Source organism: Poeciliopsis prolifica, unplaced genomic scaffold, assembly GCF_027474105.1.
Source record: "Poeciliopsis prolifica strain line A6 unplaced genomic scaffold, Auburn_PproV2 SCAFFOLD085, whole genome shotgun sequence".
Taxonomy (NCBI): Eukaryota; Metazoa; Chordata; class Actinopteri; order Cyprinodontiformes; family Poeciliidae; genus Poeciliopsis; species Poeciliopsis prolifica.
The window spans coordinates 823,912-881,777 of record NW_026562460.1 but is presented as its reverse complement, the minus strand read 5'-3'; the positions used below and the strand labels follow the sequence as shown (position 1 = coordinate 881,777).

Below are 57,866 nucleotides of genomic sequence, written 5' to 3'. Positions count from 1 at the left end.
GTGACAACCACAAAAAGAATTTTGAGGCAAAGTTGTAAATGGCCACCCAAACACCTGGGATGAGTACGCAGATGCTGTGTTATTTAAAAAAAAGAAGCAAATAATTTTTGAGTCTGTATAATGTTTGAATATAGCAGTCTTCAGATTTTGTCAGTGAGGTTTGTATAAGACATAACGCCCTGTTGACATCAGCATGAGATTAAAAACTGTGCTATTCAAGTATTTTAAAGCCTGGGGAAGGATTGCTTCACAGAAAAATGGCACATGGTCAAGCGAGCACATAGCATCATTTGCCAGCAAATTTATGTTACAGGTTGTCCATGCTTCACAAAACTCCCGAGAGATACTGAATACAATAGAGGGAGTGCTCAAACAATTGCTACTCCATTTTTTTTGTGAAATTATTACCCATCATCAAAAGTGATTGTTAACATCATAACATGACATTAAGCATGTTGTACATGAATCTCCTGATGTAGAAATAGTGGAAGTAGAAGAGATTATGAAGTGTAGCACCTGATCTTTCTTATGTGAGCTTTTGTCTTTAGGACTTTCACACCAGGGACTGTGCTATAGAAAATTACTGTCGATCACAATATAATGTTTTCTGTTGGATTCACAAAAGTGATGTTCATTTCTTACAAGAGGACCACTGCAAAGTCTGCAAACTGAGCAGGAAGGGTTAACACACAAAATTGTTTTATATATATATTTTTTTCTCTGTCTTTAAATTCATAGCTTGGGAAACCTCAGCCCTTCGTTCCACGCTCTTCTTCGCAAAGACTGGGCTCTCAGCTAGTAAGAAGCAATTGTTTGCTCGAATGCAGAAAATCAATGTTATTGTTCACAACTTATTCTGTTTGCTGAATGAATTGGGTGAAAATTTTCCTGGTCAAATGTCTTAAAAATAATTTTGTTAAATATTTCCAGAAACATTTCTGTTTGCTTGAGTGATGTGCAACGTGCAGTTGCAGGAGGAACGCATGGAGGGAAAATGTTTTCTGCTGGTCATTAAAAAATGTATGTAGCAGAAGTCCGGGCATTTAACTAGTATAAATGTTTTACTTCTTTTGATAAAAATATACAATTTCTATGACTGTTTCAGGATGGTTGGAAAGCAGGATTTTGGAAAGAAACATGACAGATGGCCGAGAAGAGAAGATTAAAACAATTTCTAATATGTTGGAAGCAGTAATTGACTTTATGGTTCTTAGGAATCATATCTTAATTTGAAGAGTTTGTGAGGAGGAATGATGACAAACATTTTCAAACCAGCAGTATTTTTGTTTTTACTTATATCCAATAGAAAATGTACTATGAGAACACACAAAGAATCAATTGGTCCGTCAATTTAAATTTGGTCTACATTATTCCGATATTTACTTAATTTGATTTCACTTCCTGAAACCTTTAGTTTAACTGAAAGATAGAAGTGATCAATGATGCAATACTTAGAAACCAAAACACAGTTATACATTTATTTTTCACAGTGATAAGACTGTAAGTACATTTCCGTAAGCATCATCACAGTTCCAACATTCAATTTTTGAATAAGAAATGTTTGTTATTTGGCTGCAAATGTGCAGCCAAATGGCTGCAAATGTGCCTCAATTCAAAAAGTTTAATTATGTTTTCATGTCTTGAGTTTCACTTTTTTTTCCTGCTTTTCTTTTGTTCCCCACCAGGATGTTTTATCTGAGAAAGGGACAACCTTCAACCTTGTGTCAAAGTCCATTTGACTGTCTTCACTTTACACATCTGTCTCGTTGGCTGTTGTTAAGCTCTGTTCTTCACTTTGTTATCATCCTGTTTTACATCATCAGTCGCCATCTTGTTTTCTTCAGACTTGAAAGGTTGGCCACTTGTAAATATCTGAAAGTAGTTGCAGTGAGAAAATTAATGAGTAGCATAAGATCTAGAAACCTTCAGTTAACGCAGTTTGAATTCAGGCTAATGTCTATTTAAGTTTATAAACTTAAATAAAGTTAAACTTCTGTTTGTCACTACAGAAGTTGGAGATATTGTGTAATGTAGCTGATTCAGACCCTTAACCACCCAGACTTTGTTGTCTATAAAGATTAGTACAGATAGTTTTCAGATACAAATAATAAAAATGTGGCGTTCAGTTTCTGAGTTATTAGATCAGATCAAAGAAACATTTTCCTCTTGGTTTTAAATGTAATTTAACAACTGCAATCTGTCTTTAAGCGCTTTGTACTCTGAGTTCTCTGAGTCATCAGAGTAGAACTTGGATCCCTTCTGAAACTCTGTTAGCTTCAGCGCTGCACGTTTGGTCTCACTCTGATTTCTGCAGTGTCTCTTTTACCCTACAGAGTCCCAGTGAAAATCACTGCTAGTATTACTGACACAAGCACTACCTTGACACTATCTACATAAATAATTAATGTGAGTGCTCAATGGCTACTATAGAGCTACAAAAGCCTTGTGTTAGTAATTAAGCAGTGTCAACAACTTGCTCTCCTTGAAGTTTGAAAAATAAATTAAAGCTATTGCACAAATGAAATATACATTGTCTAAGACATCAGCAGGGTTTTCTTCAGTGTTGGACATTGATTTCATACAGCTGTGCAAAAGGAAGCACCAGCCCTTTTACTTACAATACTTTATAAGCTTAAAAATAAAGATAAAAACCAGCCCAAACATCAAGATTTTTTTACAAACAACACATGACACAAAATGCAGAATCAGTTGTGAGAAGATCTTGACTATTTTTCCATAGTTCAGGTGCAGATTTGCTGTTGTGTTCACAATCACTGACTGCATTTCCATTGCAAAAATACTGAAACCTTTGTCAATATTCCGCTAATGTTGAAAAAAACACAATTTCACTATTGCGATGTTTTCATTAAATAAAATATCCATTTAAAATCATGTGACTAAGTTTGTAAATGCATTTAAAAAATCATTAAAAAAACATGTCACGCCATTATTCTCCTTCCACTTCCTGTTGTCTTCTTTTGTGTTTTCCACTGGTAGTAACATCTAGTGCTGAACATGACTGCTGATGCCAAAAAAATGTGTTTCCATTGCAGTTTTGAAAAATACACAAATTTTGATACAGCCAAAGAACCATCTGTATGTAGTGCCGGGTTATGGGCAGGATACATATTTTAGTCCAGTGTGTCCTAAGCACATTCTTCTAGTTGTCCTGTTATTCCTGCTTATGCAACTTTTTCAAACCTAAATTATGGGAAACAAAGCAGTTTTCAGCCTCTTTCATTGTTCTCTCAAGAGCAGAACAATAAAACACTGACTGACTCTAGAGTCTGATATGGTTTTAACTAGACCAACATTCTCTCAGTATTACTCAGTCCTTTTAATTTTGCCAATTGTCTTTGATGTTTATCACTAAATATCAATTTTACATTGAAAGAGGACTGGAAAAGTTTGGAAATTCATTTCACTAACACTTTATTTGATGGGGTGTGCATAAAACTGACATTACACTGTTACACTAAAAGTTGCATTAAAAGTCCATTAAAAGTGTCAACTTAAAATGTCATTATTTACCAAATGACACTTTGTGACAATGGTCAGGAACACCAATAAAGACTTCATATTCCTGACAAGTCGTCAGTCTTCTGCACACTCCTTCAAATATTGATTGATCAGCAGCAACAAAGACCAATGATCCATTTCCTTTTTGCTGTTGTGTGTGAGAACCAGGAGCCGGTCAGCAAACTGAAAAAAAAAGCCTTTGCTTTCATAACACGTCTCATACTGACTTGGGATTGACTAATCGATGCTTTTGATTAACTGCATATGATAAGTTACTCTACTAAATTGTTTTGTCATTAATGTTGCTTGTGTATTTTATTCCCACAAAGCTTTTTTTTTTGCAATGTTGCTTTATTTTTCTGTTAAAATTAGATATGCAATGTGTTACTTTTACTGATTTGGCAGATTCGTCCTGCCAAAGTGTCAAGTACTAATATAAAAAGGTAGTATTTACTTCTTAACAATCTAAACTCAGTCAATGCTTTCATTAGACCACAGGCTACATGCATGGCAAAATCCAGCCGCACTATTATATGACCATTGCTGAAATTTCTCCTATTAATAATTGTAAAACTTCTTACATCATCGGGGACACTTTGTTACTACTTCCATCACTGATATCATGTCATGGAAATGAAGAAGTACCCTTTGACTTGCCGGGCCTTGGATGTGGAGGTGAGGCACAACAATGGATTAAAACCTCTTTGCTTAGAACAAGATGAAGTTATGCAAACCGACATGTAATGAAAACTGTTCTCTTGTTGCTATTGATTTGGGGACCTCAACAGGCAGTGCTAAGCTCCAGATTCAATCTCAGACAACCAGCCACTGACAGTTAAGATGGGAATCTTACCTGGGAAATGCTGGTTGGAACTTTAGGAGAAGGAAGTGATGACACTGGCTCGAAAAAGGAGAGATGAACTTTAAAGTAAGGGTGTCAATGGTTCATGTGAGATTGGAGAGGCTGCTAGGTGAAACATTTTATACAAATGTAGTAAAAATGTACGGACTGTTTGGGTAGATGTGGAAAAATTGGCAAACATAGAAGAATGGAAGATGTTAGATGGATGACTCCATCCGTCTAACATGAAGGAAGTGAAGGATGCAGGTACATACATGTTGACATAATTCCAAGTTAAGGTCCTCCCAATGAGGTGGAGTAAAATAATTTAGGAAAGAGTTTTGTTGGTTGGAAGAAACGCGAGAAGAAGGCTAAAAAGACATTCCATGGGTTAAGCCAGGGATTGATAAAGAAGATGGAAGTCCCTTGTTGTGTTCAAACAAAGACTAGTTGTGTCAGAAGGAGCAGGAGGCTTTTGAAATTGGAAGGCAGGAAGGTAAATAGGCAGAAAAAGGACAGAAAGAGCAGAGTTGTTAGGAGTACAGAACATCAATACCTGCAGGAGTGAGAACCAGGGCTTGCAGAATATCAGACAGAGAGACAATCCCTCTCACCACATCTTCTCCATCGACCAAAACTAGTCGATGGACCTGAAAGGAAAATATGAATCAATTTGGTCATAATATTTTCAGTCACAAGCACAAGTTAAATGTCCAAGCTGGCTTTCTGTTAGAAAAACATTTTTAACATTGTTAAAAATGAGCGGTTGAAAAAAAGAGCTTTTTTTTTCAACCGCTATTTACAGGACACCAGATTATCTTGCTTCTACTTCACTCAACCCTAACACCATCCTTCATCACTTCAACGCTCTGCAGCCACTACATCCATAATCCTTCTCTAAGGGTCGTTCTTTTTTCTTTTTCCCTGGCAGTTCTGTAGAACTCTGTCCATTTTTGGTCACTCCCAATGAAATACACAGGACCCAATGAAATACACAGGACCTCAAAGTGTAACTGGGGATGTTGGGAGTTGTTGTTTTTAAAATAAAGGAGCCGCTCCCTGTACATTATTCAGACAGATGGTTTTAGGGTCACTGAGCTCTATCGGTTCTCTTCATGAGAGAGCTCTCTCGTTGTGTTTCAAGTCTACCTGGCTGCCACAGGTGCAATGTGTTGGAGCTCGTCAGCCACCTCATAAAGAGCTTCATACCGGAGATGTCAGATCCCTTTTTCCCTGGGCCTTGATCTGAAGTGATCTCGTCTGTCTGGCGACTGATTGTCGGGACTTAAATCATTTAAGTTAAATGATTTTGAAGAATTAAGTGTCTAACTAAAGTAGTGTTTCTATTCTCAGTGGAAGCTGGTTCACTGCCATTTTGTTTCACTGTTTTTTCCTGTTTTGTGGTCAGGTTTTGTACTTTTTTTCAGTTCTCCTCTAGAAAGTGTTTTTCTTATTTTATAGTTGAAAGGGGGTGTTTTGTTTTGTGTTTTGGCCTTGGAGACCCTGAATCTTAAAGCTTCCCTTTGTTTTCTGCCTCCTGTGGTTGAGGTTTTACCTGAACAGTAAAATAAAGTGTCTTTTGCTACTGACATGACCTGTTTAGATCATTGATTTTTCTGTGCCAGAATTTACCCTTAGTGGTCTTTGGGAGGGGTTGTAACAGATGGAACAACTGCTTCACATAAACCAGATTTCTTTTGCATATTTATGACTCGAGGGAAGACTGGTTTAAAGTCATCTTGCAATCAGAATGTGTGATTCATTTAAGTTACATTCAGTAACTTAAATGAATGTAGATTTGAGAATTACCTCAGCTTTAGCTATGCGGTCGATGATGGTCTCCAGTGTTTCGTGTGGATAACATTTAAGGACTCCTTCAACCCAGCAAGATCTCGAAGCGAGGGCCTCTTTCATTGTCATGTTTAAATTGTTGTAATTTTTTTGAGCAGCAAGGTTCTTGAGGGGAGAAAAAAAATCACAAACCTAAGTTTCCCTTTGTATACAGAGACTGAATATATAAATTCACTTACAATGACATCAAATCTGGAGTACAGTGCCACAACTTTACCTGAAACGGATGTAGAAAAACATAAATGGAAAAAGTATTTGAAATTTTACTAACTGAAATATTTTAAATTATTAAACAATTATCAGAGAAAGATGTCACAATTATAGTAAAGACAGTCAAACAAGACATCATGATCTGGAAATCATGATGCTGTTGTGCAGCAAGTCTACATGACTTACTACTGTTAATTAAACTATGTATTTAGAATTCTAGCAGAAAATCCTTCAGCAGATTGTCCGCCCAACAGTGCATCAGCTCAAGCTCATTTGAACAATGATCCTAAGAACATGAACAGACAGATGGTCAAATGCAGTAAACACTCTGTTACTACATCTGTAAAACCTGTAAAAGTTTAACTTACGCTGAACTGAGAGGTTGTGGCTTGCTGGTTAATGCTGGAAAACCCTCAAATGTGAAGTAGCACTGATGTCTATTCACCAAATGTTAGAATTGTTTTGGTATACCTTGATCATTAATCACAGGAAGGGCTGACACTCTTCTTTCCACAAAAATAGCCAGAGCTTCATAGACAGAAGCAGATTCCTGGATTGTTGCAATCTCCCTAAAGGTACCAATCGGCACCTCATTGATCTGCTTCTGAAGAAACTTGGGTTTAGGAATCATGGATCCCTAGAAGAGTAGACTCATTAATTTGATGAAGCATGGGCATTTCTAGAGCACAGAGTGCAATCTGGAATTACAAACATGAGTCTTTCCTTACAAAGATGTGAAGGAATTTGAGGATCCGCTTGTGAGTCAGGATGTGAAGGACATTTCCAGAAGCTGGGTCAATAACTGGTAGCCGGTGGATCTTATTCTTTAACAGGAAGTAGATGGCATCAAACAAACTGAAGAGACAAAAATCATTTCTTTAGGCAAATACTGGTCATGAGGTGGCTTGGTTGAGGAGGTGAGGATGGACGCGGTAGACCCAGACTGATATGCGATAATGATGGTTTTAATGACAAACACGAAGAGAACAAAAATCCAGGCAGCACCAGTAAAAAATGAGGCTAAGAACTAAGACACTCTGGTAGCTCTGGGAGGACACAGGACTAATAACAAAGATTATGACAGCAGTGACAAAGACCCGAAGGGGAGCAGGTAACACAGGTGGGGCTGAACAATGAGGGAAACAAGAGGAATCTGGAGACGATCAAGGGGAAGACGAGACACAGGAACTTAATTAACAGAAAAACACATAGAAAAATCCATATCCTCACAGACTCACTATTTGCTCAAGCTGGCACTGTAACCCCTTCTCTTCTGACCAATAATCTCATTTGATATTTTTTTTTATTTCAACATTGTTAAATCTAAAGACTCTAAAGCAAGCTATTTGGGTTATATTAGACTTTTCTCAACTCCTCGTGTTTTGCCATCTTGATTGGGCCGGTCAGACCAACGTGCTCCTGTTTGGTGTTTCTAAGTCCAGACAATGCTACTGCCTGTATACATCTCATGTACTGTAAAGCTCCCATCGGTGTGCCATCTGTCTGCGTCAGCACCTTTCTACTAACTCTTGATATTAAGAGCAAACTTCAAAATGATTGAAAACAAAATTCTGTCAAATGCACAGTAAGAAAAAAAGCCAGACATTTGTTGAGGATCCTCATTATGCTTTTTCTTTGTTTGTTTTTTACAAATGATTTTATTAACAAACAAGCAAAAAAAAAAACAAAAACAAAAAACAAAAACAAACAAACAAAAAAACACTAGAATAAAATTAAGCCTTTGAGGCATTAACAAAAAATAATATTGTAGGAAGTTTTATGGTTTATTTGTGATATGTACCATAAAGTAATGGCTGAACGCTAGCTGTTAAATTCAGAAAAAATGGTTTAAGATTTTCAACGAAAATCTTAAAATCTCTTGTTTGGAAATCTCTTTAACAAATTTAAAAATGAGTATTGAATAATTTGAGTATAGAGCAGTCATATTCTGCTCACACCAGCACAGTCTGGTTTCTGTTCTATCTTCAGGATTATAAATAAAATTAAACATCTTTTACAAAATTCTCAATCCAAAAATGTTACCATGTGTTGCACTGTTGTATTTTGGCTTTCCTTCTAAATACTATGAGGCATTTTTAATAAGTTCAAATATACGTTGCAGTGAGGCATTATGCAAGTGTTATACAGACTTTTCATTAAGACCAGATTTCTCTATTAAAACATGTCTATAATTCATATTCTAATCCCAAATGTGATGTAATCAGAAAATACTCATAAGTATCAGAAACATCAGTCTTTGTGTAACTGAAGGATAAAATGTACTACACTTTATAAAGCGAGTTCCTGAAATGTTATTTGAAATGAATGAGCTGTATTTCAGATGGTTGCTATTTTAATTGTGTCCAGTAGATGTCAGTAAAAACTGACATCTACAAAACTATTTAATGCAAAACATTCATTTATTAAAGACAATATTATCATGGTGAAGTGAAGTTTTAAAACTTGTTTCTCTTTTACATTCAGTTCTTTGTAAAATTTGGGAAAATAGAATTTGAATAGTTGTGCAATGTAGAAATAAATACAAATAAACTAAGGCAAGAAATTAAAATAATAAGTGTGCCTTTACCTGGACTCAGGTTTGATGCTGATGAGTCTGTTGACTGAAAACTGCAGATAGATTTCTGTACCCAAAAAAACACAAAGAGAAGCAATTTTTAAACAAAAAAGAATCAGAATTTTGTGAGATTGTTCTTTTCAATCAATTTCACTCATTTTCTTTGGCTTCATAAAGACAATGCAATCAGTACAATGATTGCATTGTAAGTTCATAAGTTCCAGCTGTGATCCTATCAGTGCATTGGCCTAACGTCATCAGGCCCAACCCACAGTGCAGTTGGTTATTAAAAATATTTGATTTTGGTTATTAAAAATATCAGATTTTGTGGGACTCTGCAGTGTAGAGCTAAGCTTCTCTATACAGCTGCCTGTAAACGTCACTGTGCAACTGTTACTGAAGAGACATGCTCTTCAGTAACAGTTGCAAAAAATAAAACATTTTGTGTCTTTGTTAAAACACAAAATGAATTAGTTACTGTCTATTTAAACTTACATTTGGTCATAGGCTTCTGTAAATAATTTGCATGTAATAGCAATGGTTTTTTCTTAGCTTTAGTATGAATGTAAAGAAAAACACATCAATAAGAGATATCTAAAAGTTTCATAGTAGATCCATGAATGGATCTTGATATTGAGCAGAAGTTATAAACGAGCAGGGTTTTCTTTTCAGACCTCTCCATGTCTCTATTTTGTGTTCTTCCAGTTCGTAGATCTGAACCTGCAGCAGAACATGCATCCATTAGTCCTGCCACAGAGAAACTTTAGTCAGACTAAAAATCACTCAGTGGGAATGTAATTTTGAAGCTCACCAAGGGAGACTTGTAGTAACGATGAAGGATGTTAATAAAGTCTGTAATGGTTAGCATACCTGCACAGACAAACAGAATTTCTAAACTTACATGTTTCAAATGTTTGGATATTTGCATGATGAGGAAAAAAAAAATCACAGTGTGCATAAGTGGTACCTTTGCTTGTATTTAACTATTCAGTTACTGAGAACTTTTGCATCAGAATTTATTTTGATGTTGGCTACTACTGCCATGATCAGACATGTTTCCTCTAAGGTCAGAGGTTAAGGTAGAATAGGTATATTACATCTACCAAGGTGTGGTGCTCCCTTTTAGTCCTGTGCTGCTGGAATGTTGCTGTAACTTTTAACCTGTTTTGGCAGCTGCAAGTATTGAAAGCGTTAGAGCATAACAACTACAACAAAGTATTTGAAGCTCACACATTGACATAGAACTGTAGAACTGAAACACTGCTGCAAACAATAATCTTTTGTCAGAAGAAGAAACAGCTAACAGACACATGCAGCAGTATCGTATGATCCAGAATTAGAATTCTGGATCTGGAGTTGCTGTGATTAGTAAAGTGACTCCAGAGGTCAGATAAATTGGTATCTCCAATAGATGTAGAATGACTTCTGTTGGATGGCCCTGTAGTAGCTGAGAGAAGGAAACAGTGAAATAATCTAAGTGCAGCAGCACCTGAACTGAAGGTTTTTTCCATCTCTTAAATTAAGCTTCCTCTTGACTTCACATCCAGAATTTTCCTGTTTAATTTATTTGACTTTTCCATTGAAAGGTCAAAAAAGTATGTATGTAAAAAACATGTTAGTGTTAATGGTGATCATGAACCCAAGTGTCTCCTTAACCTGTTACTGCCTGGAAGCTTGGCATGCATTTTTAAAGCTGCTGGCATTTTAATTACAATAGTCATGATGAGGATGTGAGAATGTCCTCCTGTTTGTAATACAACACTGCTAACTGCTGACCCACTTTCCTTAAAAACATGTGAAACCAGTGAGCTTAAAAGGCTCACCTGTTTCACCGGAGGCTCTCTGGACCAACGAGCCGAAATTCTTTTCACAGTAATGATTCTATAAGCAAAAAATTCTTATGAATTATTGACTTTTTACTGCTATTATCCTTGAATCAAGTTTGCATAACAAACAGAATGAATCCAAGAGACTTCATTTTTGTATTATCAACTTTGTTCCACTAATATTTGTTCTTGTCCGGCTTCCATAAAGCACCAAACATGGAATCTGGACAAATTTCAGTGCAAAAAGGGGAAAAGTACCAGTGGGAGGCCAAACATCTTGTGATATCTGATGTCAGGCAGTAATGCATCAGCAACCGTTATCAAGAACCACGTGGGCAAGAGAATCACTATGGAAAATCTTTCTTAGCATTCCTATGCATTATATTCACCAAAACCACTAGAAAATTACAATGGAAAAATTTAAGCATTGATTTTTATGAATCATCACTGTGTGATGAGCATATAGGTCAGGTGGTCCAGAAAAAAATTGTAATCTAAATCCAAACTCCAGGCTGTGGGATCAGCTCCCTGGTAAAGTTCAGCATTAACATAGAAAACTGCAGCAGAGATCAAAGAACAAGATACTGCACACTTCCTTCAATGATGAGGCTTTTTCAGGGTATGTCCATTCTATTTTTAGCACTATAATAAAAACAATTCATTTGTGTACATTTTTAAAGCAGCAGTTCCCGACTCTATGTGATGAAGATTATCTCAGAAGTCAAATAATGATAATAGTTAAACATACTGCGTTGTAAGGGACGCAAGGAATTTAAAAAAACCTCGTTAGGAATAAAAAACGTAGCAGAGTTTACATTGTTATGGTTTGTTATGTCATTGGTTAAGACAGCAGTATGCATACTAAACCAATAATTGGGGTAATGTTTCCCTTCCATGGCTAGGAAGGGAAACATTCCAGCTGTGACCCTGTCAGTGCTTTGGCCTAACGTCATCAGGCCCAACCTGAATGTCAAAGACAGAGCAGAATAGAGCAGTGGATTAAAGTCATTCCACTTATGAAATGTCACCTCAAGCCGGGTAAAGGTTGATACAGGATTGTGGAACAATGGGGTTAGGGTCAGGGGTTAGGGTTTGGGTAGCGGATGTAGGAAAAGGGAAAGACACCAGCAAATGGTTCCGGTCACTTCTTCACACAGAGTGGACACGTCCCATTATCCTCCACTGGATGTCTGATCACAGAAATATGCTGATCGGCTGATTATGATGCAGTTTATAACATGCTGAAGGTTTTGAGGCAACAAGAATAACAATGACAGCAGCAAGAACTAAAATTGCTTGTAAAGCCATGCACTTCATAATGAGCTCACAACATCTGTAACGTTTTATTCTGTAACTGATGTAATAACCTGGATGGCAACTGATCTGCAGAGTGGAAAATATGAAGCTCGTGGATTTAGTGGTTGCTGGTTTCATCATTTTGAAGCTGCACTGATATTTCAGCAGAACTGGACAGAGAAGCAGCAGCTGTGAACCTCTGATCTCAGTGGAAACAGAGAGGCAGCAATAATTGCTGAGAGTAGGAGTTGATCAGAGCTTCATCATAGCTGAACAGCTGCAAAGGTTTGCTGAAAAGTCTGATGTGTCCACTTGGACTGAACCAGTTCAGGAATCATGAATAAATATTGAGATGTTCCTGTTCCCACCTACAAAACACTGCAGCTTGCTGTCCCACAGCGGTGCCGCCCGCACGCCGTTCGCCACCAAAGCAAAGAAAGCCTTCTTCACCTGAGTCAGACAAAAACTTGATTAATAAAATCCAAACCTATGAAAACAATTTGAGCTTTTGTTGCTGAAAAGTTTGCACCTGCAGCGTTGTATCAAAGATGACCAGTTTGGAGCTTCTAGGCATGGCGTCATAGCAACTGTGACTCTTCATGAAATTCATGTAAATGTTGGTGTCAGGAGCTGCTCCTGCAGGGGGCGCCATGGGGTATGTGGCATATGTACAGACACCTACAAAAAACACATAGTGACCTTGTAACAAAACTGAGAGCTTGTGTGAGGGTGATACATTCTTATGTGGGCTTTATAGAATGTAGGTGCATGTCAAGCTGCAGTGAGGTTTTAATGATCCCCATTGCCCATAATTTACAGAAATTCAAACTTCCTGAACAGCCACAGAGACATTCTGTCAGTGCAACATTAACTCTGTGTTACAAACTGTTTGGGTACAGAAGTGCAGCTGAGAGTGGAGCAGTTGATGCCCATAGACAATCATAATGCAGCAGAGATGTGACTGGAAGGAACCACCTCTCCCATCTGACCCCATGTAGTGCTTTGATGTTGGACTTCTGTGTAAGGCACAGATTGTCCAGGACAAACACCATGTTCAAGCACAAGGTGATTCGTAAATGAATCACCTTGTGCCCTTGGGCCAAAGGTCAATGACTGATTTTGTAGTTGTATCATCAGACCTGCAGCATTCTGTCCAGGACACTGAAGAGAGGAGCAGAGCTGTCCATTGGTCACCCCCTGACTGGGAGGTGGACTGTTCAGACATTTGATTAGGACACACAGAAACTGCACACTGACTCATGAGTGCTACAGTCAGCCTCAGTGGTGTCTGTTTGTCAGCAAGACAATTCATTAACCTTGTTCTTTTCATTTAGGAGATATTTTAGAACATTGCAAAACATACATTTTTTTGTACTGGATGGCAACTATCTTCAATCTTATATGAATTATATATTTTTATGCACAACTTAAAACATCATTTGAGTCCTTAAAGTTGCTCTATTAAGAGAGATCAAGCCAATTTAAAAGGCAAATCAACACCTTCTGGTTTTATTGTCTCTTTGAAATGGATTAGATACCTCTGCTCCTCAGCGAGAGAACATCTTCTTCCTCATACTCATCCATCTCAAACAAGGGGATCTGGAAGAGGGAACATATAGCATTTACATACTGTAGGCTTCTAGGAGAGTACACTTATATGGAGGAAAACTACTCTAATTGTTATGCCTCTCTTTGTTCGACCTTAGGAGTCACAGTTTCTCTGTTCACCTAGAAAAACTCACCACAACTCTTAGAAAATAGGAGATCAGAAGTCACTAAAAATAATGTTGCTGCCACTCTCCTTGAAACTGGTGATAGTTGCTGTGATAAACTGATTTTCTTATTATATGACTCATGAATCAACACTTAGTCATAATTATAAACCAGTATGTACTCAGATAAAACATAACATTTTAAGCTCAAAGTTCTTACTTCATACGCAACTGAAATACCGAATTACTGGAAGCTCAATGTTCTCTGTAACAGGCTGGGAAATGAGCCGACACATCCAGGGGAGTAAAATTACTCAAAATATAAAGGAAATCTTGAATTCTTCAACTTTTATCACAGTCATTCAGTGAATGATTGAAAAAACTGCCATGTTTCATTTGATAGAAGATAGATTTTGTATTGAGTTCCAGTAAGAATTGCATGAGGAATGAGGCAAAGAGATCAGAACACGTCTTTTATGTGACAGAAACAAACATGACTACATACAGACGATGCTATGATTAGCCACCCCACAGTGAAATATGCATACCAAATAAATGATTTTTATTGCCACAACAGGCTTATAAATCATCCCAATCCTGCTATAGAAGGAAAAAAATCCATCATTTCAAAATATTTAAAATAATATAAGAATCTGAAAAGTGTGGCATGTGTTTATGTCCGGGTCAGGGAGCATTGGATAACAGCCAGAGGAAATCCACAGCTAAGGTGGGAGAACTAGTTGTGCTGTTCACAATTCCAGCCTCAACTGAAACGCATCAAGAAGAAAGTCTTTGTGGAGAGAAAACTTTGGGATGTCAGTTTAGTAACAAACCGTGCAGGGTGGAAGGGCCTCTGACCAAACATGGAAAACTGTGTGTGGCAGACAACTTCTGTTTAAATCCAAAATATTTCTGGATAACTTCGCTGTCTCCGAAGGTGCTTAGAGAAGCTACAAAAATCTCCCGTGATATGGACCATGCACCAACATTAAAACCTTTTCATGTCTGCTGGTCATCAACTGGTCAGCTGGTTCCTACAGTTTGGCCTGAGTGTATTTATCTTCACATGTTGCACTTGAATTGACAAACTTTACTGATCATGCAGATAGAAGGTGAGGAAGGAGCATTTAGGACTGGACCTGTAATAGTAGCTGGCATGTTTTCCTTTACAGCTTCTCAGTTACAGAGCCGTGTCCAAACACAGATACTAACATTCACAGTCAAATCACCAAGGAGACTCACCTCTGCAAAGGAATCCATGGCCAGGAGGACTGGGAGGTCTGCCTCTGTGGAGACCAGAGCATCAGATTGCACAGCAGGCTGCACAGAGAGGCCAGAGAGGCCTGGCGACCATGTTAGACCATGAAGTGATGAAGATAAAGGTGTAAAGACAAGTTGAAGACAGCCAGGAGAAAGAACGGGAACAGTGGAACAGAGTTTGGTGAGGATCTCCTGTCCTCCGGACAGCTGGGTCTGAGTGCCCAGCTGTCCGGAGGACTGGGGGTCTAAATCTGGACTGAGGGGTGGAAGACCAGTGTCATTTACAGAGGGAGAGGGAGGGGAAGTAGGAGTGTGCAAGCAGGGGCTGACAGAGATTCTACATACTCATTTAATTGAAAATCAGAGAGGACATCATCTGTCAGTGGGAATAGCTTGCTTGTGTAAGCTAAACCACTGAAATGCATCTGAATGAACAGGATGTTGCTTTAAACAGAGAACTGGTGACAGAGGCTGGTGGATGGGTGGGTGGTCCTATGGTCCCATGAGGAACCATAGGAATCATAGCACAGAGATCTCACACACATAAACACACACGCACGCATACACACACACACACACACACACACACACACACACACACACACGTTTTGGGTTTGTTTGCCTAAATGGACAGAAGACCCTCATTGAGCTGGAGGTGTAATGTGTAGAATGTCTCCAGATACACAGCAGTTCTAAACAGAGACGTTTATTAAAAGGTCCTGATGCAGACAGAGAGACGATACCAAAACTAAAAGCTTAAATAGAATATTGTATTTTGTAAATACAAATAGTTTGATACAACTGTGATTTCTAAATGTAATATGAACATTTATGCATTATTAGAACCTGAGTTCTAAACCAAACAAAACCATAGGTTAATGAGCAATAAAATGTTTTATACATCTGATGTATGCACCTGGGGGTAAATTTACTGTGTGAAAATCTACTGGTCTCTTCCTGAGACGTGGCAGAGAAACGTCTCCTCCTGACGTTTCTCTGCCACGAGAGGAGATGGACTTTATCTGTAAACTGAAGCTCTGAAGCTTGTTGGACTGCTGAGGCTTTCGGTTTGAACTGCTGCGCTCATCAGCTGCTGCAGTTTGAGAACTGCAAATAGGATGTGAACCAAGAAAGTTATGGGTTCTTTGATCTAAACAAGTTAAGATGTGAGCATTAAAATCCTGCACAGCCTCTTAGAACTACTGCAGAAAACAATGGCATGACTGAGTTGGTGTTTAGTATGATTTACTTAAAAAAATGAATCCATTATAAATGCTGAACTGAGTTCACTGTAAACCAATTCCACAATAAAAGAAACAGAAACAGTTGCAGTGCAGCTTTAAGGCCCCTGCTGTGTGACACGTTCAGGTTACACTGAGCATTAACTATTTATAGCGGCACTGAGCTGCTGCAACAGAATCACTCATTCTCTGCACAGATAGCAGTTTATATTCAGCTTCAACTTTTTTCTCATATTTAGAAGTTTATTTTGTAGAATATCATCTGTCTCATTATGTTTGTAATACTAAATGAACTAAAGCAGGAACGGTCAGCCCAATTTATTGTTAGACAGCAAGAAGTAAAAAAGGTGATGTCTTTTTTTTTTTTACAGAGAAGGTAAATATCTGGTTTCATTTAAATGATACACTGCTCTTTGCAACAGATTTATGCTTTTTTTTTTAAAAAATTTTCATTAAAGCTATTTTAACTGCAACTATACTGACTATAAATTCCCAAGCTTACAGCCAAGCACATTATTTATCCTCTGGAAGATTTCAGTTTAAACCAGAAGAAACATGCAGAGTCTGATTGTGTCTTGGTGTCTTGCTCTGATTGATCTTCTATCTCTGCTTTAATCATATTTTCTGGTTGTTTTTGCTTCTTATAGATATAATTGTTCAAAAAGTTTGCTCATGTGGAAGAATCCCTCTTAATAGTACTATAAACAAGGATTGCTAATTTAATGGCATACAATAACCTCATGATCTATCAGAAGCAAAAATATTGTATATTTCCAAAGATCTATCATTTGTGAATTAACAATTCTTAATGTTTAGTAAATCCAGCAGCTTGTCTTCCTTCAGATGATGTCGCAAAACTAGTTCACAGGCTTGGTCAGTAAAATCTCTCCATTAACATCTTGTTCGTTAACCAAACAATTGGATTGGCGTTCCAGGCGAGAGGCGGGGTCGCCCCGGACGGGTCGACCCGTCCGGGGCGACCCCGCCTCTCGCCTGGAACGCAGCTGGAGATGGACACCAGCAACTCCCGACCCCGTTAGGGAGAAGGTGATCAGAAAATGGATGGATGGATATTATTGCATCTGTTTTTATAATGTATTATTTAGCATTGCCACCGTTCAGTGCCTCGTAAAGTTTTTGAGTATTATTAATAAAAAAACAATCTGTCAGATATGAAAAAAAACGGACCCCTTAACTCCATGTACAGAAATAGTTTTTCAATGGTTTTGTTGCAAAACTTTAATTTCTGAGTTGAATTAATCATTTTTCTTCCTCAACATTTCTTAAGTTCAAATTACAATTGAAATTTTTTTAAGGGAGTGTTCAAATCAAATATTTCTTTTAGTTTTATAATTCCAAATTCTAAATAAAACAGAATGTTTTGTTTCACTATAATATCTATTATGGTGAAATAGATATTTTTAAATAATTTGAAATAAATTATCCACATATTAGAATTGTATGACAAATAACTTTTATTTCCTCCATGTCAACCTGAGCATTTAAAACATCCTTGAACAAAGACTAGTGGATAAAAAGATCCAGAGGTGCATCTGTGAAAGCAAACAACAGAGAATGCCTCAGTATGGGGACACTGCTGTCACACAGAGGCTTAAGGCATTTCAGTAAACCAGCAGCAGCTTCTCCACAGACACCTGGAGATGGACATGTTTTCAATGGGATTTATTACACAAGTCAAACTTCACAATGTACCTGCTAGCAGTTTCTAACCAAGTCAAACGTTTACAAAAAAATAGCTGTTTCTATCATAAATATGCTCCGGCTTAAAACTTTTTATTCTATTTTATTCTGAAGAAGTCAGGAGGCCACACTTATTGAAACATGTGGTCCTGATCCCAGCCTGGGGAAAGCGCTGACCTTACCCATCAGATTTCAGCTAGCAGTTTCAAAATATTAATTAAGCAACAATTCACTCATGTTTCATCATCTTTCTCATGTTTCTGTAATGACACACAAGTCACAACTCTAAGGCATATGATTTTAGCATTCTGCTTCATAAAAACCTATTAAAATTGATGATGCTCTGTGCAGAAGGACCCCTGGTGGTCGTTATATGCATCTACACAACAACATCAAATATCCTAGTCTAATCGCTGCCAATTAGACTAGACTGATGTCAAACAGTAAACACTGTTCTACTGAAGAGAGCAGTGAAAACAGGAACATTAGTTTAGCAGCTGTGTATAAACAGGGTTAAAAACTTCTGGAAAATACTAAATATTCAATCAGCAGACACTGTTACAGAAACACTGAATGCCTTTCAGCTTTGTGCATCCTTGGTTTTGTGCCGCAGGAAGCCCACTTCTGTCTTTGGCATCAAAAAATCCCAACTGCCTCCCACAGCAGCTGGGTATGAACCTGAAATACTTGAACTACACCATTTACTTACTCTCATCACCATAACAGAGGTAGAACGTTAGTCCAACTGAAACTTGTTAAGGAGAAATACATGACGCTCAAACAAACTCAAGCAACTAGGAAACATGGGAGATGAAAACATAAAGTAACAGCTTCGGTTAGGCTTCAGCTGAGAGCAGCCCTTCAAAAAGCATTGAACACTTTGATTCTGCTGGGTCCTGCAGCCTGACTCCTGGAGAGGCAGTGAGGATCTGCACTGTACCAGCCTGGAGGAAAAGGTGTCAGCTGGTGTGATACATGCAGCAGCTCTGAGTTATCACAGTGAATTCTTGTTCTGAGCCGACAGATCTGCACAGAATCCTCTACTCGACCCACTGATTCTACACAGACCTCAACACAGCCTGATAAGCTTGTTTCCATCCCTATGTTCGACAAGCCTACTTAAATAAATCTTAAATTACATCCTATTCTGCTATCAAAGTTTCTCCATAGCCACAAACACCAGCACTGCAACAGAGTGAGACCATGGCAACCTGACAGGCCCAGGCGTGTCAGAGGTGAAGACAGAAGGGACACATCAGGACCTCTGGGTGTGTCCAGCTTTCAGGACAGGACCCAGTCAGAACATCCTTTCATCACCAGAGCAAACAGGGGCAGGGGCCACTCTTTGAGGTCCCCTGGAAAAATGTCCGAAAAAGAATTATGTAAAAGCTTCTCTGTACAACTTAGCAGAAGTTTCAAGATCGATTTTCTAAAGGTCACAAAAGCAGCTGCTGTTCATCCCTCTGATGGTCCAGTTAAAGTAAACCTGAACAGAGTCGCTCATGCTTTCTGCTCCAGAGACTTCTCCAGAGACTTTGGAGGACTCCACGGTACTCAGGTTCTGTGTCAGTTCTGGTACCACATATCATCAGAAGGAGGAAAAGTGCTGAGGCAGCAGGTTTGGAATGGGGGTGGGCTAAGGACTGGCACAGGCACTGCTGCTTGCACTGGACCCCGTACTCTGGGAGCTGTTCAGACTGGAGACAGACGACGACTCTGGGTCTGAACAGTCGTCATCAGCAGCCTTACAGTGGCTGACCACGACCCTGAAACACAACACACACATACAAAGAGACGCTGGTGTTAGGGAGGTCTGCAAGTCACACACCTGTGGGAAGGGATTAGGGGCACCAGAGAAAAAAAAAAATTCTGACTTTAATCTTCTGAGAACAAAAGTCAGAATTCTGAGATTCAGGTCAGCTTGTTTTCCACTCTGTGGCCCCAATCCACTTCTATAAACATAGGTTACATCACATAAATCAAACATGTTTCTAATTAATAATTGCTGGTTTTACAAAAAGCTTTTATTTCACAGGTATGTGTGAGTACCACTGTATGCAGGCACATTAATGTAAAATTGAGAGTACGGGAAAAGTGCAGCATCTCAAGGCTGCATGGATAACTGCAGCCTTGAGGTGCATCATGGTGCCTTTGTCCTCTATGAGACACTACAGGGTCACCATCAGACCTGTAGTGTCAATGTCAGAAACATGCTGGAACTGTTTCTACCAGTAAAGCAAATGATAAACTGCATGTCTAAAGTCGTAATGGTCAATCAGGAAGACAATAACTGAACTGAGCCAGTTTTATCTCCGAAAAGTTAAATGTCAGTGTTCTTATTTTGAAAATATTTTTGACAGCTTCATGGTACAGGAGTTGCATTGCTTGGATTGGCTTCCATGGCGCTGTGGCCGTTTACCTGGATCTGGATGGACTCACCACACCTGGCTTCTGGAGTTCCGTCCTCGACTTGTAGCTACACTTAGACCACTGCACACAAACAACCAGAAAAAGAGATGGACGTTTAACATCTGCAGCTCTCAGAGAGGTTTCTTCCCTCTTGGCTGCATGGATAACGGCAGTTTCTGTTTATCTCCTCTATTCTGATACTACAGCACTGCTTAAAAAAAAAAATCAAGAATTACTTCAGCCCCAGGCAGATTTTTATCTTTTCATTTAATGGTAACTTAACTTGAAGTAATATTAGTAACTTAAAGTGACTAAACCAGAATCCAGACTTGAATCTAATATGGAACTAACAGACAGAGTTGAGGTTTAGCTCCATCCATTAGGCCTTTCAACGTCAAAGCTCATCACCATCAATTCTTCAGATGTTATTTTTCATTACCCTGTCAGAAACAAACTGAATGTAAAATAATCTTAAATCTAAATGTCACAAGTATTAAGAATATTGGGCTTCACTAGCAGCCAAAACAAATTAGCGACACGCCTGTAGAAAACAGTTTCCTCTCCAGAAGCTTATAATTCTCTTATCTGATACCATATCTTTTGTGCTTAAACCAGCCTTTTGATAATAATAATAATAAAAAAAGGAAAAACAAACTGGTCTTCTTCCCTCAATAGCATCATCACATTTCTGATCAGGGCCTCTGTGTGAACAGCATGACTTCTCATGGGACTCTAATGAAGTTAGACGATGATAAATATGATGAGAAAAAAATTCAATCATCAAATAATTGTACCAAAAATCAAACTTTTGTAATCATGTTTTCATGTATGGCATTTTGGGGGTTTTACTAGATTTGCTTCTGGAATCGGGATGTTCATGAGTGAAATCGGTTTGTATGTGGTGTGTTGCTCCTGCCGTATGGCTGGACACACGAACCAATTGAACTTGTTGGATTTTTATTGGTTCGTGTCGTGTGTGGTCACAGAGGTTTAGAAAAAATGTCCGACAATCCTTAAATCATACCGTCTGAACCAGACCTAAAACTCACAAGGTTGACTCCTCTCATCTAGTCTCCATCACTGCTCTAAGGCTCTCTGACTCTGGTCTCTATAGTAACGTTTACATATCCCTTCAAAATAAGATACAGATGTGCCACAAAAACGAACATTTTACTTTTGTGAAAATTTTAACTCACAATAACGACTAATGTCCGTGACTTCCGGGTGCAAAACACAGATTTCTCCGTTCAGTGCCTCAGATAAATGATCTGCCGGTGCAGATAAAGGAGTTTTTTTTCTGATGGCTGAACTGATTTTATGTCAGATACAAAACATTTTAAATGGAAGCCCTGAGTTTGTTTCTCACATCTGGGAGAGATGGGAAACAATGACACCTGAAGTGCTGCATATCACAGGGTGCCTGGTTTCTACGTGGTGAAGCAGTTTAAAGGCTTCATTACCAGCTAAGGAGCTTCTCACCACATGAGCGGGGTCACTGCTCCCCAGATGGATTCCTTTCTGACAGAGAAGCCTCAGCAAACTGATGCCTACACACAAGACACAAAAAAATTTCAACAGGTTACGTCGCTGCCAAAAATATATATATTTTTTCCACAATGCTCACAGTGTTTGGGCCACTACTTTAAAAAAAATTCCAAGAAAGATTGCAGGTTTTCCCATGTAGCAAAACAGATGCAGTTCAAACAATTCTAATCGGATGTTTCTTCACCACATGGCACTAAGCTTCCTGCTGGAAAACAGAGCATATTTTGCCTGGGCTCTCACATTTGGTCCGGTCATTGCAGTGCTTCTGTTCCCACTGATCCAGCAGGATGTTGAGGTATCTGGGACACTCAAAGAAGTGAAGGTAGCGTGACGAAGACTGCGATGGGAAAATGCGCTCAAACTCTCCTCGTCGATTCAGTTCATCTTCGCTCTCGGCCAGCATGCGGACATCCTCAGAAGTCAAAATGTCCAACACTGACGATAGGAAGTCCTTTATGAGGCAGGAGGAGACAAACAAGTTAAAAAGTTATTTTTCTCTTTGTGAGGAGAGAAAATAGAAAAACTAGCAACATTGTGCATGTAGTTTCTTTCAAATGTCCTCTAATAAAAGCACTTATTGAAAGCAGATGATACTATTTTATCAGTAGACTCAACTGCTGTAACAGAGCTGTGTGCATTGTGTGCATGGCTTTGTTTACCTGGTCGGCATAGCGCTGTGTAAGATAAAAGGCTCGTTTTACTTTCTCATCAGCAGACAGATCAGATTTTCTCTTTTCTTTGTTCCCTCCATGCAAACTACAAAACAGAGGCACTAATTGTAATATTTTTCCTTAGAGTTGCATGAAAAAAAATAAAAGGTCACCGAGGCATCCCTTTTTTCATCCTGAACACAGAATCCCAGCAACAGAAATCAAGGTGTAAAAGTTCCTCCCTACCTGCTGGTGGAGCTGGAGGCACTGCTGCAGGAGGACACCACTTCTTCTCTCGGGGGAATCCTGAAGCCGGCCAGGTTCAGGAGGTCTCTGATCATCTGGCCTTTAATGGAAACGTCCAGGGCAGAGTTGGAGTGGAGGCTGGAGGACAGAGAGCAGAGCTACAGATGCGCTTCTACAGCCTTCCATCTGACAGCAGGTACAGCGGTCTGTGTGTCACCTGGGTGATATGTTGACCTCCAGGATCCAGGGTTTGAGGTTCTCGTCCAGCATGATGTCGAAGCCAAACAGCTCGTGGCAGCTGTGAGGTGTTTTCACGTACATCTTCAGCAGAGTATTCACATATGGCTCAGAACTGAGAAGCAAACACAGAAATAAGGAAATTTGTTTGCTTCTAGCATTGTTTCAGCTTTCCACACAAACACAGTTTATGAACAAGTCTGGGACAGTTACTGTGGCCAAAGTGATGTTAGAACAATGCTGTGTAGGACCTGGACTCCATTTCTAGTTCAAAGTGTAAAACTGTTTTACAGGTCGGAACTCACTGTCTGAGGTTCTTTAAAAACAGTTTTCAGACACAGTTGTGTTCAGAAAAAAAACAAAAACATATTTGGCTGATTCTTTATGAGCTTATTCATTCTTCTTCTTCTTCTTCTGAAACAAAAGATTTTATCATTCTCTGCATTCCTTGCGTTTATAAATCCTATGAAACATTCCAGAGCTGAATGTGTCATTAGACTTCGATAAGTGTGTTTGTGACAGAACACCAGGATCTGTAATGAAAGTTCTCAGTAAATGGAACTTACGCTATAATAGTTTTGATCACAATGTCTTTAATCTTCTCCCATATCAGGTTGGTGTTGATGCCTTTCGAGCCAAGGAAGTGCCACAGAGCCTTCAAAGCCCTGAAAAGACACAACAGAAAAATATTTCACTTTAATATTAACAAAACGGAAAAGAAGCTGTGTTTTATTGGCTGAACGTCACAGTAGGGCGACGGTAAATCAGGAAAACATGGAGCAGGGATCATGTTGCTAAATAATGCAATGACAATGTTTCAACACTGCTTCATCATTTCTGAGCTCTGGTATTTTGCAATTATTAAAATATTTATTGTGTGTGAGCGTCGAGGGCAGAGGCAGAGAGAATCCAGCCAACAGGACAAATATATAACTGAAATGCAGAATTTTTATGCATAACTTGCAAAAAAATAAAATAAATCCCACCAAATACTTCATTTAAGTATCCTCTGTGATAGTGAGGCTGCACTATAAGATTTGGTTCTTCCCCCAAACATTCCCCAAACTTCCTGAGTTACCATTTGTGTCCCTGGCAGGCCTTGTCATCGCTGTTTGCCTGGTACTCAGAGTTCTTCTTGTTCACGCTGTAGTTGGTCAGGTGCATGAACTTGTTGTTCAGAGTCTTCATGGAAGACGAATACCTGCAGAGAAATAGAACCTCTGCCTCAGCATGGATCAGTTCCAGTCCACATAACCCAACAGAATGTTGTTCATTCTCACTTGCAGCTGGCAAAGCGGACCAGTCCGTCAGAGAAGAGGTAAATTCGGAGCGGTTCGTAGGATGTCACATAGACGTAAATCCGCAAGTCAAACTTGTTCCCCCCAATGAGGTAGGGTTTGTGAAGGTACCTGCAGATAAGGAAGCAGAGGGAAATGTTTCCATACACATAGTGACAGTAAGTTTTGGTCAGATCTGTGCTGCTTACTTCTGCACCAGCAGTGGTCTCCTGCGGGGCAGCTGACTCCATTTGTGGATGACCTGGATCCCCATTCCTCTGGCTGACGCAGGCTGTGGGATAGAACAACAACATTAAGGAAAAATAATCTTTCATCTATAACAGACTCAGTGATGCATCAGATCTCTGATCAAATTTCCTGATTCACCAAACTGAAAACTGACAAAAATAAATAAATTATATTCTTTCATTTATTATTCTGGCATTTAGTAAAAAGGTATTATTTTGGTGATTTTGACTAAACTCAGGCAAAAGACATTTGGTCAGATTTAAGTTCAGTGAGGAACAAAACAAGCCTTTTTGTCTTTTTACTTGACGTGTGCGAACGTCTGGTTTTAACAGTGCAAGTCCTTCTTTACACAACATTTAGAAGTAGTTCACATAGTCATTCATTAAAACACAACATGTTCAGTTTCTTTCTGTTTGTTTCATGGTTTTTTTACCCAATTGATGTCATGTACTGCACCATGTACCTTGTACTCCAATGTAAAATAAATCTCTGATTGAAAAAAAAGAAAAAAAGTAGTTCACACAAAATCAGAAAGGTATAGAACGTACAGGTTTGATGATCCACTTCTTCTTGGAGCCACTATCTTCCCATGCCTTCCGCAGCAGTTTGATATCCTGAGGAAGGATGAACGTCTTTGGGAAGAAGTTAAACTCCTGCTTGCCAAAGCGATGCTGCATCTTGGACAGATTCCTCCAAAGTCTGTCCTTCCTACCAATCTGAAAGGTTCCTGGAAAGTGGTTCAGCTGCAAAAAATAAAAAAAGAACAGCCACACGTTCAATCTGGAGACTGCAGGGACATCGGCCGGAGTGAGGGTGTGCAGATACTCACCTTCTGGTGTTCGCCAATTGCCTTAAAGCCAGGAGATTTCATGTGGTGTCCCCAGCAGCCCAGCCAGCTGTTGCTCTCTGCATTAACAACATAATTCACTCACTCAGGGTGATCAAACAGATTCCCATTGCACTGTGTGTGATGACTCACTCTTGGTGGCTTTGAAGTGTGACCGAGCGATTGTGTGTTTGACGATGTTGGGGGTAACGGAGCTCATCTTCCATTTGAGTAGACGTCTCTGTTCGGCAGGCAGCAGCTCCACTGCAGAACACCAGACATGAGATCAGCTGGTAAAGAGCATCTCCTGGTTCTAAACTACAGAAGAGTCCCTCCTGACCTTTCTCATTGGCTGTGCTGAAGTAGAGAGTGGGGCGCATGAGGGGAAACAGGCTGGGGATGAGCGCCGGCCGCTCCTCTCGATCATCCTCAGCCTCCAACACCATTGGTTCTTCAATACTGACCAGAAGGGATGACAGGAAAAATAAGAAGAGTTGAACAGGTTGATGAATCACAGGTTTGGTCTGCTCTCCACAGAAAGACTAAAGAATCCAACCATAATTCCAAAAACGTTTGGATGTGATCGAATGCTAAGGTAATAAAAGGAAAAAATCCACTGACTTTGCAGGAATGCTGATGAACATTCACGACAGATTCACTCATCTGCCCTCACTCTCGCATGAACTTGAGACTTCCCGTTCTTAATATATTAAAAGAAAATAAATTAAAAAATACATCAATAATTATCTATATCAACTTATATTAAGATGTGTTTTTCAGCCATATTCTCCAGCCCTAGGGAGGGAAGCTGAGCTATCTAACTGAGAAGAGTGGAAGAAAATTTGATCAAAATCAACAGAAGCCATGAATGAAAATAAATTAAAATTTTCTTGTAATTGTAGATTTCCAGTGACCCACAGAGACAGCAGGGTAACTCGCATATCAGATTCGATATGTGCAGTCAAAGAAAACAAACAGCACACTGGACAGCATTATTCAACCTTATAAATATAGATTTGTCAACGGGATCCAAACAGTAGAGCTTGTAATTAACACAGCAAACCACAAGCTGAGCAGATTAAAAAGTAATGCAGCCAAAGGCGAACTCAGTGACATTTAACTAACACCATGCGGCATCAGGTCACAGACTCATTTTGTAACACAAGGTGCTCTACATGTGCGTAACATGATGCCAGGTAGGATTAAGTGGCAGAGGCCTTTACACACAAAGAACAGCGATTCTGATCTGACTGTTCTACAGTCATTTAACGGAGGATTAATAACGGCTAAACTTCATTTCTTTAAGAACAACAACAGTTCATACATACTTACATGACAGTCATATAGAAGATGAGATGAGATTTCCAGATTCAGCTAAACTTCTGACAGGTTACTTTGGACTTACAGATAGGTTTCTAACTATGTGGAATATAAACAAGTGGAGCTCTCAGGTGGAGATGTGGGGAGTTCAGGGTGTCAGTGAGCTGAGTGAATGAGCTGAGGAACAAACCAGTTGGAGAAGGAAACAATAGTGCTCCTGATCTGGGTTGTTTTAGCAGAGAATCAGCTGTCCAGAGACAATACAGCAGAGCTTTCCACCATCATCTGCTGCTTTCAGCCTGTCCAACAACAAACTGAGAGGACAACAGGGAGACCAGATCAGCTGGGCAGATGTTTGATTGAGGCCAGAAGGACCAATCAGGAAGGGAGTCTGAGTTACAGCTTTCTTTCTAAGTAAAGACAAAAGGAAGATGTAGAATATTTTGTTTCTGAAAAAAAAAAAAAAAAAAAAAAAAAAAAAAACATTTGTGAGCACATATGGATTTGGATTTATTATCAAGGATCCGTACCTTAAACTTTTTCAGATGTTTGTTACATTACAAGCAAAGAATTATATAAATAATAATAAAACATAGTTATGTCTTTCATCGTTCGTAAGTGGTTCACTTTCAGATCTCCTTATATTCATCAACTCTGACCAGATTACCTATTCAGCTAAAGAAAAGTGTCACCGTGGGGACGATGTGTTCAGAGTAAAATTCAGTGTTGTTATTTTTAAAAGCACAGTGTTTTACTTTCAGGCCTAAAAGCTCTGCTTGGGCTCATCTGAGCAACGTAAACAACTAACAGGACTTTTTATTGTTGTCTTGTTCCACTTCCAGTAAGGCCAGACTTGTGGCATGCATGACCAAACATTTTCCAGTCTTCAGACTCTTTAAAAACCTAACCTTAATCTTGCTTCAGGCTTCTACACATCGTTCTGCCTGACCTGTCTGCTGGGGTTCTTGGTTGTCATGACGCTATTTGCTCTCTAAAAGGCCCCTGCATACTTCATCTGATGCCAAACAGCTGTCTGCTGGTGGTTTTGTATTTGCACACACCTTTCTTAAAATGGAGCAGACCAATAGGGCTCTTCCTCCATCTGCATACGTCTCGCCTCTACCAGCATTGCAGAGGCAGGGAGCCTCCTACAGTAACGACGACGTTACTGTATCCATCCAGGACTTATTAACCATTCACCAGTTATTTAATGAAGAATCTTAAAAATGTACATAATTCTTCATCGCATAAGACAAATAGGCCTATCACGATAACAAATTTTGCAGAGTGATTGTCTCAAAAATTATTGCGATAAACGATAATATTGTTTGAAGACCTTTTCACACTGATTTAAGTGTGGACAATCTTAGAACGTTGGCCGTTCTAAGATTATTGAAATGAGGTCAATAGTTTTAATGTTTTTTAATTTATTGTGCCATTAATTGATTTATTGTTTATCGTGACAGGCCAAAAGATAAATGTTCCTCAAAAGTATCCATGCCTCCAGTGAATCTTAGAACGTAGGCTGTTCTAAGATTGTGGCTTGCGATTTCGTTACCGATCATCCTGTAGTGTGTGGTATGTCATGGTAGATCATCGAAATTGCTACCGCAGTTGATAAACCCAGTGATTTTTCGGCTGTTTTTCATTAACGTGACATAAATACGTTAATGATTTTCATTCAGTCAGGAATTTACGCTGATGCTAGCCACATGCATTGCAGATAGATTGTAGTAAAACATTGATTAATGCCTGGGTTTAAAATGAGTTAACTGGACTTGTAGCCATTATTTTGTGCCCATTGTTGGACACTTCATGGCACGAACCCAATCGAACGGTTACACCTAGGATTTCTGTCAGCTAATGTGTGGTCTCTCAGGTTTTGAAAACCTGACAATGGACCGACAATCGGTGACGTTTAGTGTGTGCTGGGAATTACACTAAGGAAATGAGAAAGGGAGGATCAGTGGAGAGCACGGGAGTTGAGCCTTTTTTCATTTTTTTCCATCTAAAAATGGCCGGAAGAAACGATAACACCGATAATTGAAATGAGGTCAATAGTTTTAATTTATTGTGCAATTAATGGATTTATTGTTTATCATGACAGGCCTAAAAGATAAATGTTCCTCAAAGGTATCCATGCCTCCTGCGAATCCAGAAACCAGATAGTGGAAGTCGACTACTTGAAGAGAAATATCAACATTGCTATCTGAGCGCATAAAGAACAGCAACAAACTTCTGACCAAGCAGACAATCCTTCATACAGAGCTCTGTAGAAATAGAGTAACCAGGGTCTGGAGTCAAGTTTGCAATTTTCATCATGCATCTGCATCAATGAGAACCAGTTTTAGTACTTTAAATGAGGTATGTTGGGGTCATCAGGGTCTAACACAACTGTTGAGAGCATGGTGTCAGTTAAATGTTGGTTTAGGTTGGGAATATACTACTTATCGTTAGGGTTAAAGTTAGGAGTAGGGCCTTAAAGCAATAGCCTTCGGTGTATTATAAGCCTGGCGATCCACCAGTCTTTACTTGTGCCCCCACCAGGCTAAGCATTGATTATTTATTTAATTTTTTTTTTAATGTATGCATTTTTAAGTCTTCATAGTTGGTGTTCAGGTATTAATCTTCAAAGCCACATAATTATCAAATGATATTTTCAAGTTTCTTGTCAATTTTAAACATTTTTAAATCAAAAACATGGTGGCCTGCTGGATGAAGTTCTCGACCACCAGGAACCAGCAAGTTTTCTGCGGGAAAACTTGGTCTTTACAAAGCACTCAGATTAAGAGAAGTACTACGATGAGTGTGTGTGTGGGTGAGTGTGTGTGTTACCTTGAGATGCAAGGAATTGATGCATCAGAAGAAGAAGAACGAATGATGGAATAACATTCTGAATCATCTGAAAATGGAAACAGAGAGAATTATTATGTTTCATCTCCATATTCTCCAGAGTTCCAGTTGAATAGAAAATCTGGATTTACCATCGGTGTTTTACATTTCAACACGCTGCCCAGCATCTGGCTCTGTCTTCCCTGTAAAGTTTATGTATGTGTTCCTGGTTGGTACACGTACATAAACGTGTTCATCATGCAGGTTCAGCCCACGGAGGAGCTCTCATGCTGACCTTGTAGTCAGGCATCATGCTGGTTTTATATCATTTTATTATTATTTTTAGCATTATTTTTCCGGTTACCAAATGCTTTGTCTCCTTAGTCAGCCAGAGTCAGTGCACATGGCTGCGTCGTTTCTGTGATGCTCATTAAAAACTCAAGAGTTTTTAATGGAAGAGCTACTAAAGCCATATTAGCAGCATTGAATTAAATTTCCAGTTTGTTGCGCATTTCTGCGCAGTGCAGTGGACTTAACTCATTATGTAAATAATTGATATTCATTTTAGTTGTATTTTTTGATTTGTTGTTTTAGGACTCTATAGTTGTGGGTTTCAATAGTGTTTCACTGGAGATGTTTTCTCATAACATATAATTACCCAGTAATATTTTTGCATTTCCATCTTTTAAAACAAAAAACATGGTGGACTGCCTCGCCACCCCGGCAACCGGGCTGTTTTCTGGGAGAAACCCTGCTTAACTGTCTAAATAATAAATCAGGTAATAAAATATACTTTTAATGAACTCACCATCATCACTGAAGGCATTTTCCAACTCATCTGGAAGCTCCTCCTCCATTCCATCCACCTGCATCACACTCTCTAAGCTGGAAAACAAGGTGAGAATGAGACATTCCAAGTTAAGTGGATAAATAAATAAACAAATAAAGGTGAGTTAATGATTAAAACCATTAACTCACCTCATCAGCTGCTCCTCTGTCACTGATGAGGATGAGTACAGGGACCGAATTGAAGTGGAGGAAGACTGTCCTTCCTTGGTGAGGTGAATGGCTGAAATCTGATTGGTCACTGAGCCCACCAAAGCTCCAGCAAGACATGGAGCCACACCTTCACCAGCATGGAGCCCTGTGGGCTGCAGACGCTGACCGCCACACTGCACAGCTGGCACATTGCTGCAGGGAGATGAATCCAGTCCTTTGCATGTAGGTAGCCGGGGCAATGTTGCACTGTGGGATTTGCGGTTTGCAGCTGCAACCAGAACACCTGCAGGACCAAATTTAACAAGCCGCTGAATCCTTGAAGGCGAACGTGTTGCCCGGCCATTTTGAGTCTTAGTGTGTTTTGTTGGCATCTTAGCTGAATGGCCCCTTTTTGGAGCACTCAGCTGCCACTTTGTGCTTCTCGTTTCCTGCTTTGTGCTGCTGTGGCCAGAGGGATTCTTCCATAACTTTGTTCCCTGATGTTTGGACACCTTCAAGCACAGGTGAGGCACTGGTGGTGAAGAGGAACAGTCTATAGTCTTAGGCTGAGGGATAAAACAGAAAAAGTATCACCAGATGAACGCAGTCACAAAACATGTGACATGAAAGTATTTATACTGCTAAAACTTTTTGTATTTCATTGAGATTTTAGAAGATAGATTTGAATAGAATCTAAGTGTGTGGGATTAAATCTCAGTGCAAGTGCCTTTGAAGATCCCACAGGACCACATTTTTTATTAAAAAAAGAAAGAAAACTAAAGAGTCTTTCTTGCATAAAATCCAAAATAAAAATAGATAAATTGATATTTCTAACATGATAAAATATGAAAATGTCTTACTACCGTACTAACTGAATTTTTGGAGTTGTATCCACTAATGTTTCAATGCTTGTTATTCATTTCCTGGATAATAGACCTGTGCAGCCATGGAAGACAGTCTGCATAGATTCCTGAGTGATAAAGTGGATGTAATCTCCGGTTGTGTTGCCACCATAAAACTGTTGCTCTGTTGGTTGGATAGCGCAGGATAAGCAGTGATAATGGAGAACAGGAACACCACTAATCATTTTTCAGCCAGAGGAGAAGGAAGCACTTCTGGCCCCTGTTGTATATTTTCTGTATACCTGCTGTATATCTGCTGCTCTGACCTCAGTGCAGGAGATGAACCCACTCACCATCAGCTTGGTGCTTCGTGGCACAGTGGCATGTCCTTTGATGAACAGGTCTCCATGACAACCTGGTGAAGACTCTAGTGGGACATGGTCAGTGGAATCCTGACTACATACCAATGCGGCTCCGTCTCCAGACTGAAGGGTCTGGGCTGGTAAACAGCCCTCAGTGACTCCCCGCAGCTGGACCTCCCGCGCCATGATGCTGCCGTTAGGTCGATTCGGTTCTGACGCTGCCAGGTTCTTATTTGGTCTCTGAATCCGGATCAGGTGTTCTGGCTGCTTCACTGACTTCTCTGATCCAAGGTGGTGACTCCTGGTGTTTGAACTGCTTCCACTGCCTTTCTCCCACACAGGACACACAGATGACATCATGGATGAAGCACCGGTAGATGGCAGGTGTTTGTAGAGGCTGGTAGCCTTGGGGAGCTCCGGCGGAGTGTGCCTGAAAGACGATTTAAAGGTTGCACCTGAAACCAAAGCAGCAGTGGGAGCACTATGCGTGCTGGAGCATGCCCTGAGATTCCCTCCGCCCCACGGCGATGACTGGTTGGTGGGCATGGCGGCGTGTTGCAAAACGCCTCCAGATGTTGTAGGTGCCGTCAGAAGTACAGGTTGATGCTGAGTTTTCTTCAGCTGAAAGAACTTGGTAACGTCAGCTCCAACAAGTTCTTGATGAATCCTCACTGACGGCACTCATCACTGGCACCAAAATTTCACCCAGGATTCAGGGCAATATCTGAGCTCTCACGCAGGCTGAATCGAGACAAATCTTCTCAAATCCTGTCAGGAGTGTTAGACTGCAAACTAGAATGTTGTGCGGGGTGTCAATAGTTGACCGGTGAGTTTATAGAAGCCAGGGAGGCACTTAGCTGTACAGCTTCTGCCCTGAAACAATACAAAGGATAAGAAAGTAGTATGACATGATGCAGATGAAATGGCCACAAAGTGAACTATGAATAGATAACTTTCACTGCAAAACACATAGAAACTACTGAATAGAGTTGGACAGAGGATCTGAGCTCTAATGGCCATTGTTTAACAACCTACAGCGATAAACTGTGTAATTAGCCTCTTTTCTTCAAATTGTGGCGAAGAGAAGTAAGAATTATTATAGCGTCTTCCTCTGCCTCCTCAATAATCTGTATATTCTCCAATGTAGAGGGATCTTTGCTTTTAGTTAACCATCCTTCTGATTTTTATCTCCAAACTGCTCCTGTGATTTCCTCACCACTACTCATGTAACTCTTTATCCTCCTCGACAGAAATTCTTACATCTTCAGCTCTACTTTCTTTATTTTACCACCAACTCCAAAATATGTCGTGTACCTTCCCTTTCCCCTTGTAGTACGCGTCCTAACACAGAGACCACCCTAGAGCTCGTCTGCCTCTCCACTACCCGTTGTTGCAGATGGTTGAGCCCGGGTCCTGTCCATCTACCATGTTCAGACCTCTCGCTTGTCTCTCAGCTGTCACCGACTCGTGTCGAGGGAGGGATCGCTCTCACGTGCGTCCTCATCGCTAGTTTCAAATGAGTTAGTAAACAACACTTCCCACGTTGAAATAACACAAGCCCACGTCTCTTAATAAAATAAACTAAGACGACTCCAACCACCGAGTCATTATCGGCTGACAGAGCAGCTTCGATATCTGGGTGTGTTTACCGCTTCGCCGGGAAGTTAGCTTAGCAACAATTTAACGCAGAGACGAGATATTCCAATTATTGCTCGGTTTCTCAAAAATATAAAACAACAGCATTTCAAGTGGTTAACAAAATATCTTCCTTACCGACTTTATGTCCAGCGGTGTTTCCCAGCATTTTGGTTCGTTTCTTTGGATGGAGGTAACTAGCTGGAGTTTGCTTAACAACATAAAAGAGCTGTGAATGCAGCACCGCAGATAAAGATCGTTTGTGCTTAAAAAAAAAACACCCGCTCCTTCGTCGTTCTGAAATATTACAATACTGCCACCCACTGGTAAAGAGTGGTAATTTGAAATCCTAAATAAAATCCGTCTTGTGGTGAAATTCTTAGATTTCACCATTAGATGGCATTGCTGCATACGAACATTCCTCATTTTAACGTTCCTGATTTTTTTCTTGCTCTTTCTTTTTATCTCACTATCTTATTTTTTAAATCTACCCTCTCGTTCCTCTTGTACCCACGTGTCATTCCCCAAATCTCTGTTTAACTTTCTCATATATTTAGATTTCTTTAGTTCTAGTCACTATTTTATGAACTTTTTACGTTCCTTTCACGGAGATGTATGTCCTGTTTGTTCTCTTCTTTCCTTCCATTGTGTGTGTTTTTCACTCCTTGATTATTTTCCTTTTCCTCTGTCTCTATAGTTTACTGATAAACCAAGAACACTTGGTTTATTTTTCTCATTCCATCATTTAATCACAGTGTTTGCTTTGCTATGTCTTCCAAACATGGAAGCCATTCCTTACACATAACAACATCTGGAAAATGAAGTGTGACGACTTTCAGTTTTGACACACTGTAGTTTACTAATGTTATTTTCTGAAAAACTAGTAATTATTTGTCCTTGTGTGTTTCCGTCTGCCAGCCTCTGCTGCTAAGCCTCTGTCAGTCCCCATTCTGTGATGTCACAGGCCATATATGGGTATGAATAGATATTTTTATTGTATTTATTTTATGCATCTTGTTTATTATTTTACTGAGAATAAACCATACCATTTTTCAGGTATCAATCTATCACCAACTGAGATCCAAATCTTTAATACACCTGATAGAAGGAACCTGATTATTCTGTTTTATCTTCAAATTATTAATAGTACTGATACTTAGCATCATTTTAATCCTTTGTACTCCTTGGTTATTGTTATTTCTTTCACGGTTAAATAATTTTCTTCATTTCTTTATGTTGGCCTTTCTCATTACTTGCACTAATTGTCAAACTTTCAGTAAATTAATTTTATTTTTCTCCCTCAAACCTTGTTTCATTGTCCATCTTCACCCATCTCCCCTTCCTCCCTATCTTTCCTGTATTTGCACATCTTCATGTCACTTGGGTTACTTAACTCATGTTTTAACCTATTTTCCAGCCCTCTGTCTAACCCTTCCTCCTCTTTTCTATTCCTCCCTCCCTCTGACTTTTTCATCGTGTTATCTCATCATTCCTCCTTCCCATCTTTGTCGCATGTCAAACCTCACAGACAGAGGAGAGAAGCGTGTGTATGTGTGTGTGTGTTTGAAAGAGAGGGACAGAGCGAGAGAGCTAAATAGAGCAGGAAACGGTAGACAAACTAACTGTGAGCAGTAGAGGTAGCTGTGGACAACCTGCAGGACGACAACTCTCCTTTGTAAAAGTCAAGGACTTTCTGACTTCTTCTGAACCAGCTCTGATCCTGAAGCTTCTCCGAGTTCAAAGTAACATCAGGAGGGACAGAACCAGTGGACCAAACCAAAAAGGTTTTCATTTGGACATTTGCAAACAATCTGGGATTTTTTTTCTTTTAAACAACAAGAACAAAACAGCGCTGAAGGAGAAAAGAGGAACAAATCTTTGGTTGTCTTTGGTTCCAAACCAAAGACAACAACTGGGAGAAGAAATCTGGTCACATACTACAAAACATTTTTTTCAAGAATGAATAAAAGCTAAGAATAGAAGGCTTAAACGAAGCCACAGCAGGAGAAGGACAATTACTGCCACCCAATCATGCTGCTGGATATTTGTCCTTCAGATCAGATCTGATGAAATAAAAGCAAAAATAAAACTAGACAGAAGCAAAATCCAATTCCATTTCTCATTTGAGATTTTCTTTATAAAAATACAAGAAGAAAATACAAGAACAGAATTCACAAGCTGAAGGAACAGAACGTGAAAAGAGTTTCTCTTCTTGCTTAACCAAGAGAAGATTCCTCAAGCGAAGACAATTCCTCTGGGACTGTAAGGCTTAAGAAGAAATAGTAAAAAATGCAGAAATGACAGAAGCAAAACATTAGTGGAAGAAATAAAGCAAAATAAAGAAGAAAACCCATTAAGGATAAATCAGAAACATTTCAGCCTGATCATGCAGCTCCTCACGTTCCTTGCTGCTCTCTCCTCCATCCTCCGCCCTGCTCCCTCTCTGGCTCCTGCGGCCAGCGTGGCCCTCAGCCGGCTGGACCGCTGGGTCCGCTCAGGGCTCCAGGTGCTGCAGTGGGACCAGCTGGAGCGCTGCCTCCGCATGTCCTCCATGTCTGAGGCAGACTGCAGACGGCTCAGCCACCTGCCGCTGTCTTCTGTGGCCGTGTACATGTCGGAGCAGCACAGCGTTGCAGGTAGGAACAGATGGAAGCGCCGCACTGTACCAAACAGCTGCCATCATTCAAACAGCTGCTCACTTTTACAGCATTCTGCAGAGTGATCCAAAGGATCACTGATGTGTATTTATTGCCATTATGGTAAACTAGATATTAGTTTTGAAAGTTTATTGTCAATCTGAGAAGCTGACTGTTTGACAGTAGTTCTATCTGTTTTTTTTTTCATTTATGTCAATTGTTTTCTTTTTTGCGTTTCTAAAAAAAAAAAAACTTTTAAAAAATGTGTAAGACTGTCATGATAAAAACTACATTAATGTTAAGAGAAAAGATATTTGGACAACAAAATAATTAAAAGACAAAATTTTTGTCTTTCATCCTAATTTGATTTTTTAACACAATGTTAAAATTTTTACACATACTGGTAATATATTTTATCATCTTAAGAACATCACCAACTTTTACTGTTTTTCTTCCAGTCCAGTGTAGAGATAGTAGTATGTGTTTTTTACAACATGTTGAACTTACTATAGTTCACTATTCGAATTCTGGTCTGTCAGAGGAGAGTGAGGCAATACAGTGCTTTAGAGCTGATTGTGAGAGACTTTTATAGGTTTGTATTTGTATTCATGGTCCCAGTTCAGCCCTCCAGACCCAGAAAACAGGGAGCTTCTACTTTCTACTGCCAGATTTATTCATTTGACCTGAGTCCTATTTTGGAAAGCTATACTCCTTTTATTTTAAAGCAGCAAGTGTAGGAGCTGTCTGGACCATGGACATGTACCAGGACCAGGACCGGAGCTGCTTACTCCTATGAGATAATAACAGATGCATTAAGAATTCAAATACATATATTCATATCATATTTATTTAATCTTTGTGGATGGTGGCCACGTCATGCACAGTGAACCTCAGTCTGATTCGTCTGCTGCATTTAAAGATCAGATGTAATGGACTTGTTTTGTATTTGTCTTTTCTCCTCAAAGTTCTTCCACATATTTAACTGATCCTCACGACTGACTCCTATTCAAAAAGTCAGAGAACTCAGTGGCAACATTCTGCTCTTCCAGATCCCTCAAACAAAGTCCTGGCTATCCTGCCCGACTTTTCCAGTGGCATGCTGAGGTCCAAGCTGAGAGGAAGCTTCAGTGTTGGGCGGATGCTGAACAGACATTATCAGCCCCTCTACAGTTCATCTGCCCATGATGTTGTTCTGGTTCTGGATCCATCACCAGGGGAGAACTTTGGACACCCTGTGGTCCTCTTTTATGTGGACATGAATGTAACAAAGAAAAAATGTTCCCACCTGGATGGAATTTATTTGGGTGAGTGTTGAATATCCTGGTCTTCTTCTCTGACAATAAAATATTTTTGGTTTCTGTTTGTAGCATATTTTGGTGTATGTGAACACAGTACCTCCTGTATTGTTAATTCCTGTGGTGAAACGTGTTTTAGCACAACTTTAGTTGAACAGAATTTAACTTGTGGTTCAGTGCAATGTCCTGCAAAAAGTTTTATTTATTTATAGTTTTTTTCCACAACTGGTCAAAGTTGATTGTGTTTTATTGTTGATTGTGTTTTATTGTTCTGTTGTGTGCTGGAGCGACACAAAGTTATACATAATTTCAAAGTGGAAGAAAACTATAAAAGGTTTTCAATTATTTTTTCATATCAAAATCCTAAAAACATGCACTTGTGTTCAGTCACTCACTGGTGGCAGGAGTTTGTCTTGCATTCGGTGGGTTGCCGGTTTGAGCTCCTGCTCTGTCCATTTCTATGCTTATGTAAAGACACGTCACACACTTTGCCTGCTGATGGAGGTAGAAAGGGCAGACGGTTCTGTAGCTTGACACTGTGTGAACGTGAATGGGAATGGCTGATTCCACTGTTATGTCATTTATAATGTTTTTCTTGAGTGTCCAGAAAAAACATTATAAATGAAGTCTGATTTCAGCACTGGAGCAACAAACTACATGGTGACTTGCTAATACAGTAATTTAATTTAGGTGGGTTATCTGTCCTAAAACACAATGACTTCCAGTTTAGACCCAAAAACCCGAAACCAGAAAGTTCTATGCAGATGCCTTCTAGAATTACACTTATACAAATATTAGTCATTCAGATGATATTTGAATGAATTTCTTGATATTTCTAGGCTCAGATTTTTATCCATAGAAACCGGCTGATCTATAAAGAAAACTTGAGAGTTAACAGAAGACAAACTATGGACCCATTCCTGTAGAAGATATCTGAAGGGATACAGAAGTGTGTGAAAGTTTCTGAGCTCCTGCTGTGAGAAAAGTTAAGAGCAGATGTTAAGGTCACTTTGCCCCCATGTCACACGAACACGCTTCTGTCAATTATTCATATCTGTTCATGCTGCAAAGTACTTCCTGCTGAGCTGGCTGCAGTGAATGGGTTTGCATGGCTTTCTCAATATTTAACAGAACTCCACATAAATTTACTGAAAAAGATAGAACTATGAACAAGAAAAACAATTTTATGCTGATGAAATTCACATTCAAATCTTTCCAATTTTTTTGTAAATTACAACCACAAATTCCTGCAATTTATATGTTTTAAAAGCAAAAATCTGAAAACTGTGCCATACATGCTATAGTTGGCCAAAATGTTCCAGTTTCATCAGGTTGAAGATGCCAAAGATACGGCATACTGGATGGATTTCTTAAAACAGTTCAACACTCTTGTAACCCTACCATCAAGGATTGATTCCTGTTACTTGAATCTTTGGAAGCTTCAAATCACATTTTTTACTGCAGGAAACAATGAGAAACTATTCAGTCTGGAAGATGTTTCCTCACCTGTAGGAGATGAGTGTTTGACTCTGGCTTTGAAGGGTCGCTGCCAGAACCAGCTGAAGCGCCACCAGACTGGTCCACAGAGGCTGTTTGGCAGCAGACGGGTGGCAGGTGGGACGCTGAGTGGAGGCATCGCTGGCAGCCGCCTGCTGGAACGAGCCATCGGAGGTTTCTGTGAAGTTCACTTTCTGCCACTGGTGGTTGCCGTCGGAGACAGCAGTTGGACGCAGAGACTCAGATGTGTTGGTAGGTCTGCACTCTGTCATATAGCCAACACAAGTGAAGTACCAGTGAGACCATGCGCTCAGTTTCAATATGTATGCCTGTAATCAGCATGCTATCACTTTGCTTCATTTTGTCCCAATATTATAAAAAGGCTAAGACTCAGTTTTAATGACAACCCTGTCAGATGTAACACAGACTTGTTAGTGTTTGTCAAACTTTATTAAGAAGATACATATGCAGAAAAATACAGTGTGCATCTAATAAAATGGTCATCAAGTTGTAAATGTTATAAATGAACCCTAAGTGTATAGAAACAGCCAACAGATTCCACTGTGTCTGACTTTCACATAATGTATAAAAACAGAGCCTTTCGGTTCCAGACTTGCTGCAGTTTTTGGGATCATGGTCCTGTTGATGACAGTTAAAAATCAAGCTTCAACCCTTGGACAAATGGGTTTGTCCAAGGGTGAAAGCTCAAGAATAATTTTTAGATACTCAGGAATTTATGTAATTTATTTGAATTTTATTGCCATGAATGTTAACATTTCCTCTGCTAATCTAGTCCATCAGAGGCTAAGATGGAGCTCATTAATTTTTTGCAGTTTCTCTGAGCCTTACACAATCTGTCATCAGGGAGATTTTCCTCTGATATATTTACCCATTCAGTTTGACCTCTGTTTCATTATTTTCAACCCTTTTCAACTGACGAGAAGCAACAGCTGGTTTCATTACTGATGCCTTTCTTCCAAAGTATTAACAGGAATTAACACAGAACTGACAAAACTTTGGCTTTCATAGGAAAGGTTTTGACCTTTCCTATGAAAGCCAAAGTTTCACTGGTAATCAAGTGCATTTAATTAATGCATGTGGGTTGAGCTGAGATTTTACACATGTTGTCCACATAGCTTCATTTTGGATAGATATATAGTTTATTTTATTGGCTTTTTTTTGATAGTTAATTGACAGATAGTTAATGAGAGAAGGGGAAGACATGCGGCGAAGGTCGCCAGGCCATTAATGGAACCTGCGATAGCTATTCCAAGGACTATGGCCTCCATATGTGGGTTGTGCTTATCTCCTGCGCCTCCACAGCACATCCCAGCATTAATATATGATTTCTGTGTGGAATAGGCGCTGATTGTACACTTGAGGTTAGATTTTATAGCTAAGCTATGGCTTTAAAGCAAAGAGAATAAAAACTAACATTTGATTTCGATATGATTTCTATATTATCCATAGCAGTGTATTATTAATACGTCTTAAGATATTACAATGACCAAATCCACGTGGTGTAGGAACATTTAAGTAACCAGCAACCAATTTATCAAACTGTCTTTATGTTTTGTTTTATTTTGTTTTTCACTTTTTAGCTTAAACTCATCCGAGTTACTGTAGCTTTTCAAAGATGTCTTTTTCTTTTTTTTGTAGTCACTTACTGTGCTCTTAAAGTTTTGCATATTTGTTTATTTTTTGTAATTTTGTTTTCCTGTATTTTTTCAGTCTCAAACATATTATATATTATTATAAAAGTATTACTGATTAAACTTTAGCTTTAATAACATAAAGCTATATCATTTTTAAAGTTTAATCAGCAATACTTTTATAAAAAATTTATATCAGATCATGATTTCTTGGTTAATGTTAAGTTGTCACAACAAAGACATTTTGAATAATGTCATCTTTGTATTAAAAGTCTCATGATTTACTGAGTGACACTTAATGAATATTTAGGACTGTTGTCATAAAGACTTACTCATGTTCATGACAGGTGTTATGTCATGTTTATGACAGTGTCATGACAGTCTTTTTCACAGCCCATCAAATGAAATGTTACCAAAAAAAGAGTAAAATCATTGCCCAATACTAAAAAAAAATTGAACAACTAAGTTTAAGCAAAAACGTCGATATATTGATATTCTCACTTGGCTTAGTATACTGTAATTGGCTCCATCACCATTACAGCAGCGGACATGGGCAGGCTGCAGGGGGCTGTTCAAGTCCAGAAAGGAAAACTGCTTTGGCTCAAACTACGTTTTCCTATCATGCTCCTCACACTTGGAATGCAATTCCAAGTAACATAAAAGACCCTTCCCTTGTGCTTTGACATCAACGTGCCACTGGTGGAAATTAGCCAGCTGGCTCCAATCTCATGTATTTATATGTAAATAATCATGAATACATATGACCCCAGTTGTAAAAAGAAAGTCAAAGTTTAACCAGTTGATCTGCTCGCTGTTCATCAGTAACTGCCAGCTTCAGAACAGCTTCAAGTGTAACTCAGTCCAATCATACCAACTTCCAGGAAATGAAGTCTTTTGAGAACAACTTCTGGGTACTGAGAACCCCAGAATACAACCAAACAAACAAAAAACACACAGCTAGTATGTTGCAAATATCAGGGCGATAAAGATTCAAATAAATAAAAGTTTGTAGCTGGGCACACTAAGCCTGATCTGACCTCATGGGGAGCCCTGTTGTTTTGGAGCTTGACAACCTTTCCCTCTGATGATTTTCCTGTTCTGAGCTTTTTCTCTTTCTCCTACGACAGACAACGCAGAGTTTGCCAGGTGTCCCCAGCAGCTTCCCATGAGCTCTCCCAGTCTGCCTGTATCAAGCTGTGAGCTCAATAAAAACACCAGGCGCTGCCACCAGCAGCCACTGGCCACACACCTGTCCTGCCGCCTCTACCAGACCTGTGACCATGCCGTTCTCATCTCAGGTCGGACCATTGACACGTTTCTTCTGTCCCGGTGATCAATATGTTAGATGATTAAAACATCTTTCGACACAATCAGAAATAACTTCAACAACTTCTGGGAACTGAAGTTGTTCGTGTTTTGATAAAGTTTTAACTTATTTCAGCATTTTGGGCACAAGCACAGATTGGAGTCAAAGTCAAGATGCAAAGACAACTTTTACTGAGAGGCATATTAAAAAGTAGCCATGCAATTCCACTCAAAAAAACATCTGGCATCCAACACAGTCTGGGGTTTCTCCACCTTTGCTTGGATTCTGTCTGGTAAACATCCAACTGGGCCAATCATGGACAGAAGGAGAAATTTGTAACGATGATGTTGCTTTTCTGCACTGTTTTAGAATAGTAGCCGACCTGTTTTAGCAGTGACAGCACAGGAAGCTGTTCAGTACCTTTAAGGGCTTCACTATCATAGACTTACACCATGTCAATAACGGTTTGGTTCATAATCAGACAATATAAAAATAGTTCTAACATTGAAGCAAGCTGCACTAAATGGTAGATCCTGAAGCTTCCCTCTTTCCCTTTGAGTCTTGGTCCGCTTTCCACATGTCGTAAACCTAATTCAACATTTCAAGTTTGTCTTTGTTTTTTATGATGTTTTGTACATCGTGAACAAAACTTCATAAGCTCTAAAGAATCAAAAAAATCACAAAAAAGTATCGACATGCATTACATAAAGACCTCAATGGACTGTTTCACATAAAACAAAACCTGAAATGGACACCAAAGGCAAATTGGATTATGCACATTTTTCTCAATGTCATAAATGTGTTATTTACTGGAGAAGTGTAACTCTAATCATCTACCTGTATATTTATCTACTGATATGTGTGCGCGCGTGTGTGTGTGTCCAGGTGGTTGGCAGCCTCAGATGACATTTCAGCATCATGCTCAGAATCTTCAGAAATTCTACAAAATGCTCAGAAACAATGGTTTTCATAAAAATCACATCAACACTTTCTTTGCCAGCAGTGGACAGCTTCTAGGTAGGAAATGAACAAGCTCTATGATATAAGAAGCTATGTCAAAGTATATGCAGAGACTTTAATTAAATCCTTTAATTAAAAGTTCAATGGTTGTAGTACCAGTCAGGAATTACAATATGAGTTATGCAGCACAAAACAGGAACAAAGAATACGTTATTACAAAATAGCAATAATAGAAATAAGTAAAATGACAATCTGATTAAGTAGGCTTTTGCCTTTTCTCAGAAGCATCTGTGAACAATTATAATTTCAATCCTGATTTAAGTGACAGGATTTAAGTTCAGTCTCTTAAATCTTATGTTTTCAGGAAGCTCTTCCAGAACCTGGAAACAGAGAATCTAAATGTTTAGTGCTGATCCTGCAGCACTAAACAAGACAACATTTTTTGGATCTGCAAGGACTTTTGACTTGACAATTTTGGCCCACATGAGAAACGTTTGGACATCACTGGTCTACTGTTGATAGCTGAAAGAAATTCTGGGATGGATTTAAGCTCAAGAGCATTCAACCCTACATATATTAAAAAGTATAAATTACTTTTATTTTCAAAGTAATTCTATTCAAAAATAGTTTATTTACCTAAAATGGCTCATGCCTGAGTATCTTCAAAGAGTTGGTGTTGCTGTGTCCATGAGAAAAGTCTACAAAATAATATATCAGAAATAGAGTAACAGAGCTGCAGCCATGAGCGGTATAATTCTAGAAAAATATTCTAAAAAATAATTCTAGAATCATACTTTAAAATACTAGAACTCATAGAAATCAAGTTTATTTGCATAGGACATTTCAGGAACAAAGCAGTTCAGAAATACAAGATGTATTTTCTTTTCACCTTGTGTGGATGGCAACAGGAAAAATATCTGATAAAAATTCTACTTAATGCAATAAATTGCACAATACACAGCAAAACCTCATAAATCTGTATTAGAGCTGAACCTCTTCTTTCTTTTCTATGTGCACCGAAGATGTAGAGGGCGTCTACTCAGCAACAGAGAAGGCAGTAATCCGTAACCATGTGTCATACATTTGCCGGAAGCAGCATTGTGCCGACACTCTGGTTCTGTACCTGAACTCACCAACACGCACTGATGGAACCATGCTGCTGTGGGACGCCAACCTGAATGGCATTGTAAGAGAAACACTGAAACTAAACACACTCTTTGCTATCTAATAGTGAGAGAGGATTGTGAGCAGCCAATGGTTGCTGAGAATAACAAGAAAAAAACATCATTAGAGGGAGACTCATAAATATTAAGGTAAATGTTACTATGGTGAGAGCTACTTTCACATTGAATGATTTGGCTGCTTCAGATACCAAACAAACCAGTCTGCTATGGGATACTGTGCACTGTCCAAGTTTTAATCTGCTTTGACGTCCCAGGATTTACTGACAGATGAATGCAAGGACATGAGCTTATTACTGCAACATATAACATTTCTTAGTACCTGAGTGCTGCTCTCGCCTATTACTTTGCTGAGGATTTTTGTGCTCTTGCACAATAATTAGTGTTCTGTTATCAAATAAGCATTTCTGCTCCTAAATCAAAATGGAAGCACCCCCAGCCTTTTAAGAATGTTCAGCCTGGACAAGTGATTGTAAAGTTCTTTGTTACAGCAGCTTCAATCAGATCCAATACATCTTCTGGATCACTGTGAAAACTTTGACTTTAGTCAACTGATTGAGTTGATTTCCACAACTGGAAATCAAGACAAGTATTGTAAATACAATGACAATAAGTGTAAAAACCTACACTTAAAGCCGACTTAAAAGCCAGTGAGAAAAATACAAAAATTAAGAGAAGACTTAAAAACATAAGTCTTCTTATGGAGTTTGTCTGATATGTGATGTTCACCCGTTCCACAGTTCTTTGGCAGTAACACAGTAACAGAACCTGTCACCTCTCAACTTTCAGGACGACTAACATCAACTGATATGACCTGCGACAGTGAGGGAACATACAGCTGCAGCACATCAGACAGATACAGGCAGAGACCTAAAAGATTAAAATCAACCCTAAAATGTCCTGGAAGTCAGAGAGGAGATGCTAAAAGAGAAGGAATGTGCTCTGGATTCCCAGTACTGGTTAAAAGCCGAGCAGCAGCATTTAAAACCAACTGGAATCTAGAAGGTCACTTGTGACTGAGGCCAACATAAAGCTCAGTTTAGCATGATCTAAACAAATTCAGCTAAAAGCATGAATAATGATGCAGAGAAAGAAAAGGTTTTACTTTGGTTAGTTGTCTTAGAAAAAAAAAAGCTGGATTTGACAACTGAGCTAACCTGTGCATCAATCTAAGACTGCAATCCAGCCTTACACTGAGGTTTATTGCGACAGTTTTCTTATAATTTAAAAGAGTTTACAGTCTGTTGCAGACAGGAAATTTACCTTTACATCTAAGGTGATTAATTTTATGCTGGACCTGATCAGGAAAATTGTGTTTTCAGCCAAATAAGAGTTCTAGTCAAATTTTCCCTCTGTTTTTGGACTCTGACACATCAAACCCACATTTACTTTTGTACTTGTTTTTGTCATTAATTTGAAATTACAACCTAATGCTAATCACAGAATATACCACAGTGCAGAAGTTTCAATTTTGTTGCTTTGATGTCCTCTTCCTGAGCAGGCTGACCTGAAGGAGCGCTACTCAGTGAGCGAACTGCTGGCTGACCTGGCCGGCTGCAGGGCCACCCGGGTTCTCCTGTTTGTAGATCAGAGCTACAGTGGGGTCTTGTCCAAAAGGCTAAGAAGTTCCCAGAAACACCATAATGTGGTGTTGATCCAGCATCAGTCCCACCAGACCCACAGGTTGTTCCCGGGCTGGGATGATAACAGCTGGTCTTCTATCACTGCTGCCACTTGCCTGTTAGACCACCTGGAGAAGGCAAGTTTCCATGCATTTGCTTTAGTTTTTAGTTTTCTGTGGTATTCCGCTGATCTGATCTTAAGCTGGTCTTGTTATTTTCAGGTTGATGGGACGTCCAGGCACTTGGAGCCATGGGCCGGCCTGTTAAATGTGACGTTGGCAGGAGCTCCGTGTAACGTGACCCCCCCTCTTACAGACAGTGAGATGCAGCGAGAATATCAGGGCTGCCAGAACCTGCCGACTGCTCTGTGGTATCAGAAGCATGGGAGGACCAACTGAGAGACACCAACAGACTTATCCAAACAGGACAGGCATGGATTTTTTTAAATCTCCAAAGTATGTTTGCCACTGTGTGTGTCTGTGTGTGGAGGCTAATGCTTGTTAAAACTTCAGTTTAACTGTGTTACACACTACTGTGTGTTTATTTTATGACATAAGTTTACTCATCTCAGTGGGATGCTCTGAACACCATGTGATCTGTGTGTGTGCGTGTTGGCGCGTGTGTGTGTGAGTGTGTGTTCACGGGTTCAGCAAAAGGACAGCCTATCTCAAGGGCCAGCACCAGCTTACATTATGGTCAGAGTGTGTTTGTGTACAACACGTCTTGTGAGCACTTTAACATTTTAGATCCAAACATCGGCCTATTTTTATCCTAACACCGGTGTCCTTTCATGATTTTATTTTAATCTGCCCTGAATTCAACAGTTTTTATCTTCTCCTCTGAATCCTGTTCACATCGTTTTAAATCTAACTTTGAAGTTGTTGTGTCAGCTGACCACCAAGACTTTCTTCTGATTGCTCAAAATTTCTTCTCTTAAAAAGACAGACCCAGTAAAAACACCAAAATATATCTATTAAAATAGTGACTGTGGAAAATTAATATAACAAAAACCATTATTAATTTTGTTCTTTACAAAGGTTTTAAAGTAATTTCAGTTCCCTATATACAGCACTGGAAAAAAATGAAGAGACCACTGCACTGTCTAGAATAAAAGAACAATGTTCATTTTGCTCAAACATAAAAACAAAATCCGAAAAACTGATCATTTTAAGTGCTGTCTTAATTTTTTCCCAGAGCTTTTTTTTTTACACCAAAAAAACAAAACAAAACAACTTTCACACAATAATATGAACATTTTGAATTAAATATTTGTCTGAGTAATGCGAGCTCAGTGAAATGAGTATCTAGAAGTCAAAGGTATTTATTGGTTCTGACACAATTAATAATATTATACAGTCAAATTTCAGTAACGTGATCTGGGCTATAGACTGAACACTAAGGCCATGTCTACACAGCATGCTTTGATGCTCAGTAATTTTTTTTTCTGAAATCTAATTTTATTTGCATGGTCGTTCCTGCTACTGCATGATGTGACCCTATCAGACTTAGAACCCCAAATGCACAGATGAAGAACAATGACCTTCAAACAGCAGCAGAAGTTCTAATGGATGGAACCATTTGTGGATCAGTTTGGGTTGGTGTTACATATTTTTGCTTTTCTGCTATAGTTGACGACTGTTCTTACCTTGATTAAAATTTTAAAGAAATCTACTACAACCTAAGCAGTTAGTATATTTGTCGTGTGTGTGTTTTCAGTGTCATGGGTGATGTAAGCAGACTGATCTTTTCCCTGTCACAGTTGTGCACCAATAACCATTCCTCACGTTAGTTCAAAACAAAGAGGCTGAATTCTTCAGACTTTACTAGATGATATCATGTCCTGGCTGTAATTTTAGTGATTATATATTTGATCTTTTGCTCTTGGCAGCCCTGTACACCTGCTGGCTCTATTCTACTATGATAATTGGTCTCAAATACTACAGTTAGGGCCAGAAATATTTGGACAGTAACACAATTTTCGTGAGTTGGGCTCTGCATGCCACCGCATTGGATTTGAAATGAAACCTCTACAACAGAATTCAAGTGCAGATTGTAACGTTTAATTTAAAGGGTTGAACAAAAATATCTGATAGAAAATGTAGGAATTGTACACATTTGTTTACAAACACTGCACATTTTAGGAGCTCAAAAGTAATTGGACATAAACATAACCCAAACAAAAAAGTTTTTTCTCAATATTTTGTTGCGAATCCTTTGGAGGCAATCACTGCCTTAAGTCTGGAACCCATGGACATCACCAAACGCTGGGTTTCCTCCTTCTTAATGCTTTGCCAGGCCTTTACAGCCGCAGCCTTCAGGTCTTGCTTGTTAGTGGGTCTTTCCGTCTGAAGTCTGGATTTGAGCAAGTGAAATGCATGCTCAATTGGGTTAAGATCTGGTGATTGACTTGGCCATTGCAGAATTTCCACCTTTTTGCTCTCATGAACTCCTGGGTAGCTTTGGCTGTATGCTTTGGGGTCATTATCCATCTGTACTGTGAAGCGCCGTCTGATCAACTTTGCAGCATTTGGCTGAATCTGGGCTGACAGTATATCCCGGTACACTTCAGAATTCATCCGGCTACTCTTGTCTGCTGTTATGTCATCAATAAACACAAGTGACCCAGTGCCATTGAAAGCCATGCATGACCATGCCATCACGTTGCCTCCACCATGTTTTACAGAGGATGTGGTGTGCCTTGGATCATGTGCCGTTCTCTTTCTTCTCCAAACTTTTTTCTTCCCATCATTCTGGTACAGGTTGATCTTTGTCTCATCTGTCCATAGAATACTTTTCCAGAACTGGCTGGCTTCTTGAGGTGTTTTTGGCAAATTTAACTCTGGCCTGTCTATTTTGGAATTGATGAATGGTTTGCATCTACATGAACCCTTTGTATTTGCTTTCATGGAGTCTTCTCTTTACTGTTGACTTAGAGACAGATACACCTACTTCTCTGAGAGTGTTCTGGACCTCAGTTGATGTTGTGAACGGGTTCTTCTTCACCAAAGAAAGTATGCGGCGATCATCCACCACCGTTGTCTTCCGTGGACGCCCAGGCCTTTTTGAGTTCCCAAGCACCAGTCAATTCCTTTTTCCTCAGAATGTACCAGACTGTTGATTTTGCTACTTCAAGCATGTCTGCTATCTCTCTGATGGATTTTTTCCTTTTTTTCAGCCTCAGGATGTTCTGCTTCACGTCAATTGAGCTCCTTTGACCGCATGTTGTCTGGTCACAGCAACAGCTTCCAAATGCAAAACCACACACCTGGAAACAACCCCAGACCTTTTAACTACTTACTTGATTACAGGTTAACGAGGGAAAGGCCTTTTGAGTTACTTGCAGCCTTTGGAGTCCATTGTCCAATACTTTTGGTCCCTTGAAAAAGAGGAGGCTCTGCATTACAGAGCTATGATTCCTAAATCCTTTCTCCGATTTGGATGTGGAAACTCTCATATTGCAGCTGGGAGTGTGCACTTTCAGCCCATATTATATATAAATTGTATTTCTGAACATATTTTTGTCAACAGCTAAAATAACAAAACCTGTGTCACTGTCCAAATATTTCTGGCCCTAACTGTATGTAAGGCTCTCACAGTTGAAACTAGAAGTATACATACACCAAAATAAAAAGACCTTTTTTTTCTGAAGTTAAATCAATCAAAACTTCCCCTTATTTGAACAAGTAAAATGTCAGAAATGAAAATAATTAAGGAGAAAACATAAAATGTTTTTAAAAATGTCAGTATTTGGTAGCATTGCCTATGGAAATGTTTTTTTAGACCACTTCTGGATGTCTCCTCATTGCTCAGAGAGAAAGTAATGATTCTGTAGGTAAACTTCTTATTCTATCTCTCATTTTTGTGGCATTTAGCAAATCCAAATAATTTTGATAATTCTAACTGACCTAAAACTAGAGAAGCTTGGTCTGATTTAATTTCAGAGAGAAAAAGTAGTATGTGTCTTTCTATGTGGTTTATGTCAGGTTTTAACTGTACAAGTTTCTTTCATCACATGGAAAAAATACTAAAAAAGTGTAAAAGAGAGCAGGTCACTTTAACGAATCAAATCAGCCTGAATCCATTGTGTTTGTTTTCTCTGGATGGGCTGGGTTGAAACAAGTCTTATCATGTCTGATGACAGTAATGGCTGGTTCTGATTCTGCCAGTACATTTACCAGATCAGGAATTGTTGAACAACCAACTTGTGGTTTCGTTTTAAAAATAGTGTTTAAGAATGATGGAAATGGGATTTAATGTCACTGAGCAACATAACTGTGATCATAAACTACAAACTATATAAACTACATAAACAGTTAGTCTGACTTTCGGAGAAGTGTTTGAAATTCAAAACAATTTTAAGAATGGGCAAAAGTTTCAAACCACAGATTTCATGGACTCAGCAGGTCAAGTCTGAAGAGACAGAGAATCTAGAAAACAACTAACTAGTTGGCTGCCTTTAAAATGAAGAGTGACAGCAGTCCCTCCTGCAAAACACAGTAACTACCATATTTAATCAAATCATAAGAATATGCTTGCTAAACTCCAATAATCTGATCACCTTGAACCTGTTCTTTACCCTAATAGGATGTACAATGTTCTGTCCAGTGATACTTGTCTAAATGTTAACAGTGATCCCATAAAGCACATCCTCTTGTACCGTCTTTTCTTCTCGCTGTTACACAGAGCTGTTGTAAAAATGTAACAATTTGATGTAAATTCAGAAGATAGGAGTTGATGAAAGTAACAACTTCTGAAAGCAGAAGCAAGAAACTGAATTCCAGACTTTTGTTGTTTGTGTGATGAGCAGTACAGTGTGTGACGTGTAATTTAGCTGAAATGTTTCCAGTTGCATGCATTGAATCACAAAGTAAAATTAATAAAGTACTTAAACATGAGGACTCTTGTTTACTTTGCATTCTTGAACAAATAACCTCTTGAACACATCAACCACATTCAGAGGATATGACCATTCTGTGCATGGCTAACACATGACAGTGACCACATACTATTACTAAGTGTGCTGCTTTAAGAGAAGCTGTTGACCACAAAATGTAACTGCTGTAATAAAGACTGTATCATCCCTTTGAATCGTTGAAGTCAGGGATTCCACAGTCAGGTGGATCAGATCCAACATCTATACATTGTGGACAGTCAATTACTTGTGGTAATTTTGCATGTAGAACTATAACCTTAACCCATTAGGAACAGAAGTAACTCAGGAATAAAGAGGCAAGTATCGACTCCCTCACCTGCCCTTGTTTTAATACTCTTTAAGTAAGGTGTCAGAAATTAAACTTAGTCATTTTGTTAATATGGAGAATTTTGAGTGAAATGGTTGGTCACATAATTAATTAGAAATAATTATTCAATGTGCTGTTTGGATTTCTTATTTCAGAAATCTTATTTCAGGGTTCTCTGCAGCTATGTAGTGGAAACAGCAGAAAAGTCTCGACCTGCAATCAGAGACACGAACCAACATCTGTTAGAATGACACCAGATGCGCATCATCTCATGTGAAGCCTTCAGTCCTGTCAGGATCAGCCTGCAGTAGTTGTGTTAAAAGTAGTTTTGGCTTCAAAACACTGTCCTCCATTAAAAGCTCTTATCTCAGCATTATGCACCTCTTTCAACATTTTGTGTATTTTGGACACTTTTTCAGTTGAGTTTATTTATATAAAGCCAAGTCTTTATATAAATAAACAATTGGTTATCTTAATATTAAATAACACAGTCAACTTCAGTTTATTATTCAAATTGGTTTTAAATGTTTTTTTTTTTTTTTTTACCAAGATTGCATCAGGTCACTAACCTGCAACATTCACTCCTCCTGGATGAACATGTAGTGACAATGGATGGTTGTTTGCATTGTGTTGTTGACTTTGCATCAATCCATCTTAGTAAGCAAGCACAAGATGACAGTGGACAGGAAATCTCCACTATAATGGGAAGAGACCTCCCCCAGAACCAGAACCTGAGTGGATATCTGCCAGGACTGACTGGGGACTGAGAAAGCAGAGGCAACACATAAAGAAGCAACATAAGCAATCTTCCAGGAGAATGTTCTACGTGAGAGAAAAATAAATGTTAACAGCAGAAGCATCTTGTTTGTGGCTTCGTCTATGATGAAACCACAGCAAAGCAGGTATGCTCTGAGCCAGTTTTCAAGTTGATGAAGGAGAGATCATACAGTTATTCACAATAAAAAGTCTTATTTGTGTGTGTGTGTGTGTGTGTGTGTGTGTGTGTGTAGGGGTGTGTTGGTGCGTGTGCGTGTGTGCGTGTGTGTGTGTGTGGTGGGGGGGGGGGAGGGGGACTGTGGAGTGGAAGGTGTTTATAGAGGTCAGGGATTTCACAACAGAGCTTTAGATTCAACATGTTTGAATGACACACAACTTTTTATGAAATATGTGATGCAGAAATAGATCTGGTGGAGCCAGCTGGACGTTGTCCAAAAAAACAAACCATCAGCCTTCTACTACTTTCTGTTGTCTTCTTCTTCCAGCAGTGACATGTGGCCTTTGACTCTTGTGACATGAAAAAAATGTTTCCGTAGCAGTTTTGCAAACTACATCTATCTTGATACGTCTAAAACAGACTTGCTCATTAGAGCAAAAACACTTTTTTTATCAAAAAATAGGATTTTGATAACATTTAATTACATTGAGATAATTTATTTTTGCAGTATATTTGCACAATTTTATGTTTATGGAAACACAAGCAGTGTCACCACTTGTTTGCTCAGGATGAGGGATTGCGACAAGTGAATAACTTCATACATTAACTTAACTTTTAAGCAATCGACAACTTCTAGATGGATGTCCATTGCGTGTAGCTGAAATTGGAATGTGCCTATATGACTGATCTGTGTTCAATTTATTTAATTACATAAATGGAAACGAATAAGATTTGTTACTTTTGTAAAGTACCCTGAGATGACATTTGCTGTGAATTGGTATACAAAACTAAAAAATAAATTTCTCAATTAAAGTGAATTGCAGAAGAAAAATCTAAGTTTGAACATCTCTCCCCCAACATTCCAGACCAAACTGATAATATTTCTTGTTTTGGTAAAAACATCCTGGTTGAACTAAAAGGGCTGGGATCAAAGGTTACTGTTTGGAGTAAATCTATATGAATACCCTGAGGGTGCAGCAATGGCAGCAGGGTTATCGTGCCTTGGTAGGCTAAAGCATTAAGAGTTCTTTTCACTAGCACTGAGGCACTAAGCCCAATTTCTCCTTAGCAGCCCACATCATAAAACCATCATCACCAAACTTTACACTTCACACACTGCAGTGAGGTAATTGCCAGGCACTGAATCCAGACTCATTCACTGGATTTCCAGACAAAGAAGTATGATTAATCACTCCAGAAACTACATTTCCAAATCTCTAGAGTTCAATGATGGTTGGCTTATCCCGCTGTATCCTAGCCTCTGGTAATGGAAGTCTTGTATGTAGCTGCTTGGCCACAGAAGCTCTTTCCATGAAGCTCTCTGTTTATGAGTTCATCTGTTGGTGACCTCTACACTCTCTGTGACCCTGCTCTGTGACCCTACTTGCCTAAATACACAAAATGTTGAAAGAGGTGCATAATGCTGAGATAAGAGCTTTTAATGGAGGACAGTGTTTTGAAGCCAAAACTACTTTTAACACAACTACTGCAGGCTGATCCTGACAGGACTGAAGGCTTCACATGAGATGATGCGCATCTGGTGTCATTCTAACAGATGTTGGTTTGTGTCTCTGATTGCAGGTCGAGACTTTTCTGCTGTTTCCACTACATAGCTGCAGAGAACCCTGAAATAAGACAAACAAATCCAAACAGCACATTGAATAATTATTTCTAATTAATTATGTGACCAACTATTTCACTCAAAATTCTCCATATTAACAAAATGACTAAGTTTAATTTCTGACACCTTACTTAAAGAGTATTAAAACAAGGGCAGGTGGGGGAGTCGATAGGTCACTCGTAATGTTTTATGACACCAGCATTACTTTAAGAACAAAGTTGAGCTGTATAAAATCCTGCCTGCGGAGTGGAACCAACTTTTCCATGAATTAATAAAAGCACTAGAGCATTTCTGTCTGGACCGCCAGACAGAAGGAGCCAGGGAGGGTCAGAAATAGAGGGTACAGACAGAGAGAACAGGAGGCAGAACAGGTTGGTGCAAAAGAGACAGATGGAGGAAAACAGAGAGATGGATGGGAGAGAGCGTAGAGAGTGCACTGCAAGGGAAGGAGGGAAAGGAAAGAGGGGGCCAAGAGGTGAAGAGCAGAGAAGTTGTCCTGGGGCTTCTCTAAATTATGTGTGATCACTTAAAGTCTATAAATACTTCTACAATATTGTAAGCATACAGAAAATCTGTTTTTTTTTCTCTTCCTTTTGGAAGATTACTGAAGAAATAGATCAGAAGGTAATCCAGTGCTCACAACCTTGTTAAAATTCTACCTTTGTTTTATGGAAAAAAGCAAGATGATGAGAAATTATTTCAAAACTCCAATGAGACAATTATCCTGTAAAGTGTAAAAGAAAAACTAACACTTTATTTGAAGGAGTATGACAGTGTCACTGACATGACACTGTCATAAATATGAAGGAGTTTTCATGAATGTTTGACTTGTCATGAAGCGTCATATATCTTATCACTATATTAGATAATTCTATCTTATATAGAATTATAAGATCATTCTGTCTTATATAGAATTAGTAAGTTTCTCATCATTCTAACATTCGTGGTTTGTTTTTCGTTTAAAGGTTTAGTAAATTTGTTGAACTGTGCGAAAGACAAAACTTGCTGTTTCTTCACCTTGCAGCTGTTTCTCTATCTACTCCTTACTTGTGAAACTACCTGTGTGAAGGATGTCAGTTCCTGTGTTCTTCCTTTCTTCCTTGTTATCAGAATGGCCCCCTTCTTTGATTCATTACCCCTCATATTCCTTTCACTCCTGCTTTGTTTTGTGTTAATAAAAAAGACAAGCACTGAAGCAGAGTCAGAACGCACGGTGAACTGAACGGCTGGGAGGGGCCACGCTGGCTTCTGCTTAGTTGGTTTCTGCCAGGCAGGCAGACTGAGTCTTCTCACTTTTGCAAAAGGCTTGATAGAAAAACTAATAAACGTTGTCAGTGGTTCTCTTTTTTATGTAAGTTTGAGAAAATACCTATCAATTAGGTTAATAATGACACTTATAATGCAAAGTTGCAATAACACATATTGAGGCTTCATGAAAATATTCATGAAAACTTCTTCATGTTTATAACAGTGTTATGTCAGTCTTATGCACACTCCTTCAAATAAAGTGATTTTAGAAAAACAAACTAATTTGTTAAAAATTAAAACAATCAATGTGCATATTCTTCAACTTGGTCAGTTTGTGCAATGTTAATATTTTATGAGCTAAGCAATATCTGGCTATGATATTCCAGGTGAATGGACTGTTTGCATAGGGTCACACAATGATACACACATTGTGTCAGATGCTGGAAGCATCGTAATGTCAGATGAAAGAGAAGAATAAAGTGGGGAAAGCAAGGTAATTATTAAAACTGAGATATGACAGTATTTAACTCTTCGTTATATGATTTTCTAAAATCTTTCAGGCCTAACCAGTGTAATGCAAGTAAGAGCACTTCATTTAATCCGGATGCTGTGTTGATGTACAGGCATATTGAAATAAACCATAAATGGTGCAGAGGTTTATTGTGATCATTTGAATCAACATTCCACATGTTTTTTGGGAAACAGTGAACACCATGTGCTTCACAATGAACATGATCTCCCACAGTTTTAGCAACAACTCCAAAGGCTTGGCACAGTGACAGATGAATGGATCTGTCTCCTTGGCAAAACTTTCCTCCTTTTCTGTTGTGGAAGAATCAAAAAAGCAGAGAATGTTGAACTTTAGCTGCCTCTTAGATTACATCTTTCCCAGAGATGTGAATGCATTTTTCAGAAACCAGTTTGGCTGCAGTACTGACCTATGCACTGTGTACTCAATTTTGAATCCAAAAAGCCACTAAAAGCACCCAGTGCTGTTTCACACCTCAAGATGTGTTACCAGGCAGAAAGAGGAAAAATGACCCCCTGGTTGCCTTCTGGCTTGGTTTTCTAAACACCAGAATGTCTAATAGGTGTGAAGGGAAAACAAAACTACTCAAAGTTGAAGAATGTTTTCTGATTTTTTTAAATGTGTTGCATATGTATTGTGGCAAAATTAAACATAAAATATAACCCTTAAAATTGATATATTTTTTCTTCACATTTCTTATTGTCATAAACATTTCAGATTTAGATGTAGACGTTTACTCACAAACAAATAAATATTTTTTTAAAATTGAATGTTCTGTCTTTTAAACTCACCTAACTGAGCAGACAGCCTCATGATTGGATGTGATTTGTGTTAAAACTGTGTGTATTCTGACACCACAGACTCAATGGATTGAGCTTGTGTTTACTTGATCGTGTCAATCAGAAGATGAATGGCTTCTGCTCAGTCTTCACTGCACATGCCTGCAGGGGAGAGTCTGTTTCTGCTGTTCAGGAGGAAGTAACAGCAACAGCCCACTGTCACTCGTGTGTGTGTGCTTTTATCCATGCCATGGTGCTACCTTTTGTTAGAGTGCATGTGTGTGAGAGGAAGTTTTTACACCAAGTTCTTATATCAAAGGACTGTATGCTTCAATACCCATTTGGCTTACAGTGTGAGTGTTATTTTATGTATGAGGGTGTGCATCAACGTGTGTGCGTGTATGAGTAGGAAGACTGTGAGAAAGATATCAGAAGGATCACACAACAACACCCTCGGGAGTTTTGATCTAAAGATAACCAATTCGCCGTCATTTAGGTGACACACATTCATTCAGGTGTAACACAAACACACGCACATACACGCACACGCACACACCTTACCTTCCTCTCTCTATAAACCGTCATCTGTGAAGGATCAGGATCTGGTCAGCACCAACAATGACAAACCATGATGATCCTGGCAGGACTGAGCAGATGAAAAATGGTCACATTCTTAGTCAGAACCACTTCTAGCTCGTCAGAGACTTGAATGGTACCGCTTTAAACTTTTTAAGAAAACTGCCTGAGTTACAGTTTGGCCAACATTACCATTTATAACATGGTTATAGGAGATCTGAACTTACATGTGAGGATGGATACATTCATACAACAATAATAGCACTACAGAAATTGGCCTCTGTGTCTTTAAGAAATTCCCACAGTTTTCGCCCCCCCTCTTTAGGACACTTACAACTGCTCTCATTTTCTACTGGTATCCTGTTGGTAACCAGCACCAATGGCAGCCTTTGTCAACCCAGGCTCCAATGGGTATCCTGAATTTTGTACATGTTTTATGCCGGAGGGCCTTTCCTTTATCCATATAAATGATGATGTGTGACTGGAGAGAAATGACACAAAATCCCCCTCTGTGACTTCTCTCCATTTGGCCAATAACTATAGTTAGATAATTAAAAAGATGTGAATGACTCAAGGAAAGCTACTCAGGAAGATTTTAGATTTATATTTAATTCACTCCAGTATATTTATAAATTCTCCAGTTTACAACTCATGACCAGTCCAACAGGACACCCATTTGTAGGACAGAGGCGGTGCTGAGTTGTAAGCTGTCTGGCTAAGGGTTGTTTGTTATCCACCATATTTGTTTATGATCAGTTCATTCAGTCAGAAAAACAAGAAACAATGATCACTCTCAGACTATTTCTGTTAGTCACAAAGGAAAAGGGGCATGTTGTAAATTCTTCTGCTGCTCCTGGACAAAGCCATGCTATTAGGATCAGTAACATCTCTTAAATTAAAGGTGCCAGTGACAGTGAAATTTTGTGGTAAAAAACATAGTGATTCATCAGTTATCAACAGAAACATCTTTCACTCGTGTTTGTTCTGTTACACACAGTTCAACACTTTGTTTGTGGACTGGAGAACTCTGAATGAACTTGTCTGTAAATTATTAAGGTTCATTTTTATGACCGCTCTCTTATGAGCTCATGATTACAGCCATACTCTGTGATCTCACTGTCACTCAGCTTTAGATTTCAAAATCAAATACATAACATTTTGACTGGAAATGAAATATTGAAAAAAATTTGCAAAGCTGTTTATTTTCAGAAGCTTTTTTTGTATCATCAGCGTATTCTCAAAGTAATGAACGCTTGGAAGCTGAATTAAGTAGAGTCATCTCACCTTTATCCCCATTAGGCTGTTGTGCACAGTAATTTGTTCAAAATCTCAGAAAAAAGAAAAAGACAA

The 57,866-nt window shown here is 39.0% G+C and overlaps 3 protein-coding genes across 5 annotated transcripts; 1 reads left to right on the top strand and 2 right to left on the bottom strand.

The window, feature by feature from the left end:
• Window positions 1-1,464: 1,464 nt before the first annotated feature.
• Window positions 1,465-15,351, bottom strand: prkag3b (protein kinase, AMP-activated, gamma 3b non-catalytic subunit). 2 transcript variants are annotated; one of them, XM_055022381.1, is made up of 14 exons: window positions 15,073-15,351; window positions 13,657-13,717; window positions 12,648-12,796; window positions 12,487-12,568; window positions 9,808-9,866; window positions 9,671-9,716; window positions 9,009-9,063; window positions 7,150-7,276; window positions 6,893-7,058; window positions 6,391-6,428; window positions 6,170-6,316; window positions 4,917-5,010; window positions 4,373-4,416; window positions 1,465-1,872 (listed from the first exon to the last, which is right to left on the bottom strand). In XM_055022381.1, the coding sequence occupies exons 1-14, from the start codon at window positions 15,088-15,090 to the stop codon at window positions 1,777-1,779; spliced, it is 1,182 nt and encodes a 393-aa protein (XP_054878356.1). In that variant the 5' UTR covers window positions 15,091-15,351; the 3' UTR covers window positions 1,465-1,776. The 2 variants fall into 2 exon arrangements, with proteins under 2 accessions (XP_054878356.1, XP_054878358.1); XM_055022383.1 differs by lacking the exon at window positions 4,373-4,416.
• Window positions 15,352-17,794: 2,443 nt separating this feature from the next.
• On the bottom strand, window positions 17,795-33,689 carry ttll4 (tubulin tyrosine ligase-like family, member 4). Of its 2 annotated transcripts, XM_055022373.1 has the most exons (21): window positions 33,579-33,689; window positions 32,261-32,678; window positions 31,797-32,131; window positions 30,602-31,167; window positions 30,432-30,508; window positions 29,627-29,693; window positions 25,812-25,930; window positions 25,625-25,735; window positions 25,475-25,551; window positions 25,194-25,388; window positions 24,606-24,688; window positions 24,400-24,528; window positions 24,198-24,320; window positions 23,686-23,784; window positions 23,100-23,234; window positions 22,883-23,020; window positions 22,646-22,742; window positions 22,227-22,437; window positions 21,921-21,988; window positions 20,452-20,522; window positions 17,795-19,798 (listed from the first exon to the last, which is right to left on the bottom strand). In XM_055022373.1, exons 2-21 carry the CDS (start codon window positions 32,349-32,351, stop codon window positions 19,669-19,671), a joined length of 2,922 nt encoding a protein of 973 aa, XP_054878348.1. In that variant the 5' UTR covers window positions 32,352-32,678; window positions 33,579-33,689; the 3' UTR covers window positions 17,795-19,668. The 2 variants fall into 2 exon arrangements, with proteins under 2 accessions (XP_054878348.1, XP_054878347.1); XM_055022372.1 differs by having other exon boundaries at window positions 31,797-32,678.
• A 1,363-nt stretch (window positions 33,690-35,052) lies between these two features.
• Window positions 35,053-46,594, top strand: si:ch211-67e16.11 (uncharacterized). The gene is made up of 8 exons (XM_055022379.1): window positions 35,053-36,076; window positions 37,126-37,380; window positions 38,884-39,120; window positions 41,648-41,818; window positions 42,712-42,843; window positions 43,809-43,972; window positions 45,469-45,726; window positions 45,811-46,594. The coding sequence occupies exons 1-8, from the start codon at window positions 35,827-35,829 to the stop codon at window positions 45,985-45,987; spliced, it is 1,644 nt and encodes a 547-aa protein (XP_054878354.1). The 5' UTR covers window positions 35,053-35,826; the 3' UTR covers window positions 45,988-46,594.
• The last annotated feature ends 11,272 nt before the right edge of the window (window positions 46,595-57,866 follow it).

Coding starts and splice junctions, on each gene's coding strand:
- ttll4 (XM_055022372.1), bottom strand. CDS start 32,351: ATGCCCACCAACCAGTCATCGCCGTGGGGCGGAGGGAATCTCAGGGCA. Junction 24,321..24,399: donor GTCCGCTTTGCCAGCTGCAA/GTGAGAATGAAC, acceptor ATTTCTCTGCAG/GTATTCGTCTTCCATGAAGA. Junction 22,438..22,645: donor CACAGCGCTATGCCGACCAG/GTAAACAAAGCC, acceptor TGCCTCATAAAG/GACTTCCTATCGTCAGTGTT.
- si:ch211-67e16.11 (XM_055022379.1), top strand. CDS start 35,827: ATGCAGCTCCTCACGTTCCTTGCTGCTCTCTCCTCCATCCTCCGCCCT. Junction 42,844..43,808: donor CAGCAGTGGACAGCTTCTAG/GTAGGAAATGAA, acceptor TGTGCACCGAAG/ATGTAGAGGGCGTCTACTCA. Junction 43,973..45,468: donor ACGCCAACCTGAATGGCATT/GTAAGAGAAACA, acceptor CTTCCTGAGCAG/GCTGACCTGAAGGAGCGCTA.
- prkag3b (XM_055022381.1), bottom strand. Junction 12,797..13,656: donor TCTCTCGCTGAGGAGCAGAG/GTATCTAATCCA, acceptor TGTTTTTTGTAG/GTGTCTGTACATATGCCACA. Junction 9,867..12,486: donor CAAGCTGCAGTGTTTTGTAG/GTGGGAACAGGA, acceptor TTGTCTGTGCAG/GTATGCTAACCATTACAGAC.